This window comes from Corvus moneduloides, chromosome W, assembly GCF_009650955.1.
Source record: "Corvus moneduloides isolate bCorMon1 chromosome W, bCorMon1.pri, whole genome shotgun sequence".
NCBI lineage: Eukaryota > Metazoa > Chordata > Aves > Passeriformes > Corvidae > Corvus > Corvus moneduloides.
In genome coordinates this window covers 19923326-19995414 of record NC_045510.1, presented here as the reverse complement: position 1 = coordinate 19995414, position 72089 = coordinate 19923326, and the positions used below count along the sequence as shown (strand labels likewise).

The 72089-nt window shown below is 45.2% G+C and overlaps 1 protein-coding gene across 1 annotated transcript; it reads left to right on the top strand.

The window, feature by feature from the left end:
- The first annotated feature begins 29895 nt into the window (after positions 1-29895).
- On the top strand, positions 29896-59926 carry LOC116437408 (Krueppel-like factor 9). Its single transcript, XM_032095068.1, has 2 exons — positions 29896-30349; positions 59703-59926. The coding sequence occupies exons 1-2, from the start codon at positions 29896-29898 to the stop codon at positions 59924-59926; spliced, it is 678 nt and encodes a 225-aa protein (XP_031950959.1).
- Positions 59927-72089: the final 12163 nt, after the last annotated feature.

Genomic DNA, 72089 nt, shown 5'->3' with positions numbered 1-72089 from the left:
CCGCGCAGCCCCGAACGCGACCCCGGGAAGAGCGCGCAGGCACCAGCAGCTCCGACAATTCCAACACGGGAGCGACCGAAAGAGAGAGCAAAGACGCAGCGAGACAGAAAACAGCAGCCACTCGGAAAAAGGAAAAGATCATAGTAACTAAGACCTTAGGGATAGTAAAATGGTATAATGTTAAGCAAAATTATGGTTTTATAACAAGGTGTGACAACCAGCAAGACATATTCGTGCATAGAACTGCTATTAAAAAGAATAACCCTGAAAAATGCATCCCAAGCTTGGGAGATGGAGAAGTCGTGGAATTCAAAATTATACGAGGTAGAAAAGGGTTACAAGCATCGCAGGTCACTGGGCCTGATGGTGTTTCTGTGAAAGGCAGTATATATGCAAAAAATCGTAGTCATGTTAGACAATATCTCCCTTGTAAACCCCCCCTACAGGCTCCCTTTCCTAATCCCACCTTTCCCTTTTACCCTATGTCCTATTACCCCCAGTGTATTCCCAATCCGTTTTTTCATCCATGGTTTCCCTCACAAAACCATGCTTTTGCCAATTGTTTCCCCAAAAATCCCTTTCCAATGCCGAGTGGGGGATGAAAAGGGGGAGGGAAGAAGTTAAACCCTCTCCTGCCTCAGTTTCCCCACAAAGCATGCTCAGAGAGTTCTGTCTCCCTTCTGTCAGCCCTAAGATGTTCCAGAGAATCTGTTTGGACATTTAAAGACTCAGGAGGGTGGCTTGTTTTGTTTTGAAACTGTTCTTGTTATGTTTATCCAGTTGTTTTCATTCTCCTTTTATTAAAATAAAACGGGTGAGGTGTTGGGGTCCCTCCCCCGCCGTGTAGCCCTGGGAGAGGGGCCCTGAGGGCACAGACACGGGGTTTCCCTGCCCCTGCTCAGCCTCGTTCCCATTGGTTGGTTTGTGTTCCCTGCGCGGGCAGAAGGACCCTTGGTCCCGTGACTGGAACAGTTCCTGGGCAGAGCTCCGGCCATGCGGCTGGAGAAATAAACACCTCTGAAACATCTAGCAAGAATCTGTCTGTCCATATATATTTCCTTTCCACGGGACTCCTGGTTTGATATATGCGTGTTGCAGTATCCCCACTGCAACAAATATGCATCAAAAAACTCATTGGGGTACTCAAGCTTTGTGTGATCATTTTCTGAGAAATTATGGGTGTATTGGAATCTTTGGGGTAGCAAAACAAATAACTGGGAACTGTATAACTTGCCAAAGAGTGAATAGGAAAATAATGAGAAAAACAACATTAGGAGGCCGTGAGTTAGCTCTGCGACCATTCCAAAGTATCCAAGTAGATTTCACTGAACTTCCTCAAGTACAGAAATGGAAGTTCCTATTAGTAATAGTAGACCATCTAACTCATTGGGTAGAAGCAGTTCCTGCTACCAGAGCTACAGCTAACGTAGTATGCAAAACCCTTCTGGAACAAATTATTCCCAGATATGGAATGGTTAATAAAATAGACTCAGATAGAGGAACACATTTTTCATCCAAAGTCTTACAACAAATAACTCAAGCCTTGGGAATAAAATGGGAATTACATACCCCCTGGCACCCACAAAGTTCAGGCCGAGTAGAAAGAATGAAGCAGACTTTGAAAAAAATTTTAACAAAATTAATGATTGAAACTCAAATGTCATGGGTAAAATGCTTACCTTTGGCTCTGTTGAGAATCCGAACACAGCCCAGGTCAGACCTGGGAGTATCTCCTTATGAGATGATGTTCGGATTACCCTTCCTTACCACTCAACATGAAACAGCCACTTATGAAGTAGAAGTAAGTGTCAAAAAATATGTCACCACAATTGCCAGAACACTTGAAAATTTGAGGCTGAAAGGAATGATCCCTCAAACCACAACTTTGGAGTTCAGAATTCATAATATCCACCCAGGGGAATGGGTACTAATAAAAACATGGAAAGAACAATCTTTGACTCCACAATGGGAGGGTCCTTTTCAGGTACTGCTGACGACTGAGGCCGCAATCCGGACCTGTTGAGAGTCTTTCTGAAGAATGGCTAAAAAGCAAAGGTCATGATGACACAGCAGGCTTAGTAAAGATGCAGACTTGGCAAGGACACTGAATCCTTGAGCAAGAAGTTGTATAAATAACAGGATGTGAGTCCAGATAAGTAAGCAGAAAGAAACCATATGGAAGAGGAAAATAAGACCCTTGTGTTTGCAGATCTCACGGAATAGCTCCCACCAATAAGGAGCTCAGCTTTTGCAATATGTATGAGCTAATTAGTAGTACTATAAGTATGTGTAGCTTATTACAATAAACGAGACTTGCTGATCACAATGCCTTGAGTGCTTGTCTCCCGCGACTCCACCCAACATCTGGCGCCCGAACAGGAGAAGTTGCCCTTGCCTTGTGCGACGGGGGAGTTGCGTTGGGGTCGGGTCCCGCAACTAGACGGACGGCGAAAGAGGTCGCGTACGGCTGAACGCAGCGCCCATCCGCGTCGTGCCTATCACCTCCGCGCCCGAGTGACCGCACAGGCGGGCTCGCCGATACGTGCTGCCGAAGCCTGGAGGGGCTAGCAACGGTACCGTAAGTATGGAAAGGCAAGCAGCACAGGAACTTTTTAAAGCTTTTTTGCTTAAGCGTAACTTTAAAGGAATTGATCTTGATAAAGACCTCCCCGTTCTTTTAACGCATGCGCGTTCTTATAGTTTTTTCGCTGACCCCCACTCCATTCATGAATTAAGTCAGTGGCGCGCGTATAGTGACAAACTTTGGGATCTTGTCTTAGATGACGATAAGCCAGCTAAAAAGATTTCTAAACTATGGAGAGTTGTCCACAATGAACTTTTAATGGTACAGGCAGAGAAAAAAGCGGCAGAAAAAATTAAGGTTGCTCAGGATCGGAACCGTCATTACGGCGATCACAGTGCCTGTTTTCTCTGGCCCACCTAATCCCCCCACCTTTGCTACGGTTCATGTACCGCCTGAGGCTCTTGCCTCTGAGTCGCCTTCCGCGCCTCCCCTCCCCCCACCTCCTACTCCTCCTACGCCTTCCTTGCCGCAGCCTGCTCCGCCGCGGCCCCCCCCGCTGCCCGAGCCGGCCCGGGAGCCGCCGCAGCCTGCTCCGCCGCAGCCCCCCCCCTGCCGCTTGAGCCGGCTCGGGAGCCGCCGCAGCCTGCTCCTCCACCGCCCTTGCCTCACCCGTCTCTGCCGGACTGTTCTCGTTCGCGAAACCCCTTTGTTAGCCCTGAGCCTGTCCCTGGGGCAGAGTCTGACCTCGCGGAGGCCATGGCTAGGGGCCATCGAGAACTCTGGGCTGCGGTTGCTCGTGATGGCTTACAAAAGGGTGATTCTGACATGCTAGAGGCTGCCCAAGACAGCATGGCGTTCCCTGTTTTATTTGTCCCGAATCCGCAAGGGGGCGGCAATGTTGCGCAGGTGACTAATCTTGATTGGAAGCTGCTAGCGCAGCTGCGAGCAACGGTGGGGAATTACGGTGTAACCAGTGAACCAGTTAAACAGATGCTTGATTATATTTTTAACGCTTTTACCCTTCTTCCTGCTGACATTAAAGGCATTACTAAGCTCATGTATACCCCGCATCAGCGACTGCTTTTTGAGGCTCGCTGGAGGGAGGAAGCCGCTGTTACTGCTGCTGTCCCCAGGCCAGCGGCAGATCCCTTGACAGGTGTTACAGTAGCTGAGCTTATGGGAGAAGGAGACCATCAGAGAGTAGAAGCCCAAGCGGCGCTAGGACCTGCCAAGCTATGGGAAGCTATGGCAGTTGCTAAGAAAGCTATGGATAAGGTCCGAGCCCCAGGTGGAATCCCGATGTATATGAGCATTAAACAAGGCAGAGAGGAGTCTCTAGGCTCTTTTGTTGACAAAGTTATGGAAGCCATTTCAAAAGCTGGGGTTCAAGAGCATATGCATGACCCGTTGCTTAAACAATGCCTTTTACAAAATGGCAATCAGGCCACCCGTGCCCTTATTACTTCCACCCCAGGGGATTGGACTGTCCAGCAACTTTTAGAAAAAGCTGTGACCATGCCCACCGGCTCGCAACTATTCTTAGCACAAGCCTTAGAAAAATTAGGTGAAGGGATTAAAGAACAGGCTATCAGCTCTCAAAATCAGGTTATGGCAGCCCTTGCTCCTCTCCAAGCGGCAGCAGCACGTCCCCGCCCAGCTCCAGGTGGCCGTATGAAGTGTTATCGCTGCGGGACACCCGGTCACATTCGTCGAATTCGTCGGAATTTATGGGGGCGCTACAACCTGGTCTCCCCAACCCGGCTATGTTGCCCCAAAACTGGCCTCTTTTAATTATAGATCTCAAGGACTGCTTTTTTACTATTCCATTGCATCCAGATGACACCAAGCGCTTCGCCTTTACCTTACCTGCCCTGAATAAAGGAGAACCAGCCAGGCGATTTGAATGGACTGTATTGCCACAAGGGATGAAAAACTCACCTACTTTGTGCCAACTGTATGTTGATGCTGCCTTACAACCCTTACGGAGACAGATGCCTGATGCCATTATTTATCACTACATGGACGACATCCTCTTTGCTCAAAGGGATCCTTTCACCCCTGCCCAGATGCAAATTATTGTTGCCTCCTTGGCTGCTTGGTCCCTTGTTGTGGCACCCAACAAAATACAAGTTTCTGCCCCATGGAAATATCTAGGATGGACTATTACCGCTCAGAGAATAAAACCTCAGAAGTTACATATTCAAGCATCTATTTCAAACCTAAATGAGGCCCAGAAACTTCTAGGAGACCTGCAATGGCTTAAACCTGTTACAGGAATTCCCAACATGCTATTGGAACAGCTACGTCCTTTGCTAAAGGGCACAGACCCATGTACTCCTGTGACGCTTACGCCGCAACAGTCTAAAGTCTTGCAGCAAATTACATCCTGCATCTCCAGAGGCTTTGTCGACCGTCTAGACCCCGACACCCCCTTATCCTTAACTGTCTGGAACAGTGGAGAACATCTCTTAGGAGCCATTACACAGCAAAAGAAAACGGGGGACATTTCCGTTCTAGAATGGATCTCGCCCCCCTTGCAGCAAAGAAAAACAGTCACTCCAAAGATTGAAAATTTGGCAACTCTTTTAAAGAAAGGACGCCTACGCACCTGGGAAATTAGTGGCCTTGAGCCTGCAATTATCAACCTCCCCATGGAAAAACCTACTTTGGACTGGTACCTACTCAACTCCTCACGACTCACTGAAGCCTTGCTCTCTTCTGGAGCAGAAGTTCGCACCGGCCCATTAGCTCCAAAATCACTTAACTGGTTGGGAAGCTGGACCTGGATATCCAAACCGCTGCAACACCAAGGGCCTATCCCTGATGCTTTGACAGTTTTTACTGATGCCGGACTCAGAACCAGGACAGCTGCCGTTGTTTGGCACTATAATCAACAATGGTGCCACCATAAGATCGCAGCTACCCCTACCGATACATTACAAACCTTAGAACTTGTAGCAGTACTGTGGGCCGCCCTTCATTTTTCGGACCCCCTCAATGTCGTTTCAGACTCTCTTTATGTTGTGGGAATTGTTTCTAGAATCGAGGACGCTGTCATCAAGGAAGTAAAAAACCAGCGACTTTTTGATCTGTTATTACAGCTAAAACATGCGCTGCGGAACAGATCTCACCCTTATGCAATTCTCCATATACGCAGCCATAAGTGGCAAGAAGGCTTAGGAGAGGGCAATGAGAGAGCAGATCAGATCGTATCACTCAGTCAGAATGTTCCCAAAAATACTAGGGCTCGAGAAAGTCACAGTATGTTTCATCAAAATGCAAAAGGATTAGTAAGAGATTTCCATATCCCCTTACGTGACGCACGCGCCATAATAAAAGCATGTCCGTTATGTAGTTTTCACAATACTGGGGTCGGTTTAGGCATAGGAGTCAATCCTCGAGGACTTAAAGCCAATGAAATATGGCAAATGGACGTCACACGTGTCCCCAGTTTTGGGCGCTTGAAGTATGTTCATGTGTCAATTGACACATACAGTCATTTCATATGGGCTACGGCTCAGACAGGAGAACAAGCGAGACATGTCGAACGTCATTTGAATAGCTGTATAGCAGTTATGGGAGTCCCTTTAATAATCAAAACTGATAATGGCCCCGCTTATAGCAGTGCACGCTTTGACAGATATATGCAAAATTGGAATATTACTCACAAAACAGGCATTCCCCACTCGCCCACAGGTCAGGCTATTGTAGAGAGGGCACATGGCACCCTCAAAACATACTTGCAGAAATATCCTGATTTGTCCAACCCGCATGACAAATTACAAAAATGCCTTTTTGTCCTAAATCACCTTTGTGTGTTCGGTGACAAAGAAGTGCCTCCTGCCATTGTTCATTTTACCTATCCTCAACCCCCGACGCCCATGCCTTGGGTGCGCTACAAAGACCCCAAGACAGGACTTTGGCAGGATCCTGTAAAAACCTTGTACTGGGGAAGAGGTTATTTATGTGTGTCCACTCCGACAGGTCCCCTATGGGTTCCGGCTAAATGGACTAAGCCTGTTGTCACTGATGAGCAACCCACAACAGAGGAAGGCGAGAAGAGTACAGAGGAAGATCTCACAAATCCTGCAGGAAGTTGAGCAACGGTTTCGCGTTACCTTCCTTGTGGACTCCGAACAGGAGATAGAGGATTATCTCCTCCCACATTTGCAGAGACATTTTTTACGCTTTTGCCAATCTGCTTGCTTTGCATGTAATTGTAGTGATCATAAGGCGTGGGTGAGATTGCTTTGCGGAGGTTGTAATTTACAGTGGTGGGTCCACCAGCGACATCTATCAGAAGGGTTTTGGTGTCAGTCTTGCAGTTTTCACTGGCACCGTGAGACGGCTCAAGGAGCATTGGTACAACTCACAGGCAAAAATATCATTGACAGTTTGCACCTAGTTGAAAATCTTGAAGATCTGCGGCTAAGAGAATTAGCGTGGTCAGTACAGCATTTAGCAAAAAAGATCTTGGCCGATAGCTACTCTGCAGTCTTGCAATCCTCCTGCCAACTAAACATCGGGGTCCCCATTCAGTGGCAAGTTGAACCAAGAAAGTGGGATCATGTTTGCCGGCGGTTTAAGCATCGTGCTGCTAATCGTAGGCTCAGTAATGGGTCACAACCTTCCCTACCCTCCTAAGGTGTTTGACCCTAGAGATAATATCTGGGTCTCCTTGGCACGCGAATTAAACACCACAACATTCTGTGCCTCCTTAGCCACACCCAGTACTCCATTTTTAACATGCTTAGTTGGAGTACCATTAACAGATAATACATGGCGCAACTTTGTAATCGAGACCCAGAAGCAGTTCAAACCTATTTGGCCGTTGAATTCCACAAAAAATATTACTCATGGCCTACTAGACTATGATATCTGGGATGATAAACTCCCGGTGGGCCCTGAGCCACAAGAAATAGAACTAGTTGATTCCCTTAACGCTACAGCCTGTATCTATATTAATAGTTCACGCAATTTATGCCAAGAGGGCAGCCTTGGTGGCTGTCGAATGAATACATCCAACCCCACCTTGATTAATCCTGTTGGCAATGCTTCACAGTGGGACTTAGAATGGTGCAACGTTACCGTGAGAAATCGATCTCTTGCAGCCCCTGGAACGTTTTTCCCTCGAAAGTTACCCAGAGGGTTTTTCCTAATTTGTGGGAATCGTGCCTGGTCAGGTATCCCATCCAAGCCTGTAGGCGGGCCCTGTACCTTTGGCCAACTGAGTCTTGCACTTCCACAGCACCATCCTAATGCTACACACCGAATACGATGGAAGAGGTCTTTAGCAGAAACTATAACATCTGAATGTGAGGATGACCTCACGTTATGGAGCAAATTAGAAGTGCTTTTTACCTCCCTTTTTGTTCCTGGTGCAGCTGCGGCACGAGCCCATCGTCACTTAGAAAAACTGACATGTTGGGTAGTTAAACAAGCAAACGGTACCAGCCGAGTGTTGTCTGAACTTGCAGAAGACCTGAGTTCAGTCCAGCACGCCCTGCTTCAGAATAGAGCAGCTATAGATTTTTTACTCTTAGCCCACGGCCATGGCTGTAAAGACTTTGAAGGAATGTGCTGCATGGATCTTGAAGATCATTCTAAGTCCATCCACGTCGAAATTAAGAATTTGATTGAACACTCCCAAAAAATAAAGAAAGACTCCGGATTTTTCGGATTAGAAGGACTTACAGAGTGGATGGGCTTAGAAGGATGGATGAAAAGTGTGATCAAATCTTTAATGCTATTGCTAATAATTGTTTTGCTTGGTTTACTTATGCTTAGCTGTATAATGTCATGTGTAAAAAATTTAATTTTGAAGTCAGTCAATATGACTATGATCATGCAAAAAGAAAACGGGGGAAGTGTTGAGAGTCTTTCTGAAGAATGGCTAAAAAGCAAAGGTCATGATGACACAGCAGGCTTAGTAAAGATGCAGACTTGGCAAGGACACTGAATCCTTGAGCAAGAAGTTGTATAAATAACAGGATGTGAGTCCAGATAAGTAAGCAGAAAGAAACCATATGGAAGAGGAAAATAAGACCCTTGTGTTTGCAGATCTCACGGAATAGCTCCCACCAATAAGGAGCTCAGCTTTTGCAATATGTATGAGCTAATTAGTAGCACTATAAGTATGTGTAGCTTATTACAATAAACGAGACTTGCTGATCACAATGCCTTGAGTGCTTGTCTCCCGCGACTCCACCCGACACGGACCAAGGAACGAGGGTGGATCCATGCCAGCAGAATCAAAGGACCTGTAAAAGAACCTGAAGAGTGGACTGTAATATCCAAACCAGGTGATACCAAATTGATTCTTAAACGGAGGCCAGGTGGCAACGAACTAGAACAATCTAAATAATCCAAGGGATATGCAAAGAATCACACCTAACTGAGAAGTAAAAGCCAAATTTATATCAGTGGCCCCTGGACAAATTCTGGGACATCTTGGAGAAGAATATTCTCACTTCAAACAGGAAGGGTTGGGACTGTATCAAACAGGGAACTCTCATGTTCTGATTCTAGCCTGTGATTTGTATTAAGAAGGGGGAGAATCACAACTTCCATCAGTGCCACATCATATACCCTGTTTGAATCATTCTAACACGGGGTATGCCAGCCAGGTCAAATATAAGTAATTAATCTGGAGGGAAATTGGCATTTCACACCATCGACACTCTAGTTGTAAAGGGTGTCAAGCACAAAATCGACCCCCTATCCAGACAAAATCATAAGCAACAAAAGCAATAACTTTGCTCTGCAGATAGGAATTACTAGTGCCTGTCGAATGGGAAATACCTAAGATACAATAAGATACTACAGTTAAAAAAGGTGCCAAAGGAAATTTGCCTAAAAGCTACAAAGGAAGTGACAAGGAAATAGAGGGCAAGACCGGGTTGGCCACTGTACTCGCCACCAAGAAGATCCAATACACCTGCTATGGGTTGCAACCTCATAGGCAAGGGAGGTGGGAGTATAAGCCATGCCGGACCTCTGTTATTCCTCCTTTTGTCACTTATCCTGGTCCCTTTCGGGACACCGGCAAGACCATGTTACAAATGCTATCAAAGCTCTACATGGAAAGACACCGGGGCTTCTTTCTTATTACTCATACCCATATCAACAGTCACTGTTATGACTCCTCCAAATTAGGTATTTGCATGCATAAAGGGGAAAAATATTGGATTACAGAAAATTTAGGAACAAGTGGAAACAGACTAGGAAGTAATTGTCCAAAAGGAGAAAAATGGATTTGTTTCACAGCTGCCACCAGGGGAACAGTCCAAGATTTGGTAAAAGAACAAGTGGTAAGTAAAAATACAAAGCCAGCACAGCAACCTCTCCCTATATTCACCTCACGCCAGGACCTGTATGCAAAGCTTAAGCAACAGTTAAAAGAGGAAAAAACCCCAAGGTTAGGAAAAACCTGTTTGTGGAATTGGGGGAGAGGATAGGTAAAGAACTTAACATAACCAACTGTTGGGTCTGTGGAGGAGCTTTGATGACAGAAGAATGGCCATGGAAAGGTAGCAGCATAGGCCCAGTAGAACTCCTTAAATGGAACCGGACAAATATAAGAGGGGGGAACCAACCTGAGGGGTGGATTTTAAGTTCAACAGTAATAGGAGAAGAATGCCTCTGGCAAACTGGGAAAAACTTTCTTAATGAAGTAGGAAACACTCCCTGTAAAAGGTATAAAGTGAGCAACAAAACTTCAACGTGGTGGGTCCCAGAAAAACCAACTTGGTATTGGGCTCAGAAAAAAGGAAAAGACTGTGTATATGATAATGAAATTGGACTCTTTCAGTGTAATGACACAAGGAAAAATCCTTATTTTGGAATCCCAGAAATATCCAAATTTTGGGAGAATATAAATCAACAAGGAGGTGATTATTGGAAAACACCAGATGGCTTATTTTGGATATGTGGGAAAAGGGCATACCCAAGACTCCCTTCACATTGGAAAGGGAGTTGTACACTAGGAATCATTCAACCAGGGTTTTTCCTTTTACCAGAACCAGAGGGAGATCAATTAAGAATACCTGTCTATGAAGACTTCAAAAGAAATAAAAGGGATTTAATTGGAGGATTCCAAAAATGGAAAGATGAGGAATGGCCCCCTGAACGAATATTAGAAACATATGGGCCAGCTACCTGGGCACAAGATGGAAGTTGGGGATATCGAACCCCAATTTACATGCTGAATTGTATCATCAGACTCCAAGCCCTTGTAGAAATCATAACTAATGAAACAGCTGAGGCTATGAAATTAATAGTCAGCCAGCAACGCCAAACCAGAGCTGCAATATATCAAAATAGGCTGGCTTTAGACTATTTACTGGCTGAAGAAGGGGGTGTGTGCGGGAAGTTCAATACATCAGAATGTTGTTTAAAAATTGATGACAATAAGGATGCCGTTCTAGATATCGCCAACAATATCAGAAAAATAGCCCATGTACCAGTCCAAAAATGGGAATCAATGATGACTGCTAACTGGTGGGATGGCATATCGGGGAAAGAATGGTGGAAGAAGCTAGGCTTCTTCCTCTTATGTGCTACAGCTTGTCTAATATTTCTCCCTTGCTTGATCCCCTGCTTTATTCGGCTAATCACCAGCGTAGTTCAAGGCATGCAAGTTGTGGCAATGCCTACATACCCAAAGTTGGCTATGTCTGGAACAGCACAAAAAATTATGGTATTAAAAAGACAAAGTGATATAAAAGACTCTCTCGAAGAAGCCAAATTGATCTGTGAAAAGAACGAACGGACATTAGATGCCAAGAAAAAAGAATTATTGCTCAAGCCAAATGATTTATAAAATAGAAAAAGGGGGGATTGTTATAAACATATAGTATTGGCTTCTCGCAAAGTATTAAGGTAGATATTATATAATGTTAGAAATGCTTTTTTGCTGTGTGGATGTAGTTTTCTCTCTTTTTAGCAAGAATGTTAGCAAGTGTGAGCAAGTAAGATAACCTCCAAGGGAGCAGAGGATGAGGCCCGAGAAGCTGCTAATCAACACTTTGTCCAGGGAACAAAAGGGCCCAAAGGCTACTCCGCCCGGAGAACAGGCGGCCAGGAGAGTCCGAGAGCCGCTATCACCGCTCTGCCCGGGGGGCAAAGAGGCCCAAAGCTGCAATCAGCCCTGACTGTCTGGAGAATTAAGAGATCCACCCTACCATCGACTCTTACCTAGCGGGCCCAACCCCAAGAATCAAAAGAAATAAAACCACAAGGCAGAAGACTACGCACGCTCTAAAAAGGCGGAACCAAGGAGTGGCCATGCAGAACAGCTCCGGGAAAAGTTTTAATATTAATAGCGAACAGACAGTAAAAATGGTATAAAAAGGACTCACCTCGAGCATCAGGTGTGCTCTTGGCAGAACGCCAAGGCACCCGGCCGTTATCCCTTTGCTTTATTTTATGTGTCTCTTATTGTCTTTATATTAAACTCTTTAAATTCTCACAGGAGAGTGAACCTCGTTTTTCACAATAGCAACGGAGCTTGTGTCGTCATCCAGGGGTGTATCAGCTGAAACCTCTGGAGACTGGCACAGCAACTCTGGGCCAGTAGACGGGGTAACAACAAGGGCTGGATTCGCGGCTGGGACAGCAGCGGAAGCCGAAGCAGCGTCAAGCGGCGCGGCGGGGGGAGGAGTAATGGCCGCCGCACCTGACAATGGGGCCTGCAACGTTGCAGGCCGAATCAGAGGCCGTTGCCGCCCAGGCGCAGGCGGGGTGGCGGCCAGCGCCATGGACGCCGCGGACTCCCGCCCCGGCTCAGGCGCCAGGACCGCCAGCTCCGCACCCTGCTCTAGGGGCACGGCCGGTTCCAGCGGTACGGCCGGCGCTCGCAGAGGCATAGGCAGCGCGTGCGCGGCCGGCTCCGGCGGTGCGCTCTGAATGTCTGGTGCCGTGCCTGGTTCCGGCACAAGGACTATCTGCCCCGGCTCCCGCCCCGGCTCCCGCCCCAGCGCAGCCATAACCGCCTCTGCTATAATCCCCGGCAGCGCTGCGAGCTCCAATTTTATGTCTTGCAGCGCTGCCAAGATTCGTTCCCCCATAGAGAAAGGAATCGGGGAACTCGGCTGCTGCCGCTGCTGCGCCTGCGCCGCGGAGTCCCCGGCTGTTGTAGCAGCCGTAGGATATCCGAGCCGCACAGGAGCCGGACGGGGGCCCTGAGACCCCGAACGCGCGGGCGCGGGGGACCAAGACGCCCCGCCCGCGGTCGGGAATACGGACTGCCCCTGTAACAAGGGTGCAGCGAGCTGCGCTGCAGCAGACAACAGTGCTGCCCCCGCGGAAGCTGCGCTCGCAACGGCAGACGATGCCGAACCCAGCGAAAGAGCGGTAGCCGCCGGCGCCGCGGCAGGCGGAGACGCCGCGGACGCCACTGGTGAACAGCCCCTCGAGAGAACATATCTCCGAGGGCAGGGATAACCCTTAGTCTTCCTCCGAGGCGATACCGGGAGTGATTCTGATGAGCGGGAAAGACTCTGCTACTAGAATAAGTAGTAAAGTAGGTATGTTTATTCCAGCGCTGGGACGCATGGGGGATAGTTCCTCCAAAGTCATGCGTGCCGACAGCTGCATTCAGCTTGGTATTTATTGGGTTACAAGTTCCATATTCATTGAGTTTCCCAATACGCTTATACATATTCATCGCCTAGCCCCGACTAGCCTCGCTTCGTATTACAATGAGCCCAAAAGTCATTTATATCCACGTTGCGCTTGCGCAGTGTTGTCTGGTGGTCGTGGGCAGGGGTCTCCGAGATGAAATAAGAGTCTTCCTCAGATGAAGTAAAGGGTCTTCTTCATCCTGAACTTTTCATCTTTCTTCCCTGCGCATGCTCTTTATGTCCCTGGGCTAAGTCCAAACTTCAAGACAGGTTTGAGTTAGTTTTAGGTTAAAAACAGGATCTTTGGTCAAGATTCCTTCCCTTTATCAATAGTCTCATATCTTCTCATCTTGCTTTGGTAGGTACAATAAGTGTTGGGCAAGCGGTATGCATTGCTTCTAACAAACAGCTTCTTAGTAAATCATTTAATCTCTGCTTCCCCATCCCCCTGATTCAATTCTACCACGCTACCCGCGCTACTTGGGGCGCCCGCGCTACTGGGGGCGCCCGCGGTGCTCGGAACACCCGTCCCCCCATCTGAGAGGTCCTCCTCGCCCGAGCTGGGAAAGCACATAACTTCAGACTCATCAGAGCCTGAGTTAGCTGCACTATCCCGTCTCTCTGTCCATAACTGCAGTATATCGTGTAAAATCGCCCAGGTGCGTAATAAATCAAGCACCTCGGCATTACCAGCTGTGAATTCCCGGAGTAACGCGTCTCCCAGCCGTCTCCAAGCTTCCGAGGTCAAATCACTATCGCTCTCCACGTAATATCCATGCAGAAGCGACCAGTCCAGTAACGCAGCGAGCTCGCCATCTCCTACGTTAGCTCCTGCGGTCAGTATCACAGACTTGAAGGTGGAAAATACTGCACAGTTCCAGGAGGATTTGTGCTCCATGGCTCAGTCTGTGTTCCGTGCGGCCCCAGAGGGAGGCCAGCTGCGGCTCGGGAGAAACTCCCGTCCCGCGCCCCCAGAGGGGGGGGGGCACGCACCTTTCTAAAGTCCGGTTTGCGGTCTTCGGTACACGTCGGTTGGTCACCAGATGTCGCTGTTATCCCCAGAGAGACGGCGAAAATCACGACATAAGTCCAGGTCAGATGCGTATGGCCGAAGCGACCTCGTTTAATCACCCATACCTTTTATACCATGGTTCGCAAAAGAGAAATTATATGATTGGCCTATTGACCCATCACCTCTCAAGGTGATAGGTTGAGCAGTAAAACACCCATTTCCAAATATTATTCTTAAAGAAGGAAAATAATTTTCACAGTTCTCATAACAACCTGCAGGTGTAGAAATGGTTTACATTCTCTCAAACTGTTGTCCATCCAGTTCACATGAGAACGAAAGCTTTCACAGAGAAGCTGGATTTCTCTAACTGCCCTCTCATGAGAAAGAAAAGTTTCACAGGAAAATTCCTCTGCCAGCCCTTGCTAGCATCCACAATCCCCAGCCACAGTCACTTTGAGGCGCACCTGTTCCAGCATGGCCTTCTCCGTGGGCCACAATCCCTTCAGAAGTAAACCTTCTCCAACATGGACTTACCCCTGTGTCTTAGGGTGACTTTATGATGTGTATCCCCTATCCCTTCTCTATGCCCAGAAATTAATTTTGTGCCTTTCTATGCCTTTAAACTGAGCCTGAGAGAGGGGAGAGGAAAAAAAAAAGCCAAGAGAACTTTCAAAGCAGTGTTTCAAGGACACAGAGATGGCTCTCTGCGTTCAGCTGAGAGAGAGAGCGAGAGCGGAGAGAAGCACTCTGCTTGGTCTTCAGCCAGCTTTTGTCCCTTTTTCTCCAGAGAGATAGACGGAGAGCTGAACTTTTGTTTTCCTGGGACTTTGGTTTTTTCCCTTCTTCTTTTTCTGGACTGTTTCAACATCAGAACACATCGGGAAGATTTTTTTCATCAAGGACTCGGAGCAGGGCCCACCCCATCCCAGCTCCGAGGAGGAGGGAAGAGGCTACCTATGGAAGGACTCTGAAATTTTCCCAGGTTTTCTCTCCACAGCGAGAGGTTTTATTATTTAGCATTATTTTCCTTTTCCTGTGTGTTTGTTAAAGAAATAGTTTTTATCTCTTTCACTTTCCTCCAAGGAAAAATTTCATTTTTTTCCCGAACCTGGCGGGGGAGGGGTGATTGTAACCTGCCTTCTCTCAGAGGATATATTTCCAAATTTGTCCAAACTGGCACACCCTGTCTGCAGTCCCTCCAGGGGTGTACCTGCTCTGTCATGGGTGTTATCCATGGCCACATGCTTTGAGGTGCTCCAGCTTCACCTCATGCACAGTCACTGATGTTTCAAGGTGTACCTGCTGCAGCACAGACATAACCATGGCCACATGCTCTTCAAGATGTACCTGCTCTGGCATGGGCTTATCCACAGCCACAGATGCTTCGAGGTGTTCTGCTCTGGAGTGGACTCATGCACAGGTCACAGTCCCTTCAACTTGAGTTCACACTGGAGTTCCAGCCTGTCCAGTACAACAACATAGAAATAGCAGCAATGTCCTGGCCATTTGCCAGTCCAGGCACATGGCCATTGCTGTTATCAAAATGTTCCCAGGCACATCAGAGTAAGGTGATGAGCAGCACAGCACTACAGCAAGCAGTAAAAGTGAAAAGGGCCTAATGAGCACTAGACTTTAATATACAGTGAGGCAAGCAAGCCCCACAGCAAGCACAGGAACCTTCCAAATAATAGCCAAACAGCTATAATAGCTATAAACTAAACCTAGCACATTCCAATCAAATCTGTCATTATCTTGAACCCTTTAAGCCCAAAGATTGACACCAAAAAACTACTGTTGTGGTTTAACCCCAGTGTGCCGGTTTGGTCAAATTTAGAAATATATCCTCTGAGAGAAGGCAGGTTACAAACCACCCCTCCCCCACCAGGTTCGGGAAAAAATAAATTTTCCTCAAAGGAAAGTGAAAGAGATAAAAACTATTTATTTACCAAACACATGGGAAAAGGAAAATAATGCTAAATAATAAAATCTTTCACTGTGGAGAAAAAAACCTGGGAAAGTGTTAGAGTCCTGCCTTTGGTCTCTTTGGAGCTGGGACTTGGCCCAGGGCCAGGCCCTCTGTGCTTGGTGGAAAGTCCTCCTGATGTGTTCTGATATTGAAGCAGTCCAGCAGAAAAGGGAGAAAATCTGAAATTCCAGGGAAGGAAAAAAGTTCAACTCTCAGTCTCTCTCCAGAGAAAAAGAAGCTGAGAAACTGGCCAAAAGCTGACTGGAAAACAGCAAGCCGGGTGCTTCCTCGCTCTCCTGCCCCAGCTGAAAAAAAAGTCTCTATCTCTGTGTGACCTTGAACAAGCTGCAAACTGCTTTGAAGAAGTTTTGCTCAAGTTTCCCTTCCCCCTCTCAGGCTCAGTTTAGAGGCATAGAAAGGCACAAAAATTAATTTCCGGGCACGGGGCAGCGATATGGGATACACATCATAAAGTCACCCCAAGACACCCAGCCAGTAACTCACTCCAACACAGTGGGATGGGGGAGAGAATCAGAAGAGTAAACGTGAGAAAACTTGTGGGTTGAGATAAAGACAGTTTAATAGGTAAAGCAAAAGCCCTTTGCACAAGCAAAGGAAAACAAGGAATTTATTCACTACTTCCCATCAGCAGGCAGGTGTTCAGCCATCTCCAGGAAAGCAGGGCTCCATCATGCATAAAAGTTACTTGGGAAGACAAATGCCCTAACTCTAAACATCCCCCCCTTCCTTCTTCTGTACATACTTCCTGCCTTGGTATTCATGGTGATGCCTTGAGAGGCCTCCTAGAAACAGAGACTAGACAGGAGTAAAGGATTAAAAGAGGTATTTATTTGAAAGGCCTTCAAAGGTACACCCTGGGGACCCTGAAGACACTCTCAAAAATGGACCCCAAGATGGACCCCAGGTCACGAGTTCTTCACTCTTTTATAGGTTTGGTTCATTTGCATAGCAGGGTTAATTCTCCAATTAAAGCTTCAGTTTTCCCCACAGCTTACCCCCCCTTAGCGGCTCTTTGGTTTATACTTTTGGCCTAGGACAGTCTTGGTGTCCTTGGAAAGCAGGGCCGGAGAGGCTTTGTTATGTCTACCTAGCATGAGAGAGCAGAAATTAACAGGCTACAAGAAACTTCAGAGTCACACACACCAAGCAGTACAGAATTTGAAAAATATAAAGGTTAAAACCTAAGGCATCAATGGTACATAGATGATAGCAAGTTCCTTCACTTTTTTTCTAATAGTACTTGGTCCAGAAAATAATTTTTCCTTCTACTCTCATAGAATCAAAGTCAGTTGACCCTGACAGCACACTATAAGCTCTATATATTTGCAAGAGTGGATAAAGGTGAAGAATATGTTATTTGGATAAAGATGGTAGCTTTTCTGGATGATAGGAAAATACTTTCACCAACCTTACTTTGGTTTGCTAACTGTGGCTTATATTGGTAACAAAGTAGTAAACACATTTTATAAGATAATAAAAGTGCCCTGAGCAGTGAAACCAAGAAATCCTGGTCTCCTATGGTGCATGTTCATAGTGTGGGCTCTTTTCAAGATATCTGAATGTCTAACAAAGAGTAAGCTCATACTTCAACTACGTCCTCAGTGAAGGTATTAAAGGGGTTTCTCTCTTCTCTGCTTAACACCTATTTTCATTGAATTTCAAGAAAGTTCATATCTTCAGTATTATATTCACTTGAAACTGGCTAATGGTCTCAGAGGTATTATGAGCCAGATAAGCAGAAAGACAGGTGCACAGACAGCATGGAAACATACATTTTGTTTCCTCAGAAAGGATAAAAACTGAATGATGTTACTGAGTAACAGTATTGTATTGGGTGTATCTGGCAAGGGTGATGGGGGAAGGAGGGTGAGCAGACTACAAGGATGGCCTCTTTGAAAAGAGGTCAGGAGCTGCCCTATGCTGGACACAGCTGAGTCTACAATAGACCCACTGCTGGCCAATGATGAGCCAATCAGAGAAGTTGGTGGTGCATCTGTGAAAACCTATTTAAGAAGGGGCAAAAAACACCAGAGGTCAGAAGGGCAGGGAGAGAGGGAGAAACAACAGTATGAACACCAAGGTCAGAGAAGTAGTGGGAGGACGTGCTCCATGGCACTGGAGCAGGTATTCCCCCACAGCCTACGGAAGAGACCATGGTCGAGCACTTGCATATTTCCTGAAGGAATAGTGGTCTGTGGAGAATCCGTGCTAGAGCAGATTTTTCCTGGCTAAACTGCAGCCCATGGAGAGGACCCATACTGGAGAAGGGGAAAAGGGTGAGAAGGAAGGAGCAGCAGAGAGGAACTTTTATGTCTTGACTATAATACCCCCCCTTCCTCCCTGCAAAGCAGGGTGGTTAGAAGAATTGGGAATGAAGTTGAGCCTGGGAAAGGGAAAGTGGGGGGAAGGTGATGTTTTAATTTTTTTGTCTTTGTTTTTCACTATTCAATTCTATTTTGTTTGGCAATAAATTAAATTAATTTTCTCCAAGTCAAGTCTGTTTTGCCTGTGATGATGTCTGGTAAGCAATCTCTCAGTCTTTGTCTCAACCCACAAGTTTTTACATTTTTTTTTCTCCCCCCGTGCTGTTAAGGAGGATGAGGGAGACAGCAGCTGGGTGGGAGTTTGGCTGCTCACCACATAGTAGCAAATGCAGGTGATAACTTTAACAACAGTCTCACACAGACAGAAAAGACTAGTTTAATGTACGAGTCCTGAAAATCCAAGTAAACAACTCTTGATTTTTATCCTTTATAATCTGTCAACTTGTTCGGATCCCCTCAAGACACTCAAGTATTTTGACAACTATAAAAACCAAGATGAAGATGAATGCCTGACTAGACAGATTGAGACTGTACAGTGATGCTCTGGCTTTCAAAACAGGTATTACAAATAAGCATATACCCAAAGACATACTATTTTGCCACTGGCTTTCTTATACTTCTCTAAAATAAGTCGTTACTAAGCGTTTTAATTTCTTTGAGGCTTTGAAAGACAATTGGATTCCTGTTTCTTGCACTCTTTTTTTTTTTTTCTGTTTGTTTGCAGGGCCCAGGAAGTACCTGTTTTTCTGCACTGTTGCAAAAATTGACTTCTTGGGATTGGGAGTTTTGAAAGGAAGATATGTGAAATGGCATTGGTGGGAGGGAAGTTTCTTTTATTTCTGCAAAGCATAAGACTAGAAAAGGGATGCAAGATAGGGTGAAAAAGTGCATTAAAATATTCCTCAGATACCAAATTTGTAGTTTTTCCTGTATACTTTGGGTTGAACCAGTTACCAACAATTTGTTCAGGAAGAAATTTTCCCTACAACAGACTTGTGGAGACTAATGAGGTTGTAAGTTTTTTACTTCCTCTGTAACAGAAGAAATAGTCCACTCTGTCCAACCCCACTATATCAGCAATAGCATGAAGTCTTCCTCCTCTCTCCCAGTGATAATGTGTGACTTTTGATCCTTTACATAAGATTTAGGTATGTCAAAGGGTGTCAGGGAATGGCCCGTGCACTGTGGACCTGTTTTTACTTCATATCTACTGCACAGTGACCTGAGCAGTCTCTTTGTAAGAGGGAATATGTGCATGCAGCAGCAGGTTCATTCAGAAAACTTGTGCTGACCCTGTTTCCTCGGGGAGATACAGAGCTGCCTGTGGCATGAGTGCTTTTTTCCTGGCAGGGAGAAATGAGATTCAATAAGATTCCTCCAGATGGAAAGTCAGTAAGTCGACTAAAAACACACATATGAATGCATACAAAGGTTACTCGTTAAGTAATTTTACATTGCCCTAAACTTGTGCTTTCTTGTATTGGGTGGAGAGAAGGTCTGTTAGTGAATCACGCCACAACCGGGCCAGGAGACACTTCAGAGACAGAGTCAGAGAAGTGGGTATTTGCTTTATTCGGCGCGCCGGGTGTGTGGGGATCGCTCCTCCAAACGCACACACACCGGTGCTCTCTGCAACACAGTATTAAGGGTTAAATTATGAATATTCATCACATTCCTTGGGACAGGTGTGGTTATACAAATTATTTCTCAGAAGTCATTAGCATATGGGCCACGCATGCACTGTGTGTCCTGGTGGTCGTGCTGAGGAAGACCTCTCCTCTTCCTCGGGGGTCTTTCTGATGAAGACCAGTAGTCATCCTCCCAGTGAACTTTTCACCTTTCTCCCTGGGCATGCGTAGTCCTTTGAGGAATGATTCAGCAGTCTCTGAGATTATCCTTGTCCCCTCTATCTTGACAAGATTAGGGTGAATTCGGCTTCTTAGGCTTTGTAATTAACATCTGCTGTCTGAACTAACATTTGCTGTCTCCCAATAAACTTGTGCTTACATGAGTTAGTTATTCTTCAATCCCCCCTTTTCTTTGGTTATTTGTAATTCTTTGCAAATCTTGCATGTCTTTAAAGTAAGAACCCTTCTCTATCTTATTTCTAAGTTTATGCTTGTGCCATTGAGCATAAGCATCGTGATTCCAAGTACATAATATCATACAACAGTAGCTACTAATACAAACAGTAAGTAAGAATGCAATAACACAAATAGCTATTACAAGCAATTGTTTAAGCTAGGATAAGTTGGGTAACCATGATGTAAGTTTGTCTCATACCTCTTTAAGCCTTCAAGAAGTGTCATCTAAGGTGATTTGATGCAATGTTCGCTTTGGATAAATAATTTTAACAGTTCTCTGGGTATGACTATGAGACCTTTTATCTTAGCCCACCCATCTGTGCTCATTTGTTTCTTGTATCTAATTTAAATCATCAGTGTCGTATGGTGGGTTTTTTTTTTTTGGGGGGTTTGTTTTTTTTTTTTCATCCATAAGAATGCTAGAAGGAATTAGAGTTAGGGCTTGGATCTGAACTCTACTGGCCACTGCCTTTGCTGTTTTGTCTGCCATAGCATTTCTCAGTTCAGGGATAGTGTTACCCTGGGAGTGTCCCTTACAATGCATTATAGCCACTTTTGAAGGTTTTACCACTGCTTCCAGTAACTGCATGATTTCAGTAGCATGCTTGATTTCTTTCTTCTGTGAGGTTAATAAACCTCTTTCTTTCCAGATAGCCCCGTGAGCGTGTACCACCCCAAAAGCATACCTCGAATCAGTCCAAATATTGATAGGTTTTCCTTCGGTCAATGCCAAGGCTCGAGTTAGGGCTATTATCTCAGCCTTTTGAACTGATGTCCCCACAGGTAATGGTTTTGCCTCAATGACAGCGTCTGTGGTTGTAACTGCATACCCAGCGAGCCGCTTACCATTCTTGACATAACTGCTCCCATCGGTGAACCAGTTTTCCACGTTTTCTAGCGGAGAGTCCTTTAGGTCCGGGCAGCTGGAATAAACTGCCTCCATGGTTTCAATGCAGTCATGTTGTATGGGCTCCTCAGTAGCCTTGCCCTGGAGGTAAGCTGCCGGGTTTAAAACGTTAGTTACTTGGATACTCACATCCTCCGATTCTGCTAGGACAGCCGGGTATTTGAGAAAGCGAGATGGGGTTAACCAGTGATTTCCTTTCTGTGTGAGCACTGCTGACACTGTGTGAGAGACAAAAACAGTTATCTGCTGGCCCAGTGTGAACTTGCGAGCTTCTTCTATGTTCAGGACCACAGCTGCCACTGCATGCAGGCAGGCGGGCCATCCTTGGCTGACCACATCCAGCTGCTTGGAGAAATAAGCCACTGGCCTTTTGTATGGTCCCAGCTTCTGTGCCAAAAGTCCCAGTGCCAGTCCTTGTCTCTCATGTGAGAACAACAGAAAAGGTTTAGTGACATCTGGTATGCCCAGTGCTGGAGCTTGCATCAACTCACGTTTCAGAGTTACAAATGCATTATTAGTCTCTGGTGTCCAGCATAGGTGAGTTTCCCCAGTCTCTTTTAGGAGTTGGTATAATGTTGGGGTCCCTCCCCTGCCATGGAGCCCTGGGAGAGGGGCCCTGAGGGGACAGACACGGGGTTTCCCTGCCCCTGCTCAGTCTCGTTCCCATTGGTTGGTTTGTGTTCCCTGCGCGGGCAGATGGACCCTTGGTCCCGTGACTGGAACAGTTCCTCGGCAGAGCTCCGGCCATGCGGCTGGAGAAATAAACATCTCTGAAACAGCTAGCAAGAATCTGTCTGTCCATATATATTTCCTTTCCACGGGACTCCTGGTTTGGTATATGCATGTTGCAGGATCCCCACTGCAACATAATGGTGGTGAATTGTGAGCAGAACGATCCCCGATCCCTAAGCGACTGATTTGTGTGAGTAAACCCTGGAAACTTTGGATTCCTCTTCTTGGTTTTGCTTTGCTATTCCATATCTAAACTATGGAGGAACCGTGGGAAGACTCTTGGCTCTCAGAGCCGCATATGGACATTTATCTTAAACTTAAAATGATTCTTGAACAACGATTTGTAAATTTTAGCTTGATTCAAGCTCAAAAAGAACTGAAACACTTCCTGGCATGGTTGTTTAAGAACTTTTTCTATGTTTCTTGGGATTTAATTCTTACCAAGGGCTTTTGGAAAACCGTTTGGACACAGTTAATACTGGAGTCAAAATATATGCCGATGGAAGAATATTTTCGTGAATATTATTTAGTTACCGAGACTGTTGAGCAATGTCAGCTGTGTCTTGGCGAAGGGAAGCCTGGCGCAGGGACCGTGCGGCCCAGGCCACGTGCACCGAGCGCTCTGCGAGCAGCAGCGAGGCAGTTCCCGCGTGCGGGCGGAGCCACGCGAGCCGCAGTGTCGGTGGCGGAGCGAGGCGCGGCAGGAGCAGCGGGACCCGGCGGTGCCCGCATGGCCCCGCGCAGTGCGTGGTGGAGCGAGCCCCGTGAACGCCCGGCCGAGAGAGGCGGCGCGCGGGCGGCGGCTGGCGGCGATGGCGGTGGAACGGAGCCGCGCCCAGCCGAAACGTGCGCTGGAGCAGGGCGCGGGGGAGTCGTTGCTCGGGGGCCCGGCCGAGACGTGGGTGCAGCGCCTGGCAGCGGCAGTGAAGCTGCGACCAGAGGAGGCGACGCACGGAGAACTGAGCGGCGCGGCCCGGCCCGGCCCGCGCAGCCCCGAACGCGACCCCGGGAAGAGCGCGCAGGCACCAGCAGCTCCGACAATTCCAACACGGGAGCGACCGAAAGAGAGAGCAAAGACGCAGCGAGACAGAAAACAGCAGCCACTCGGAAAAAGGAAAAGATCATAGTAACTAAGATCTTAGGGATAGTAAAATGGTATAATGTTAAGCAAAATTATGGTTTTATAACAAGGTGTGACAACCAGCAAGACATATTCGTGCATAGAACTGCTATTAAAAAGAATAACCCTGAAAAATGCATCCCAAGCTTGGGAGATGGAGAAGTCGTGGAATTCAAAATTATACGAGGTAGAAAAGGGTTACAAGCATCGCAGGTCACTGGGCCTGATGGTGTTCCTGTAAAAGGCAGTACATATGCTAAAAATCATAGTCATGTTAGACAATATCTCCATTGTAAGTCCCCCCTACAGTCTCCCTTTCCTAATCCCACCTTTCCCTTTTACCCTATGTCCTATTACCCCCAGTGTATTCCCAATCCGTTTTTTCACCCATGGTTTCCCTCACAAAACCATGCTTTTGCCAACTGTTTCCCCAAAAATCCCTTTCCAATGCCGAGTGGGGGATGAAAAGGGGGAGGGAAGAAGTTAAACCCTCTCCTGCCTCAGTTTCCCCACAAAGCATGCTCAGAGAGTTCTGTCTCCTTTCTGTCAGCCCTAAGATGTTCCACAGAATCTGTTTGGACATTTATAGACTCAGGAGGGTGGCTTGTTTTGTTTTGAAACTGTTCTTGTTATGTTTATCCAGTTGTTTTCATTCTCCTTTTATTAAACGGGTGAGGTGTTGGGGTCCCTCCCCCGCCATGTAGCCCTGGGAGAGGGGCCCTGAGGGGACAGACACGGGGTTTCCCTGCCCCTGCTCAGCCTCGTTCCCATTGGTTGGTTTGTGTTCCCTGCGCGGGCAGAAGGTCCCGTGACTGGAACAGTTCCTCGGCAGAGCTCCGGCCATGCGGCTGGAGAAATAAACATCTCTGAAACATCTAGCAAGAATCTGTCTGTCCATATATATTTCCTTTCCACGGGACTCCTGGTTTGATATATGCGTGTTGCAGTATCCCCACTGCAACAGTATAAAGGTTTCACAATGAGTCCATAGTTGTACATCCATAATCTACACCATCCTGTCATTCCCAGAAAAGTTCTCAGTTCTTTGGTTGTAGTTGGCCAGGGCATTTGACAAATTTCCTCTTTCCTGTTGTCTCCCAAGGCTCTCTCCCCTCTTGCCAGTTCATACCCCAGATATGTAACTTTCTGGAGGACTAGCTGAGCCTTTTCAGGAGAGACTCTATATCCACTTAGTCCCAGAAAATTTAAAATACTTACAGTCTAGTTCTTGCAGTCTTTACGGGTCCTTGTTGCTATTAGTAGATCATCAACATACTGCAGGAGTGTACCTTCTCTAAGTGGCGGTGTCCAGGCTTCTAGTTCCTTGGCTAATTGATTTCCAAATATCATGGGTCTTGAATCCTTGTGGCAATACAGTCCATGTAAGTTGGCTTTTTCTCCCTGTTCTGGGGTTTTCCCATTCAAAGGCAAAAATTTCCTGACTGCTTTCAGCTAATGGCAGACAAAAGAGAGCATCTTTTAAATCTAAAACTGAAAACCACACACAGTCACTTGGTAATTTTGTGAATAAAGTGTCCTCAGGTTCTGAACTAATCAATAACTTTCATTTGGCTTTTGTACTGGTAGAATTGGGGTATTGCAGGAAGATCTACACTCTCTCAACAACCTCTGATTAATAAATTTAGTAATTATTGGTTCTATTCTTACTCATGTTTCATGCCTTAGTGTATATTGTTTAATTGACACTGGTTGTGCCCCTTCCAGTAGTTCAATAATTACTGGGGGAGCCCGTTTTGATCTCTCTGGAATTTCAACATTTCCTACTAATGGGATCACTTGATTTGTTATTTTACTATCTATGGGTATTTCTCTTCCCTTTATCTAACCTTAGTGGTTTAACTTACACTTTAAAGTCCTAGTCAAGTATCTTCAGGAGGCTTCTTTGGTTGTAGCTTCTTTCTACAGTTTTTGTTATAATAATATTCTTACTCTGCTGTATAATTCTATACATTATGAAGGATTAGTTTTTATGATACAAAACTAACACACAAAACATTTTCATACAAAATGTTCTCATGCAAACATATCTTTACATTAGGGCTATGCTCTGTTTTCTAGGAGACATTGTAGCACTCTTGTCATTTAATCTTGACACAAACTACAAACTGTGGCTTTATTTTTGGTGGGATTAAAAATGAAATGAATTCTCTTTCAAACTTAGTTTTTTTGGGTTTTTTGGGTTTTGTTTTTTTTTTTTTTTTTGCCTTCATCTCATTCTGCACCTACAACTGAGATTGCAGAATGTGCTATAAATAGGAGGGGTGAGGAAAAGTTAAAACATCCTCTTAAGACATGAGATTGAACAGCACTTTAGTTTGAGAGCTGGTAGAAGGCTTTTCTGTATCCCTCTTGGTTTAGGAAGGGGGATTCAATCATTTCTCATGTAGCATTTGCTTGTGTTTTGTCAATATTCTTTAATTCACTAATTAGAAAATCCAAAAAATTTAGCCAGATTATAATAATTTTGAAGCCTTCTGAGGCAGAACCGGGAAGGTTAGAACATATTTGTAGGATTTCAAATATGTATAAATTCTTATACCAACTCTCAGGATAATATTGGTTGAGACAAATGATACATCTATAAGACTTTAACCACACCATTTTTCAGTAAAAAGACCAAACAAGTTAGACAAAAATTAAACTCAAGAATATGTAGAATGCTTTAACTTCTATTTGATCTCTCACCAAGTCACTTGCAATGAAAACACAAACAAATTACAAACATTAACCAACTGACAATGCGAGCAATTATGGTGACACTTTAAATGTCATTGGTTTTCATACAGCTCCATCTCATGTGTTGGTAGATTCTTATAAAAGAAAAGTGAAAATTTGGCCCACTAGACCGATTATTAAAAAAGAAGTAAAACTTTTTGGGGCTAACACAAAGTGACAGTGAAGCAATGATTATCACATTTAGATGTGATTTTGCTGCTTGCAGTTTCCTTGCTCTCAAACTTCTTTCTTTATCTTTGATGTCGGGACACTTGACATTCCTAGAAAAGAGAAAAGGAACAAACTTTCCCCCTCCCCAAAAAAATGAAAAATATGTCTGAGTGAAACAAGAGTTTAATTGCATTAACTTATTCAAGTGGAGTTTTAGTTTTTATTCTATGAAGTGCTTGTGTCACCACTTTGATTGTCTCCCACAGGTTTTCAGTGGGGTTTCTTCCAATTGATTCTTCAGTGGAGGGAGTGAGACTGCTTTTAAGTTTTGCAAGAGTTGCAGTCTGTGAATCAGGCATTTGGATTGCCTTTTTTTTTTTTTTTTCTTTCTTCAGGGTTTTAGTAGGCTTCTGCTTTTCGCCCCGGAGCAGTTTGCCTTATCAGTTTGCTCTTTTTGTTCTAGTGATTTTCCTTTTGGACAAGATCAAGTTCGGCAGCAAGCAATGCTACTGCCTAAAACCCCCTTCTTTCTCCTTTTTTTTTTTTTTTTTTAAAAACCAATCACATTTTTAGCAATCAATTATCTTTTAGTAACCAATTGTTCTTTATCTCATTTTTTTTTTTTTTTTTACCAAGTCCACCCCAGGAGTAGAGAGGTGACTAACAAATTAACCAAGGAAGGACAGCAAAACCCCATAGGTTTCTCTACAGCCCCCGCAGATGAGGCTGCATGACAAATACCTGGGCCTGCACAGGGACAACACCATCCCCACAAGTCTGCAGCTGCAGAATTGGCTGCAGGATTAGAATCTGCCAATTCTAGTTCTCCACAATAAACAACAGACTGGTGGCGAGGCTCCCCACAAGATAGGAGCTCGCCTCAGAACTGAAACCTGCCAATTTTGGCTTTTCACAACAAAACACAAAAGGCACAGGGGCATGGGTCCCGTCCAAACAGGAGCCTTTCAGCTCTGCACAAGCACCACATAACAGGAGCTTTACAGCTCCGCACAAAACACCGAGCAGAAAAGGGAACTAAACACCCAAACCTATTAATCACAATGTCCACAATTCTTACAACTTCTGCCATCACCTTTGCCATTGCTTTCGCCTTTTCCTCATCTCTTACTTTTCTAACCAGTTCCTTTCAGATTTCTCACTATTCTCTGCCACTCTCTCCTTACTCTAACATTATCTGCACTTTCATTTTCTGCCAAGTTTTTTTATTCTTGCTCTTTCTAGTCTGATACCAAGCTCTCTCCTCTGGCAGCTTGGACACCACCCACTCCATCTAGTAGAAGTACAATACCACTTTCTCTCACAATTAATACATGCACACAAATACAAGCTTCACAACTGTTTTCATACACTAAACACGGGATTTCAAAAGGGAAATCAGATGGAGCTACATTAGAAAGGCGTTGGGGGTCTGGATGTTTTCAATTCAATAGCTAAAATCTTTTCTCCTCTAAAATCTGCCTCTCTTCGGACAGTAAGGTTGAATTCCAAACCCACGGTTTATATGATTTATCCTCATTCACTCTTTGCCAAACGCTTCGCTTTTCTCTGGCCGAGCCCGGCACCGGGGTACGGAACCGCAGATAGAGCTTCCCACTCACTTCGCACTTTGACAGCACGTCTCATCCACTCTCACTCACACAGCAGCAGAATAGCAACAGACAAAACACAAATAGCCGTACAATAGCACATGACAGCAGGGTCCAACCCCTTAAAGGTACCTTTCACAGTGGGGTCCAACCCCAGGGGGTCCAACCCCTTTAAAAGTCGGGGTCCAACCCCTTAAAAGTACTTTTCCTCTTGCCCAGGACTAATTTTGGGAGACCCAGTCTTCCTCAGGACTTTCAACCCACCCTCAGGGACTCAAACCCTGGACCTGCAGGTATTTCTGTGTTTAAAAGGAATAGCAAATACCTTAATTTGGTGCAGATGGTCCTTGTCTGCCCCCGCTGTGAGCCAAAGGACAGCTGAGCTCCCCCTGAAAATTCAGGGTCGCGACTGGGAGGTCTGCTTACCCCTGGATCTGGCAGCCGGGCAGAGGGTCCCATCTCGGGGTGCCAGATGAATCACGCCACAACCGGGCCAGGAGACACTTCAGAGACAGAGTCAGAGAAGTGGGTATTTGCTTTATTCGGCGCGCCGGGTGTGTGGGGATCGCTCCTCCAAACGCACACACACCGGTGCTCTCTGCAACACAGTATTAAGGGTTAAATTATGAATATTCATCACATTCCTTGGGACAGGTGTGGTTATACAAATTATTTCTCAGAAGTCATTAGCATATGGGCCACGCATGCACTGTGTGTCCTGGTGGTCGTGCTGAGGAAGACCTCTCCTCTTCCTCGGGGGTCTTTCTGATGAAGACCAGTAGTCATCCTCCCAGTGAACTTTTCACCTTTCTCCCTGGGCATGCGTAGTCCTTTGAGGAATGATTCAGCAGTCTCTGAGATTATCCTTGTCCCCTCTATCTTGACAAGATTAGGGTGAATTCGGCTTCTCAGGCTTTGTAATTAACATCTTCTGCCTGAACTAACATTTGCTGTCTCCCAATAGTTAACTTGTGCTTACATGAGTTAGTTATTGACTGCCCCTTCTTCATTAGTTTTACAGAGAGCTTGAGGACTTGGAGCATCTGATTGAGCCGATTAACCCACAGGGCCATGGCCAGCCCACAGGGTTTACAAGTGTTGCACAACCTTCGAAACTGCTCTCTGATTAGCCAAGCCCTTGCCAGTGACATCAGCCAGCTCACTTTTCATTAGCTGGCTGGTTCCTGGGACTGTAGGACTTCTAGTGAGATGCTTAACCCTCTCGATGCCGCACGGCCGGCCCGGGGATTCCCTGCAGCCTGATGACAGGACCACACACCCCTCACGTAGGAGGGCGAGGGGTCGGTGATGCGAATCGAAACTTGGAGAGGCTGTGACAAGGGAGCCACACGGGAGACATGAATCCCCTCGTCTCGCTCCCCTTGCATCATCGCCCTTTTAAACGGGCACGCCAAGGCACTCAGACTAGCACGCGGTCTGGGGAAAAAGCACAGGGATTGGCGAGTCTGCCGCCTGGTGGACACACCCTCCATGCAAAAAGGCTCATCTGAGTCAAAGAAGTAAGAAGGTAAACGGAGTTGACTTGTGCTGTCTGTTGGCCGATCAGGGAAGCTCCGAACCTAACGTGATGGGATTCGTCACGGCTGTTCCTGAGCAGGAGTGCGCGGGGCAGCCAGCAGTTTCCTCTCGACTAGCGGCCGTGCCTCGGCGCCATGCAGGCAGCAAAACGCTGTTCCTCAGCACTTCCCTCCATGTGCTGATTGCCTGATGGGGGGGAGGGGTGGGGGGGCGAGAGGTGAAAGACGAGCTGTAAGGGAAATCTGAATTTTTTTTTCCCCTCACGTTTTCTTTCATTAAATGTCCCCCAGTGAACTACTCGAGGTTGGTTCCGGCAGCTGTGTTTCTGAGTTTTGTCCCAGTGGCACGCTGCCCAATACTGGACTAACCCTCCAGCGGTTGGCAGACCATGGCTTGCAACACTTGGTGCGACAGTACGGCAGGCCCCAAGGGAGTGTATTGAGGTGCCACCTGTCCCCCGGGAACTTGGCAAAGCACAGCCAGCATCGGAAGTGGGACTGTGCAAGGCAGCGCGGGGCTGCTCCCGTACCATGTCGGTCGTTGCGTACATGGACTTCGTGGCTGCCCAGTGCCTGGTGTCCATTTCTAACCGCTCGGCCATGCCCGAGGCAGCACAGTTGAAAGGGCCAGGTGAGGAGCAGGTGGGGAAGGATCTGTGCGACCCCCGTGACGCTTGGAAGGACTACTGCACCTTGGTGACCATTGCCAAGAGCCTTCTGGAGCTGAACAAGTATCGGGCCCTGCCCGTCCCTTCTGTGTGCAGCGGCAACGTGGAGAGCCCAGACGAGGACATAGGCTCTGACAGTGACGTGACCACAGAGCCCGGGTTGAGCCCGGCACGCGACTCAGCACCAGGGCAGCGCAACACCGTGCCCCTCAAAGAGAAGTTAGTGTCTGAGAAGCGGCACAAGTGTCCCTACAGCGGCTGCAACAAGGTCTACGGGAAGTCCTCCCACTTGAAAGCACACTACCGAGTGCATACAGGCAAGCCGCGGGTGCACGAGGAAGGGGGGCGGGGCGCGCGGGAGCTGCTTGATGAACCCTCTGGGAATCATTTGCCACAATATCACTTATTTCCCCTCCAATGCTTTGCGTGGGGACCCTGTGAAGGGGGGTCCCGTGTGAGCCCTACATCGGTGGCACAGTAAATCTGGCCGAGATCTCTCAGGATTGTCTAAAATAGCGCGGCTTGGTCGGGTGCTGTGTTTGCCAGGCCAGCGGCCGTTAAACAAGCTGCCTACCACCACGGGGAGTGAGAGTGGGGCTGGCTGCTGTGAACGGGGCTGCAGCAGCGGGACGTGGCTCGTCCTTCCGCACCCATGTGGGCTTCCCGAATCCTCAAGGGAGAGTCCAGCTCAGCTCCTCCAATACTCCTGGTGTGAAAGGGCCAGCAGTTAATGGAAAAAAAACCCAAGGAAGAAAAAGGCAGGGAGCAGAAGAGCAGGTGTAGTGGTTTGGTCCAAAATACTCATTACTGTTTATCTTCTGTGAGATAAGAATTAGGAGAAATGCAAAGCAGGCACCAAACTTGAAAGAATATAAAGAAGTTTATTAACAGACCTAAAAGAAGGGAAAGAAAAAAAAAATTATACCATACCTTCAGAACTCTCCTCCTCCCCCCACCTTCCTCTCTTCTCCCACTGACAATGTAAAAAGACAACCCTTAAGATGTTCAGTCTGTTTACCACTTCCATAATAACCTTGTTCAGTCCAATTAGAAAGAGAAGTCTCTTCTTGCTCGTGCTATGAAAACATTATCACAACGAGACAGCCGCCCACTTCCAAATATTGTTCAGTCCATTTAGGAAGAGGAGTCTCTCTGCTCGCATGTGAGTCCCTTCCCCCGACTTGCAGCTTTTCCCGCAACTGCTTTCGAGGGTCCACTCTTGAAATTTTTGGGGTACAATTTTAAGGTTGAGCTGTTCAGAAACAAAAACAGAGGCCCTTCTCCTTCCCTGGGAGCAAAGGGTCTTCCTCATCTTCATCTTTAGGACTATCTCTGGGAGCATCTCTAGGAACTGAGGTTTCTCCTTTCCCATTTGGAGCAAAAGTCCTCATCTGGTCCATCTCTCCCTGTCCAAACTTCTCATGAAATTACAGCTGCGTCAGCATCTGCCTATCTCAGCGCAGGTGCTTTTGCTTGTGAGTTGAACACTCCGCCCCCCATATCTTCATGAAATTACAACGGGATACTCTGATATATCATAGCTTCACAACAGACTTTCAGCTTTAAGCATCTCCTCTTTCTCTTCCCTCAGGTTTTCAGCTCTTCACAGCACTAAAAGGGTTAATCTCACCTCGACCTTGCAGCTGGAATTTTGCTTATCGCAGTGGAGAGGGGGGAGAGCCAAGCCACTCCGGCTGCCCACAGCAAGGCAGTGGGAGGGGTTCCACGGGTGGAACAGGCCCATGGCTCCAAGATGGCCGTGGCCCGGCCCCCACACGGGCCCCACAGCCACCTGTCCCAGCACCGGAAACGAGAGAGAGAGCTTGGGGGAGGGAGTTTGTCTATTTGTAAGTGTGTATCACAGAGGCGGTCACAACTTTAAGTGGCTTAAAGACTTGTCCATATTCAAACTGGCCAGCTGATAGGTTCTGTCAGGTCATGGGGAAGCAGTAAGCAGAACATCACTTCCAAGACTCAGCTTGCTAACCTATGACAGCAGATCTTGTGGAAAATCTTGTTAAATCTTTTTTTTTTTTTTTAAAGGTAGTAACCTTTGGAAAGTGGAATACACTTTAGGTAAATGGATCTGTTTGAAGAGAAACTGACAGTGACATATTCCAAAATTACTGTGTATCTTTTATTTATGAGCTTCTTGAATTGGACTTTCTGATCCAGTGCCTCAGTACATAACTTTTGTAGTTATGTGACAATCATCTTCATTATAGATGATGTGGTAGATTAACCTTGGCTGGCTGCCAGATCCCTACCTAGCTGTTCTCACTTCCTCTTCTCAGCAGGAGAGAGGGAGAAAATAAGGTAGAAAAGCTCATGGATCAAGATAAGGAGAAGGAGATTGCTTCCCAATTACATTCATGGGCAGAACAGACTCTACTTGTGTTGTGGTTTGGTCCAAAATACTCATTACTGTTTACCTTCTGTGAGGTAAGAATTAGGAGAAAAGCAAAGCAGGCACCAAACTTGAAAGAATATAAAGAAGTTTATTAACAGACCTAAAAGAAGAAAGAGGGAAAAAAAAAACATACCACACGTTCATAACACTTCTCCTCCCCCCCACCTTTCTCCATTCTCCCACTGACAATGTAAAAAGACAACCCTTCAGATGTTCAGTCTGTTTACCACTTCCATAATAACCTTGTTCAGTCCATTTAGGAAGAGGAGTCTCTCTTGCCCATGCTATGAAAACATTATCACAACGAGACAGCCGCCCGGGTTGGTTCTCTGCTCGCATGCGAGTCCCTTCCCACGACTTGCAGCTTTTCCCACAACTGCTTTCGAGGGTCCACTCTTGAATTACTGGGGTACAATTTTAAGGTTGAGCCATTCAGAAACAAAAGTTCTCTTCACCCATCTCTGGGAGCATTTCATCTCTAAGAACAGAGGCCCTCCTCCTTCCCTGGGAGAAAAGGGTCTTCCTCATCTTCATCTCTAGGACTATCTCTGGGAGCATCTCTAGGAACTGAGGTCTTTCCCTTTCCATGTGGAGTAAGAGTCCTCATTGCTTCCATCACTCCCTGTTCAAACTTCTCATCAAATTACAGCTGCTTCAGCATCTGCCTATCTCAGCGCAGGTGCTTTTGCTCTCAAGTACAAGTTGAACACTCCACCCCCCCATGCCTTCATGAAATTACAATGGGTACTCTGATACATCATAGGTTTACAACAGAATTTCAGCTTTAAGCATCTCCTCTTTCTCCTCCCTCAGGTTTTCAGCTCTTCACAGCACTAAAAGGGTTAATCTCACCCAGGCCTTGTGTTGGGGTCCCTCCCCCTGCCATGTAGTCCTGGGAGAGGGGCCCTGGGGGGAGGCACAGGGTTTCCCTAGCCCCTGGTCGGCCTCGTTTCCCATTGGTTGTTTTGTGTTCCCCTGTGCGGGTCCCGTGATTGAACAGTTCCTCGGCAGTCCCTGGCCATGCAGCTGGGAAAATAAACATCTCTCTGAAACATCTATCAAGAATCGGTCCATATATATTTCTTTTTTACGGCCCTCCTTTTTTGATACGCGTATTACAGTATCCGCACTGTAACAGCCTTGCAGCTGAAGTGTTGCTTATTGCTGTTGGTCACATGACCTTTGCCGGGCAGCGGTGGGCAGCTTTCGGCTGAATCTTGGCTGCACTGGAGAGGAGGAGCCGGGCTGCTCTGTCTGCACAGAGCAGGGCTGTGGGGGGGTCGCAGGTGGAACAGGGCCCATTGGCTCCAGGATGGCTGTGGCCTGGCCCGGCCTGGCCTGAGCAGGGCCTGGGCAGGGCCCGCCAGCCCCCACACGGGGCCCGCAGCCTCCTGTCCCAGCGCCGGAAACGAGAGAGCTCTGCCCGGGGTTTGTCTATTCTTAAATGTGGACCACAGAGGTGGTCACAATTTTAAGTGGCTTAAAAAATTGTCCATATTCAAACTGACCATCTGATAGGTTCTGTCAGGTCATAGAGGAGCTGTAAGAACCCCTTTGCAAGAACATCACTTCCGGGACTATGCTTTGCTAACCCGTGACATGAACCCATGAAGATTAATTTAATTAATTGCCAATTAAAAATAAGAGTAGGACTTTGAGGAAAAAAACCCAAAATTTTAAAAATAAATAACAACCTCAAACACTAACACCTAATTCTTCCCAGGTTTACCTTCACTCCTTCGTTCCTGGCTTCTCTACCTACTCCCCATCCCTAGTGGCACAGGGGGGGATGTAGAAGAGGGGTTGCAGTCAGTTTGTAACTGTCATCTCTGCTGCTCCTTTCTCCTTACACTTCCCCTTCTCTAGCGTGGGCTCCCTCCCACAGGATAATGTCCTTTGAGAACTGTTCTAGCATGGGTCCTTTCTGTGGGGTAGAGTCCATCAGGAACAGACTGTTCCAGCATGGACTCCTCACCTCAGGTCATAGTTCCATCAAGGAATCTCTGCTCAGGTGCCTGGAGCACCTCCTTCCCTTCCTTCTTCACTGACCCTTGTGTCTGCAGGGTTGTTTACAACATATTTTCTCACTCCTCTCTCACAGCTGCTGCACAGCATTTTTTTACCCTTTCTTAAATATGTTATCACAGAGGTGCTACCAACATTGCTGATTAGCTCATATTTGGCCAGTGGTGGGTACATTTTGGAGCTGGCTGAAACCATCTCTGTTTGGCACAGGGGAAGACCCTGATACAGGCGACCCGTGCAGCCCCCTCCTCCCCCACTACCAGAACCTTGCCATATAAACCCAGTGCAGATGTTTACTGCAGATATTGGCTGTGGCAGAGCAGCTTTATAAAAAGATGCTGAGCATGTTTTGACTGTAAGGAAATCCTTGCTATTTTTCAGAATATTAAGCTCTGAAAGAACACAGAGGCAAATTTTCTGCTCATATAAATTAGCAAGTTTCAGAGACACTAATGGCATTTTGCTCACTTGCAATTGTAAAGATATTTGGCCCATTTTCTAAAAATAAATCAGTCACCCTGGGTTAAAAAATAAAATCTATCCTGCTGTTCTTTGAAAGGATGTGTATTTGATAATGCTCAACTACTGTTTTTACCTTTTTGAAGCCAGTTTTAATTCATCAGTTTTGCAGTCTGTGTTTTGATAGCCCTTAGTATCTTTGTTTCATGCCAGGGAAACTGGATATTTCAAGATCCTAGTAATGGCTTGAGCACTGAAGTTGTGTTGTATGTTGGCACCATACTTTGTCTCAGTTCTGGGCTATGTGAAGTGAACTGTTAAATCTTAGCTCCTTGCTAAGGAAGGTCATGTCTCCCATGCACAGTGAAAAATTATACCTTTTGGCTTTTGTTGGCAGAGCCTCTCAAGCAGGTGAAGGACCAAATGAACTTAAGGGGAAAAGTTCAAAAGTATGTGACTTAAAAACCTGTGTCAGCCCCACAGACTCTTCATGGAAGACACTTTCTTCAGGGACATAGGTTACTTTGGAAAATTATACCATTAGTTTGACTTGTACTCCCTAGAGGATTTAGCCCCTGTCTGTCGCGGCGGAGTTGGATGCTAAAGTGCCGCGACCTTCCCAAAAGCGTCTCCAGGAGGAAGCCGTTCAGTGCAGCCACCACACTTGCACACACATGTACACATACACACACCAGATAGCTGGCAAAGAAGTCCGATGATTTAGGAGCAGGAAGGGTCTTCGCATGGGGTGCTACGGGAGGGGTTTATTGCAGCCACACTCGTGCAAGGCTCCAGAGAAGTAGAGCCAGAACAATGAGGGGTCCAGGGTTATATAGGGGAGCGGAGAGAGCATCAGGGACCAATGATCTGAGGGCAAGGGGCAGTATTAAGGCGGGGTCAGTGTAAGGGAACCAATAGGGAAACTCTGAGGGCGTGGTGATGTGGCGTATAAGATAACAAGGAGTGGAGCAGCCAACGGAGCCAACCAGGGAAGCAGAACTGGGGTACATTAACATAACAGAACAGAGCATTCTGGGGGAAGCTTTTTCAGTCACCCTAACCTAGAAAGGAACCTAGGACTTGTCCTACCATAGGACTCCCTTCGTTCCTTGTCCAGCAGGCCCACCAGCCTCCACAACTGTCCATGTGGAATTGGCTTCTCTGCTCAGCTATTCCTGTTATCATAACTAATCTCAGCTGAGATGACTTTTTCACAAGGTCTTCATTCATAAGACTGTGTTCTTTAATACCAGCAAATCTTATTTCCTCTGGTTCTGCCTACCAATTAAGACCATAGTAATTGTAGACTTTTTAAAAATTTCTCTAGTGTCCTGGTTCTGGCAAGGATGGGGTTAATTTTTGCAGTAGCCAGGAGAGGCATGGCTAGGACCCAGATGTTATTCTATACCACCTCACATAATTTTCTGGGGATGGGGAAGGGATCTCTTCCTGGTCAGGGTAGCATGGCATGGGTTGGGTATTGTTGGGCTCTGGGTGGTGTAGTGGTGAGTATTTGCATATGAATCGATTGCTTCTCTTGTACACTTTTGTTATTAATATTGTTTGTTTTCTTATCTCATTGCTGTTTCCAGTAAATTGTTCTTAACTCATGATCTTTACTTTTTGTGCCTCCAATTCTCATCTCCAGGCCAAAACAGGGGAGGGGGGCATGGTTTGGAGTGCTCTCAGTGGGAACACTAAATTGGAGAATACCACTCCTAAACCAGGACATCTAGATTAAAGGGTTGTGTATGAGTAAGGAACAGCATGGATCAAAGGAAATACACTGCCACATGCTTTATATCTGTTTTGTAAATGACTTCTTTTCTGAATTTTGTATATTGGCAGTGATAGTAAGTGGTAAAGTAAAAAATTAATTTATCACAGAGGGAACATGTTACAAGTTATTGCTTTAGTGCTGTCTGAATAGGGCATGGTCAAATCTGAACATTGGCTAAACTTCTATTGCTCTGACTTCCCTGTTCATTTAGCTATATTTGTATTGCAAAGGAAGAGACCTGGAGCTGGTTATCTACCTATGCCCTACTAGGAGATTTGTTATATGCTTGACTGAAGAGGTCAGGAGGATTACTGGATGTTATTCAGTGGTGGACTCTGTTTAGGTGGAATTAAGACTGTCTTCATGAGCAAGAAAAGAAGATGGTCAGTTCTGACCTTTAAATAACCTCACTACGTGTTACAGTGGGGGTGCTGTAACACGCATATCAATCAGTGAGGCCCGTGGAAAAGAAATATATATGGACCGATTCTTGATAGATGTTTCAGAGAGATGTTTATTTCTCCAGCCGCATGGCTGAGGATCTGCCGAGGAACTGTTGCAATCACGGGACCCGAGGGTCCTTGCCTGCGCAGGGGAACACAAAACAACCAATGGGGAACGAGGCTGACCAGGGGTAGGGAAACCCCGTGCCTCCCCCCCAGGGCCCCTCTCCCAGGACTACATGGCAGGGGGAGAGCCCCCACAACTACGTACCCTAGGGATTATTGTGTTAACAACTCAAATATTTCAGCTCAAATCCTCTTTTGGAGGCTGAAGGTAACTGATGTCTTGCAAAACATTAGCTCACAAGTGACAAGGGAGATATATTAATATCACTTCCATTTAGTGCTCGGATACCCACCCTGATATGGGGACCAAAATAGACATCAACTAGGATAGCATTTTGGGTGTTAACATGAAAATTAATATACTGTACAACCCACACTGCTTGCTATATGCAATATAGTTCTAAGTATCTTCTGAAGGGGTATGAGGCTAGCAAAGGCCAATCACTTGTGTGTGACACATAACTCCAAGTATTAAATGCTTAACTTGGACACACTAACATACTTTCACTGTAGTTCTGTGTGATTAAAAACATTCCAAAAATGCAGCAATAAATAAACTCTGAGAGCTTTCTAATGTGAACAATTAATACTGTTCCAAACAAAATACTAAATGATGCTGCTAATGATAATTACTTTTTATAAATGGTAGAACAATTCTATAACAACAGTTGGATTTGATTGAGCCTCCAGAGTTATTCATAACTACATATTGCAGTGTGTTAATACTCCATCCTCATTTATATCAGATTTTTTAATCCCTTCCACCTTCCACTTCTTAGTCAGGCCATCAATTTGGTTTCTTGATGCTTTGTAGACTTTAGTTGAAGTAGGTACACAGCTATCAATTAAAAATTTCCTGGTCTATTTTTAAAAATATTTTATAATATTTTAATATTTAACCTCAGTCTCTCAATCTTGGACAATGGCTTTAGGACTTTGGTTCGCACCTGTCATAGGTTAGCAAGCATAGTCCCGGAAGGGATGTCCTTGCCAAGGGGTGCTTACAGCTTCCTCTGGGACCTGATAGAACCGATCAGCTGGTCAGTTTGAATATGGACAAGTCTTTAAGCCACTTAAAGTTGTGACCGCCTCTATGATACACACTTACGAATAGACAAACTCCCTCCCCCAACATCTCTCTTGTTTCCGGCGCTGGGACAGGTGGCTGCGGGCCCCAAGCAGGGGCCAGTGGGCCCGGCCCCTGCTCGGGCCAGGCCAGGCAGGGCCACGGCTCCAGGATGACCCCCCCCCAGCAGGGCTGTGGGCAGCTGGAGTGGCTCGGCTTCCCCCCCCCCCCCCCCCCACTGTGGCCAAGATTTCAGCAAACGCGGCACCGCTGTCCGACAGAGGTCAGGTGACCAACACCGATAAGCTACACAGCTGCAAGGCCGAGGTGAGATTAACCCTTTTAGTGCTGTGAAGAGCTGAAAACCTGAGGGAAGAGAAAGAAGAGATGCTTAAAGCTGAAAGTCTGTTGTGAAGCTATGATATATCAGAGTATCCCGTTGTAATTTCATGAAGATATGGGGGGTGGAGTGTTCAACTCGTAAGCAAAAGCACCTGTGCTGAGATAGGCAGATGCTGACGCAGCTGTAATTTCATGAGAAGTTTGGACAGGGAGAGATGGAAGCGATGAGGACTTTTGCTCCAAATGGGAAAGGAGAAAACCTCAGTTCCTAGAGATGCTCCCAGAGATAGTCCTAGAGATGAAGATGAGGAGGACCCTTTGCTCCCAGGGAAGGAGAAGGGCCTCTGTTCTTAGAGATGAAATGCTCCCAGAGATGGGTGAAGAGAACTTTTGTTTCTGAATGGCTCAATCTTAAAATTGTACCATATTTGATCAGCTAAAAGAAAATTAGACATGAAAGAGGAAATAAAGTTAAAAAACTTGATGTTTAGAGGTTAAAGGTCTTTATCTTACTAGTAATTCTCTAAACCTGTTGGTACAAAGGCACTATGTATTTCAGAGTCCAAAACTGTTTTCTTGAACCTTTGAGTCTAGCTAAATTTCCAGAATGCTGCAGTGGATCGATTCCAGCCATCAGCTAACCTGCCTCTCTCATTCCCCTCTCCTGAAGAATGGGTAGAAAATAGAAGGAAGGCAAGAAGACCTGTGGATTGAGATGTCAGTTGAATAAGGAAAACAAAAGCAAAATAAGGAATTAATTTTCTATTTCCCATCAGTAGGCAGGTGTTTAACCATTTCCTGGAAAGCAGGGCCTCAGCACCTGTAATGGTTACTTGGGAAGCCTCTTGCCCACTCCCAGCCTACTGGCCTTTGAGCCGGGTGGGGGATTTGGAGAGTCAGCCTTGATGTTGTTCAAGCATTGTTCAGTACTAGCCAAAACATTGGCATGTAATCAACATGGTTCTAGCCAAAGCACAGCACTATTTGGGCTGCTATGAAGAAAGTTAACTCCATCCCAGCTACACTCAGCACATCCATCTAAGGCTGTCTTCTGTGGTGATCTTAAAAAGAAAAGTCAGTGGATGGTACTGTACATCATACTTAAACAAGCAGCCCTTGGTTGTGCCACCATTCCCACTGAATTCAGTATAACTTAGAAGAGGATTTGCAGGAGGAAGCTAAGGAAGTCTGAATTATCTTCTTTTCCAGAGGGTAGGCTTTTAATTTCTTGCCAGACTCTGTGTTTCTGTGATATAATCAGGTACTTCTTCTCTCTATCTTGGATGTATATCTAAAATCAAAATTTATTACCTTGCAAAAGCCTGTAATACAAAGACAAGCCTATCATTGAAACTAAACTTCCTTCCTATCTTATCACTAAGTAACATGGAATTTATTATTTAAATTCTGATGTCTTGGACAGGAACACTATTAATATTGTATGAGCTATTTCCCATAGCATCTCTGAGATATGTGGCACTTCGAGTAGAAGATAAAACATGGTGTTATCCCAAAGCTCACAAGCCAAAAGCTGTTTGTCAGGAGGGCAGGTGGGGGACATGAAATATGAAGTAATCTTACCGTAGTCTCAATAATACTGAGGTAGTATTATGAGAATAGGACAGATAAACTCTGATCAAGTTTGGTAATAGCAGTATAGATTACAAGAATGGTCTTTCTGCACGACAGTCTTGAGTACTGAGGTGGCATGTGCAAGTCTTGCAGACTTCCCCTGAGGACTTTCTGAGCATAGAAAAAGGCCCAGACATAGGCAACGTGTACAAAACCAGAGCCCTGGAAGTAAGAGCAGATATGCAGAGGATTATCTTGAAAATGCAAAGGCTTCTTTAAATAGTGATGTCTATATAACTTAGGTCAAAGTAACAAAGTGCTTATATAGCTTGGGTTATAAGATATCTATGTAACCTAATATCAATATAACCTAAATCATGACTTTTTATCAATCTAACCTGAAACATAGCCTTCTATACTTATGTAGCCTGAATCATAACTTCTATACCTCTAACCTGATGCTTATATAACCTGAATCATAACTTTTGATACCCATATGATTTGATATGAATAACTTTTTATACAATATAATGGCTAATATATAGTTAACTAGTTGCTTATATGCAGAATAGAAAAAAAGAGAAAAACAAACCAAAACCAAGAAACTTACCAGGTGTATAGTTTTAGAGATAGATAAGTGTAGTACTAATGAGAAATTGGCAAGTGCAAAGCCAATAAGCCACAAAACAAAGAATTTAGGCCTGTTAAGACCAGATGGACCGAAGAGCATCGTAACTGCGCGTGCCCCAAAGCCAGTTGAAAAGTTCAAGTGCGAAGAAGACTTCAGAAGCCTTCATCAAAGACCCCCAAAGACCCCCAAATTGGGGAAATGCATGCGCAGTGCAAGGAATTATCTAATAACCATGAGATCCTGTTATGTAAATTAGTTCCGGCGCGTATGTGATGATGCTGTAATGACATAGCAACATTAAGCAAAATTTACTGTATAAATATACCACAGCACTTGACAAAGGCGGGTGAGTTAGGAGGAAAAATCCTCCCTCACCACCAGCACTGCAATAAACAAATACCTGCTCTATAGACATCGGTCTATGGGGATTTATTTCCAGCCTATCTTTCGGGCATCAATAGGTAGTTTAAAAGGTTTGATATGGCCAATAATATGTAGGTTTACTGTTGACCTCCAAAATGAGGAGAGAGAGAGGGGGAAATTTACAGAGGAAGATGTGCAGACCAGAGGATCTCCAGGGAAAATAAATACAGACAGACATGAGAGCAAATAAGCAATCTCAGCCAGGAGGCCTGGGCAGGGAGCATTGAGCAAAGGACAGAATACCAAAAGAAAGGAAAAGAATGGCAGGATAAAATAAAGAACGTACACTTACTATGATGGTGTGAATGCAAGCCAATTAAAGGGCTTATGGCATCTCATAGCAGGTCCTCCTGGTTAGAAACAGGGATAGAGAAGGTACCATGGTGTTAGTTTGTGAGATGCCTCTTACATGACCTTTAGAATTTAACTCATCTAGGGGAGAGATGGCAGCAGTGTGTATAAATTCCAGACACTTCCCAAAATTTAGTGTTACAATTTGGTGGGAAGTTCACATCTATATCAGGTGCTTTTAATTAAGGTTAGATGCACAAAAAATCCTGTAGTATGAAGTTTTCCCTCTAACTAGGTTTTATAGTCAACTGCCATCTTGTAAATCAGGTCAAAAAAATACAGAGTTTGTAACATTTGTAGGTTACGGACGGTCGGAGACGAGAGATCTCTGAAGTCTGATCTTGGGACACAGGCGGTTTATTGCAAAGGGCGTGGGTATTGGGGCACTGCTCAGAGCTGCCAGACTCAGCTCTGAGCAGGCCCAAGAGAGCAAGAGAGTAAGCGGGTGAGAGAGAGAGAGAGAGTGTAAGAGCAAGAGTGGAAGAAGTAGTAAGAGTAAGAGCAAGAGAGGAAGTGTCTGAAGTCCTGGTTACAATACAATAAATCATCTTCTGTACTGAATATTCTAATTGTCACTAACCAATCTAATACAAGATACAAATCCTATAGCATTTACATACAGCCTATAAGAGTTCTTATACTACCATAGAGCGTTACATCTTAACTTCTAAAAACTACTCTTTGGACCCCTTCTGCTGAGCTAGTAGGGTCTGCTCTGACCCTTGGACCTGCCTGCAATCAAAGGGTATTGTTCAATCAAGAGGGGATTACCTTCAGTCGGCCATACCATTGTTTTCCAGTTGTTCAGTAACTAAGACTTGGTATTTCAAAAGTGGCTTTCATTTCGATGTTGCCTGTAGTTTTCATATTCCCAAAATCTTTTGTCAGGCAATCATATTTATAAGGCTTTCCTGTTTCATCTTCCCCAACAAACATTAAGCAATTGATACACCCTTAAACTCTTCTGACATTTTTCTCTAACTGATACTCAGTAGTAGGTTGTGGGCAGAAGCATGGATCCACAGATGGCCATTTTACAAGGTAAATCTGAGGAGCATTTCTGGTAGAAGAGAAAGACAAATAGCAACTGATTAGTGGTGCTATATAGATATCATACCACTGATCCAGGTGCCATATCAGTTTAGTTTGGTTGTTTAGTCTGGAGAAAAGAAGGCTCAGGGGAGACCTTGCTCTACAACTGTGCGAAAGGAGATTGTAGCTAGGTGAGTGTCAGTCTCTTTCCCCAAGTAACAAGTGATAGTAAACAGCCTTAAGGTGCACTAGGGGAAGTTTAGATTGAATATTATGAAAAATTTCTTCACCAAAAGGGTTATCAAACATTGGAACAGGCTGTAGATATGTCAATTAGGGATACAGTTTACTGGTGAACTTGGCAGTGTTAGGTTAATGGTTGGACTTGATCTTAAGGGTCTTTTCCAACCTAAATGATTCTATGACTGTACTTTGTAGGAACCCAGAGTGCCGAGAATATTTCTCTGCCTGTTTTTAAGGGTTCTTACCCCCCTGAACAACACTGTTTTAACCTCCAACCTTGGAAAAAATTACCAACAATTAGACAAGAACTAGAAAATACAGTGGTGTGAATTAGGTGATAGACTACTATGTAAGATTGTCACAGGGTGAAAAATTTAGAGGTTTTGGGCTTCTCTTTGTAGTAAATAGATAAGAGTAAAAATTATCAAAATGGAGGATTGTTGTTGTTCTCTAAACCTTCTTCTTCTTCTACTACTCCATGTTCTGCAGTAAAATTAGTTTGGAATGATTGGATAGAGAATTCCACAGTTCCTGGCCATGTTACTGAATAATTGGTAGGAAAGTGAAAATAATATACGTTTTTAGTAACTATTGGTTAAATTATCTTTAAAAGGCCATGTAAATCTTGATAATGAGACTTCACTCCTGCTTTTCTGTCTTCTATGCTGTACCTGGGTCACGCTGGTGGCTCTGTTCCTCTGATAAGACTTAATAAACAACTATCCGGCAGCATTGAAACTCAAGGAAAAGTCTCGGTTTATCTTTGAAACTCCTTGCAAGGACTTTTAGAAAATTCTCTCCCATCAGGAGGGATTTGATTTATGGCACAGTTCAGTGTCATACTTCTTTGCTATTTATATTCTATATTATCACTAGATTGACAGACTGTACACATACATATATGTTGGCATTCTTCTGCTTGAGCTTTTTTGAGTATTTTATATGAACATAAAATGAAATTTATATAATGCAGTGACACATTGACAATTCCTTTGCAATAAGACTGAAGAGCAGAAAGTGGAGTCAGCAGGACATATTTGCTAAACCCAGACCTTTGCCTGCAAACCCTGTTCTCAAGGATTTATAAAAACATGCAAATTCTTAGGGTTCTAATAGGCATATTTCCAGGTATTGGAGAAATATGACAATATTGACTAGAAGCCTTGCTAACTGAACAAGGTAGGCAAAAAACATAAAGTCCAGTGTTGCCTGACTCAGTTGTGAGGGCTTTTTTCTGTTTCAAAATATAAAGTTAAGTGAGTATATGTTTCACAGTGGGGAAAACACCCCACAAAGCTTGCATGGGTTATATTAATTCAATCCATGTAAGGAAGTACACATGTAGGAGAGAAACAGTAAGCAGGCATTGTCTATAAGGATGCAACTCCTGTTGCCAGATGAATGTATTGAAAATGCAGCTCTATTGAGTTCCTGCATGCTGTTGTGTTATGATATTGAAGACCATGTGGTAGGCATCACCTGTGGTTTTTTGTGTCTCTTGCACTCCTAGCCATGTGGGAATTATCATTTCCCTTCATTAATTGCAGTGCTGTTCTGCACCACACTGTCATTCATTGCCTCACAGAGCTCCCAAACCTGCAGCCAGAGGAGCAGGCAGAAGCCAAGTTGAGATTAAAAGGCCAAACTCTGGGGCAGTGATGACAAAGCACACTTAAAATGTTTATTTGTGGTAATGTAGTTTATCATCTGGATGTAAGCTATGATGACTGTGAATAGCCTAAGAACACTATAAATATATTGAAGAGTCCACTGAAATATCGACTAATGAATTAATATTAAATAATCAAAATTATATTCTCGTTCTGAATACACATAAAATTGAGACCAGTAATGTACCTCAGTTTCATCACATGTGTTTCTGGCCACAAGTGTTAAGCTTGTCTCTACATTAGCATTTTGATAAGATAACCACCACTTAACCTTCTTTACCCACATCTTCAGAGAACAAAAGAGTACACTGCATTGAGGACAATGCTTGCTCTAAGCAAGCTGAGCTTAACCGTTGTCCACCTGGTTGTGGTAGGTCCTACAGGCATGTTGACTGTGGTTACTTTCAGCTATTCCCACAGATGCTTGCAACATTGATCTTTGCAGAGCCAGGTCATCCAGTGGAATCTAAAGACAAGTCTTCCTTTGCAACACAAATGCAGGAGAGCCAAGCACTTGAAAGAGTGAGCCCCAGCTGTGCATAAGGCTGTCTGTGTTAGCATGTTGGTAGTTCAGTGTCTGACTCTAGGCTGGAGAAAAAGATGGTCCTATCTTTGCTCAGGATGCCTAGCCATGAACCTTCTTCTGAAGCAAAGTGCCTATACCAAGTTATTCCTCTTTGTGCTAGAGAGGAGGAAGGGGACAAGTTCCATAATGCTATTATACCCAGTAGCTCAGAAAATGCCATCAGTAGCTGAAAGACCAGTTTTCAAGTTCCTGCTTTGTGGAGTTTAGAAAGAGACCCCTCTGATCAGAGAAAGTTTCTGCTCCTTACCTTGTTGAAGCTGTTCCTCTTTAACAAGCAGTTAATTATTTAGATGGAACAGGAACCTAAACCTTCTTGATAACAGGTAAGTGCCCTAAGCACCATGCTGAGTTGGTCTCTCTCCATTGTTCAGTTAATATTTAAATAATAATGCAAAATGGAGGAAGTTCAAATGGAGAAAAGATGGAAAAGGAAAAAAAATAGAGACTTGTCCCAGAGTACCTGAGAGTCATTGCTGAGGATATTCCTCTCAGCTATGAAAAGTGTGAATTTAAGTCTCAGATGAGTTCTTTCCTCTCCTAGGTAGGTTCCCTAACTAATAGACATAAGGGAGCACAATCCCCCAAATAAAACCTTTTCTAAGGCATATGGGGAGGGATGTAATACAGTAGAGAATCTCCAAGGATGTTCCTTACATCTGACACTGTATCAGATGGGGGTAGCAGCAAGACTGAGCCTTGTGGATTCAAGATGTGAGCTAGGATTCTCAACAGTTCAGGAGAGCTGGATTATAGTGGGTATTTTTGTATCTGAGTTTGGTTTGTTTGTTTGTTTGGGGGTTTTTTTGAGAGAAACTCAAAACCACCACTCAACAGCTGCTTACATGAACAGGTATTTGAGGATGTCAGAGCAGTCTGATTGCTGAATGTGGCATTTTTAACAACTTATTCAACCTGTGGTGTTAAGTCCTGAATGCAGGTAGAATAAACTTATTGATGCAAATTATTCATCTGCTGCCTATTCTGTAATCACCTGACATTGATTAGGGGTCTGTTAAATCTGTTGCAAGACTAGCTGTTTGAGGTTTAAGTGTTCTAGAAGTCCTTGTTTTATACATATATATCATCCTCACTGCTGATCTTGCTCTGTGCTGTTTGTCGCCAGCATCTGTAGCTTTGGTTACCATGTTTAATGATCCAATTTTGGGCTCTCTCAGAAGAGGAAAAAGGTTGCTTGAAATTTCACTGCTCAGAAGTGCGTGTACAGATGCCTGTGAGATTTGTCTTCATCAGAATATGTTAGATTTTGAATGTCCCACAGGAAATTGCTCATTCAGTGTGTGTGGGAAAAACAAGGACACTGGAAGACAAAAATAAGAGACCTGAGATAACAGCTATTCTGAGGCAAGGAAGAAAGCCTGTCCATCTTTTTTCCTGCAATAAGCTGGACCATGTTCTTTGCACTCATCCATCTACAGAACCTTTGATACTTTGTGAGACACTGAGAAACACAGAAGTGGTGGCTGAGTGGGTTCACAGCAAGAAGAAAAGAAAAAATGCTTATTGTGGTCATGTCTAAGTCAAGGATAAAGCAAGTCTAACCAACAGCTCATCTTGGTCAGACTTCCATCCACACCACCATCAATTTCTGAAAGTCAGTTTGTTCCAGTCCTAGTGCACTTTCTTTTATCAGCCTTTAATAGCCTAAGTATGTGCTTATCAATTTTGTCTTCAGCTTTTTCAAACACTGCTTTTTAATTTTCCCTCTGGAAAAATAAGAAAGTCCAGAACTTCTTTATCACTTGCTTGTCTAAATTAAGTCATCTTTGTTAAAGCCACTGAACTGAAGCTCCTAACCGTAGTCATCTACATCTAGAATAGCATCTTGTAGTGAGAAGACAAATAATGAATCAGGATATTTGGTATAATACCTATGCTATTAATGAATCTACTAATGCACATTTTATATTCTTTTTTTCTTGTGCCCCTACCCTCCTGAAACCCTGCCTCAGCTCATAAAAACCAGCTTAGATACAGAGTTTAAACTTGCAGAGGAATAAAAAACTCTCAGTTTGACAGAGCATGTAAGGAGTAGGGAGAAAAGATCAACTGGAGTGAGAGAACAGAAATCAAAAGTATCCACAATGGCGCTATATCCACATGGGATCTGATGCAGAAGTGTGAGTTCTTTAGACTTCAGAAAAGATCTATGGAGAACTGATGTTAGCTTGTACTGTTATGTCCACCACTATGTCCTAGATTGTTGCTGCCTGTTCTGAGCTTCCCCTCCCCCTCCCCAAGACACTTGCCTCTGCTATGTGCTCGGAGCGCCTTTGTTCTAAGGGCGGGCAAAACCAAATGTAACTCAAACTCTTTAGCAGTGTCTGATTGGCCAGTCACCCTGGGTCTGCCCCCAGTCCTCCCCTTTCCCCTTCTCCGAATAAAAGAGAAGATCAAGGGAGGCCCCGCCCTCTTTTGGCTCTGCTACCCTTTCTGCGAACATCTCTTGTCGTCTGTTTCTTTTGAAAGCTTCTAACTGCGGGAAATTGAGCGAACAGAGAGCTATATTTCTCCCTCTTCTGCTGATGGTATTTGCTTTGCAGCTGATACAGGTACCGATTTTAGAGCTACTAAAGGGCTAGATCGCCCGTGCTACCTCTCTAGGCTGCTCGAGGCTTTCTAAGGCATTAAACTACTAGCCTAGCTGGTAAAAAGCTGAAAAGATACCTTCCTCACTAGATGGCAAACAGGACAAAGAATGGGAATTCTGAAGATACTGTACTAGTTTGAAAACAAACCAGTGGGAGGCACCAAGTCAGAATAACAATTTAATGGGGAAGTTAAAGAAAAGGAAAGAAAAAAAAACTAAAAGAAAACACTGGTTCAAACTGACAGAGTCAAGATACAACCTGAGTCCCTGTTAGGCAGGGTGGTGGTAGCAGTCTGGTAGAATGGTGGCTGCAGTCCTCTGAAGCGGTGATCCTGTAGAAAAAAGGGTCTGCTCTTCCTCAGAAAGTCCAGTGGTGGCTGTGTAGCTCCTGTCCTCTGGAAATCCAGTGGAAAGGCCTTGTCTCTGGTGTTCAGCCTCAGCTTATATCCACGATGGGATGCTTGGTTCCTCCCTCTGGGTGGAGCATCTCACAATGGGGTAATGAGTCATGAGGCCAAGTGTTGATTAGTCTCATTAACAGAAGATAGTCCAGAGGGAGTTATCTCTGAGTCATGCAGCAGGACAATGATGGGCCATTAACAGCAAGATAGTCTGGGGGGAGGAGGCAAGGAAAACACTGCCCCACCTGATTTCAACGGCTGATGGGGATGGTAATAGAATACACTGCAACCCAGGACATTATCCACCCCTTATTCTATTACCATCTACATCATCCCAAATCAATACCTTCTTTAAACTCTACACACACACATACATATATATACAATGAAACCCTACACACCGTTCTCACCTAAGATTAGGTCTCCTTGTGGTACACAATGGGTTTCCCCATCTTTTTGCATTACCCACCAAGTGCAACCAGGTCCTTGAGCAAAGACAATCCCACGGATGGGTTTGCCTTTGCCTTAGGTGGGATTAATCCAAACAGTCTTTCCTAAAATACCCCTCAGGTGTACCGCAGGGACTCTATCTCCATCCACTGTGTGCAAGGGTTCAGACTCGGCAGGACCAGCTCGATTGATGGACCCTCGGGTATTGACCACCCAGGTGGCCTTTGCTAAGTTCACTTCCCAATTTTTGAAGGTCCCCCCACCAAGTGCCTTTAGGGTGGTTTTAAGTAGTCCATTGCAGCGTTCAACTTTTCCAGCAGCTGGTGCATGATAAGGAATATGATATATCCATTCGATACCGTGTTCTCTGGCCCAGGTGTTGATGAGGCTGTTCTTAAAATGAGTCCCGTTGTCCGACTTGATCCTGTCAGGGGTGCCATGTCTCCACAGGACTTGCTTTTCCAGGCCCAGGATGGTGTTCCGGGCTGTAGCATGAGGTACAGGGTAGGTCTCCAGCCATCCAGTTGTCGCTTCAACCATGGTCAACACGTAGCGCTTGCCTTGGCGGGTTTCGGGAAGGGTGATGTAGTCAACCTGCCAGGCTTCCCCATACCTGTACTTTGACCATCGTCCACCGTACCACAGAGGCTTCATTCGCTTGGCCTGTTTGATTGCAGCACAGGTCTCACAACTGTGGATGACCTGTGAGATGCTGTCCATGGAAAGGTCCACCCCTCGGTCACGGGCCCATCGGTATGTTGCATCTCTCCCCTGATGACCAGAGGCATCATGGGCCCAACGAGCTAGGAATAATTCTCCCTTGTGCTGCCAGTCCAGATCCACCTGTGTTACTTTCACCTTGGCAGCTCGGTCCACCTGCTCGTTGTTGCGATGTTCTTCATTAGCCCGACTCTTGAGTACGTGCGCATCCACGTGTCGAACCTTCACGGTCAGCTTCTCTACTCGGGCGGCGATGTCCTGCCAAATCTCAGCGGCCCAGATGGGCTTCCCTCTGCGCTGCCAGTTGGCCTTTCTCCAGCGATCCAGCCATCCCCACAGAGCATTAGCTACCATCCATGAGTCGGTGTAGAGATAGAGCCTCGGCCACTTCTCTCGTTCAGCAATATCCAAAGCCAGCTGGATGGCTTTAAGCTCTGCAACCTGACTCGATCCACCTTGTCCCTCGGTAGCTTGTGCAACTCGTCGTGTGGGGCTCCATACTGCAGCTTTCCACTTCCGGTTAGCGCCTACAATTCGGCAGGAACCATCAGTGAAGAGGCCATAGCGTCTTTCAGTCTCCGGTAGCTCAATATACGGTGGGGCTTCCTCAGCACGAGTCACTTGCTCTTCCTCTTCTTCAGAAGATAATCCAAAAGTCTCACCTTCAGGCCAGTTTGTTATAATTTCTAGAATCCCAGGGCGATTCGGGTTTCCAATACGGGCACGCTGTGTGATGAGGGCGATCCATTTGCTCCATGTGGTGTCGGTGGCATGATGTGTGGAAGGAACCTTTCCCTTGAACATCCAACCCAGCACCGGTAGTCGGGGTGCCAGAAGCAACTGTGCTTCAGTGCCAATTACCTCTGAGGCAGCTTGGACTCCTTCATAGGCTGCCAAGATTTCCTTCTCTGTGGGAGTGTAGTTGGCTTCAGACCCTCTGTAACTTCGGCTCCAGAATCCCAGTGGTCGGCCACGAGTCTCACCAGGCACCTTCTGCCAGAGGCTCCAGGACAGACCATTGTTCCCGGCTGCAGAGTAGAGCACGTTCTTCACCTCAGGTCCTGTTCTGACTGGGCCAAGGGCTACCGCATGAGTGATTTCCTGCTTGATCTGGGCGAAGGCTTGCTGCTGTTCGGGGCCCCAGTGGAAATCATTCTTCTTGCGGGTAACCAGGTAGAGAGGACTCACAATCTGGCTGTACTCGGGAATGTGCATCCTCCAGAAACCTATGGCGCCTAGGAAAGCTTGTGTTTCCTTCTTGCTGGTCGGTGGAGACATTGCAGTGATCTTATTGATGACCTTGGTGGGAATCTGACATCGTCCATCTTGCCACTTTACTCCCAGGAACTGGATCTCTTGGGTAGGTCCCTTGACTTTGCTCCTTTTGATGGCAAAGCCAGCTTCCAGGAGAATCTGGATGATTTTCTCTCCTTTCTCAAACACTTCCTTTGCTGTGTTTCCCCACACAATGATGTCATCGATGTATTGCAGATGTTCTGGAGCCTCACCCTTTTCCAATGCAGTCTGGATCAGTCCGTGGCAAATGGTGGGACTGTGCTTCCACCCCTGGGGCAGTCGGTTCCAGGTGTATTGCACACCCTTCCAGGTAAAAGCAAACTGGGGCCTGCATTCTGCTGCCAAAGGAATGGAGAAGAAGGCATTGGCAATGTCAATAGTGGCGTACCACTTCGCTGCTTTGGACTCCAGCTCGTACTGAAGTTCCAACATGTCCGGCACAGCGGCACTCAATGGTGGCGTGACCTCATTCAGGCCATGGTAATCCACCGTCAGCCTCCATTCTCCACTGGACTTACGCACTGGCCATATAGGGCTGTTGAAAGGTGAATGGGCCTTGCTGACCACCCCTTGGCTCTCCAGTTTACGAATCATCTCATGGATGGGAACCACAGAGTCTCTGTCGGTGCGGTATTGCCGACGGTGCACTGTTGCTGTGGCGATTGGCACCTGTTGTTCTTCAACTCTTAGCAGTCCCACGGCAGAGGGGTCATCTGAGAGGCCAGGCAATGTACTCAGTTGTCTGATATCTTCTGTCTCCACAGCAGCTATCCCAAAAGCCCAACGATGTCCTTTTGGGTCCTTGAAATATCCATTTCTGAGATAGTCTATGCCGAGAATGCACGGGGCCTCCGGGCCAGTCACAATGGGGTGTTTCTGCCACTCGTTCCCAGTTAAACTCACTTCAGCTTCCAGTACAGTCAGCTGCTGGGATCCTCCTGTCACCCCAGAAATAGAAATTGGTTCTGCTCCCACATACCTTGATGGCATCAAAGTACATTGAGCACCGGTGTCAACCAAAGCCGTGTATTTTTGTGGGTCAGATGTGCCAGGCCATCGGACCCACACAGTCCAAAAGACCCGATTCTCCCTTTCCTCTACCCGGCTAGAGGCAGGGCCCCTCTATTCCTGGTCATGTTGCATGTTGCTCCCTTCCGGTGAATACGTTCCTGCGGTCCCTTCAAGAGGATCGGTCATATTATCATTCCGGTACCGTCTGGAGTTCTGTGTGCGAGAGACCGGAGCAGCGTTGACTCTAGATGCGCTTCTTGTGGTAGTTGTCCCTCTTTTTAGTTCACGTACCCGAGCTGCTAAGGAGGAGGTGGGTTTTCCATCCCACTTACTCATGTCTTCTCCATGTTCCTGAAGGAAAAACCAGAGATTACCTCGTGGGGTGTATCCTCTCTCCCTGGTTGGGGGACGCCGGCTCCTAATGGCAGAGACTCTTGTTGGTTCTGGCGAGATCGGGTAAATCTCTTCCTTAAGTTCCTTTTTCAATTTCTGATGGCCTTCTTCAATCAAGCTCCGGACTTGCTCAGCCAAAAGACTTGTTTCCACGGATGAGACATGGGTGCCAAACGGGGCTGTGACGGTGTCCTCGTAAATCCTCAGTTTGTTCACCAAGATGCCCACCCTGTCCTCGCCTTCCCTCCATTGCAGTGTTGCCAGGTAACCGGAGTATATCTCTGGTCCAAGGCGTGCAAACCTCAACCACATCTGTGACGTGCACTGGACACCATCTGGGCTCTTAGGAAATCTCTCGTCTTCTGAGAAAATGATCTCCAGCACAGCCAATTCCCTCAGGCACCGGATACCTTGTTCCATTGTGCTCCATTTTCCTTGGTGCACCTGGAGGTCTTCTTTACAAAGGTACCTGTCCCTTACACTTGTAAGCAGTCGCCGCCAGAGGCTGAGAGTTTCTTGGGTTCTCCCGATCCCCTGGTCAATGACCACATCCCGGGACAGAGATCCCAGCTGCCTGGCCTCACTTCCGTCCAGAATGGTGTCATTGGCTGCAGCGTCCCAGATGCGGAGCAGCCAGGTCAGGATAGACTCGTTTGTCTGGCGGGTGAATTCCCTCCGCAGGTCACGCAGCTCACCCAGGGATAGCGACCGAGTGATGATCTCTGGCTCTGCCTCTTCTGCTGGGTGCGAAGGTCCTGCTGCATCCTCGTCAGTCACTATGCGGACTGATTTGCTTTTTGATTTCTTCTTCTGCACGGGGGCAACTGCAATCGGTTTAGGCTGTTCTGGTTCAGTGATGGTTTGCATGGGGACGCTGACAGTGCTTTTGGTTCCCTTCTCCTCTGTGTCAGTCTGCGTAGACATGGACGCTGTTGTCTTGCGTCTGGGTTCTTTCTCCTCTGTGTCAGTCTGCGTAGACATGGACGCTGTTGTTTTGCATTTGGTTTCTTTCTCCTCTGTGTCAGTCTGCGTGGACATGGACGCTGTTGTCTTGTGTCTGGGTTCTTTCTCCTCTGTGTCAGTCTGCATGGACATGGACGCTGTTGCTTTGCATTTGGTTCCTTTCTCCTCTGTGTCAGTCTGCGTAGGCATGGTGTTTGTTGCTCTGCTCTTTTTCCCTCCCTCATCCTGAGGATGCTGTGCCATAGCTCTAAGCATGGTGTACATGGTGCAGGCTGTACAGAGAAGACAAAGCAGAACTGACAGCAAGTTTATGCCGTCTTTGACATCCAGAGGGAATTCAATATTTTCAAAAACTGCTGTGCCTGGCCTGAAAGGCTGGAAGAAACCACTCTCTACTCCCACCAGGGGCTGGGTGCGATTGTTGAGGAGATCCCAGACATAGGAGCCCAGAATAGGACAGCCAAACAAAACTGAGTATATACTCCGAATGGTATTCATCGCCTCGCAGGTTATTATGCTGTAGACATAATAAACCATTAAAGCAATTCTCATACCATTCCCTGGTTTTAACAGGAGTAATACTACAGGCAGGTAGTTCCCCATGTGAGGAAAAATATAGAGAGCAAGATACAGTACCCACGTAGACAAGCTGAGCACCATGGTGAATAGGTTTCCGTTAACACAAAATTGTAATTCTGACTTTCTCTCAGAGCCGCCCCACATTGGGTGCCAAATTATGTACTAGTTTGAAAACAAACCAAGTCAGAATAACAATTTAATGGGGAAGTTAAAGAAAAGGAAAGAAAAAAAAACTAAAAGAAAACACTGGTTCAAACTGACAGAGTTGTCATAGGTTAGCAAGCATAGTCCCGGAAGGGACGTCCTTGCTAAGGGGTGCTTACAGTTTCCTCTGGGAACTGATAGAACCTATCAGCTGGCCAGTTTGGATATGGACAATTCTCTAAGCCACTTAAAGTTGTGATCACCTCTGTGATCCACATTTAAGAATAGGCAAACTCCCCCTCCAAGCTCTCTCTCGTTTCCGGCGCTGGGACAGGTGGCTGCAGGGCCCGTGTGGGGGCCAGCGGGCCCGGCCAGGCCCTGCTTGGGCCAGGCCGGGCCGGGCCACGGCCATCCTGAAGCCATGGACCTGTTCCAGCCGTGGAACCCCCCCCACTGCCTTGCCGTGGGCAGCCGGAGCGGCTCGGCTCTCCCCCCTCTCCACTGCAATAAGAAACATTCAACATTCCAGCTGCAAAGCTGCAAGGCCGAGGTGAGATTAACCCTTTTACTGCTGTGAAGAGCTGAAAACCTGAGGGAAGAGAGAGAGGAGATGCTTAAAGCTGAAAGTCTGTTGTGAAGCTATGATATATCAGAGTATCCTGTTGTAATTTCATGAAGATATGGGGGGTGGAGTGTTCAACTCGTAGGCAAAAGCACCTGCGCTGAGATAGGCAGATGCTGACGCAGCTGTAATTTCATGAGAAGTTTGGACAGGGAGAGATGAACCAGATGAGGACTTTTGCTCCAAACGGGAAAGGAGAAAACCTCAGTCCGTAGAGATGAACCAGATGAGGACTTTTGCTCCAAATGGGAAAGGAGAAAACCTCAGTTCCTAGAGATGCTCCCAGAGATAGTCCTAAAGATGAAGATGAGGAAGACCCTTTGCTCCCAGGGAAGGAGAAGGGCCTCTGTTTTTGTTTCTGAACGGCTCAACCTTAAAATTGTACCCCAAAAAACTTCAAGAGTGGACCCTCGAAAGCAGTTGCGGGAAAAGCTGCAAGTCGGGGGAAAGGACTCACACGCAGGCAGAGAGACTCCTCTTCCTAAATGGACTGAACAATATTTGGAAGTGGGCGGCTGTCTCGTTGTGATAATGTTTTCATAGCATGAGCAAGAAGAGACTTCTCTTTCTAAATGGACTGAACAAGGTTATTATGGAAGTGGTAAACAGACTGAACATCTTAAGGGTTGTCTTTTTACATTGTCAGTGGGAGAAGGGAGGAAGGTGGGGGGAGGAGGAGACTTCTGAAGGTGGTATAATTTTTTTTCTTCTTTTAGGTCTGTTAATAAACTTCTTTATATTCTTTCAAGTTTAGTGCCTGTTTTGCATTTCTCCTAATTCTTATCTCACAGCAGATAAACAGTAATGAGTATTTTGAACCAAACCACTACAAGAGTCAAGATACAACCTGAGTCCCTGTTAGGCAGGGTGGTGGTAGCAGTCTGGTAGAATGGTGGCTGCAGTCCTCTGAAGCAGTGATCCTGTAGAAAAAAGGGTCTGCTCTTCCTCAGAAGGTCCAGTGGTGGCTGTGTAGCTCCTGTCCTCTGGAAATCCAGTGGAAAGGCCTTGTCTCTGGTGTTCAGCCTCAGCTTATATCCACGATGGGATGCTTGGTTCCTCCCTCTGGGTGGAGCATCTCACAATGGGGTAATGAGTCATGAGGCCAAGTGTTGATTAGGCTCATTAACAGAAGATAGTCCAGAGGGAGTTATCTCTGAGTCATGCAGCAGGACAATGATGGGCCATTAACAGCAAGATAGTCTGGGGGGAGGAGGCAAGGAAACACTGCCCCACCTGATTTCAACGGCTGATGGGGATGGTAATAGAATACACTGCAACCCAGGACAGATACCTATTCCAATAACCTTTAAATGAATTTGTTTCATTTGTTGCTTCTGTAAGCTGCCCTGGATATGTCTTTTGAATAAAGTCTTCTCTCTTGTTCAGATTCTATTGCATATGGTTCTAAGGTATTGTTCATACTTCAGTGGCCATTCCTCCATCAATTAAAATATAGGTTGAACGAGCTACAGCTTATTTTAAAACAAGCATATAGGCAACAAAGGAAATAGTACATAATACCACTTTGTTGTGATAAGAAGTGATGCAGAGTCCTCAGGCAGGTGCAAAGGGGAGCTCGTTTATTCCAAAAACCTGGCCTTTTTAAGCAATTAGGCCTTTATCAGTAACATTCCATTAAAGCCAAACAAATATAATTCAAACCAACCACCATAAACCACGATGTGAACACGTGATGGTTATAAAACTTGTTTTCTACAGTTACGTAACGCGTTTTCCACCTCCATTCCAGCTGAGTCATTCCCAGAATCCTTTTCTACTTAGCTGAAATACAAGGAGTCGGCTATGATTTTACAAAGGCAACAAGGCCCTTGTTCTGTAAGGCTTTGCCTATCTGTAAAACCACTTCATATTAAGGGTTTATTCTGCTCATTTCAAGCCTTAGCAGTAGTAAGGGGAAAAACATGCAGGGGAGGGGAATGTCTGACTAGAGCACAGATGTCAGTAGCACCTTGTTATCCAACCTAGATACCTAATTTCTAATAGAATTTGTCATTTCTGCAGGCTGAAGAGCTTTCCTGAGGTAGAGTATAAGAAATGTTGTTTCTGGGTAAGGGGCAGAATGTCTGAACTTTTTCCACTACTCTGGAGCCTAGGTACCTGATATAGAGCCATTTACTAGATGCCTCCACACATGCAGGATTTATATCACTTCTCCTACATTCCCTGGGAGATCTAGAAAGCTTTTCTGCACCTCCTACTGATGCCTGCTTCAAGAAGCTGTGACAGAAACCATGAGATAGTAAAAGGGTAGTACAAGTGAAATGTTTGACTCAAATATCATGTACGGACATCAAACAAAGCCAGAAGAGAGCAGTTAGCATGGTGCCATCACACAAGCACTCTGTATGGTTGTGCACACTTCCCAGTAGTGCCCTGGGTTGTAGCTGTGATCATGGCCTTTGTGTATATGAGCAAACATAAAGCTTTAATTTTTTTTATACAGAAAGGCTTCCAATCATGTTTAAAAACATACAGCAGGAAGCCAAGAAATATGTAAAAAATGACCCACAGGCCAGAATTGCTTGCAGTAACGTTTCCACCCTGCCCTGGATTAATGTACCAGGCTAAACTGGCATTTTACTATTTCTGATTTCTTCTTCCTCGACCAAGAGCCAGTCTTGCTGTGAGATGAGGAAAGAAATTACACTGGGAGCAGGCTATGCTGTATTACTGTCTCAGTCCGGCTCTGTGGGCTCACACGCGTGCACGCACAAACACATGGCTAGCTTCAGTATAAAGTCGGCGGCAAAGAGGCAGGAAGGGTCCTTGCGTGGGTTCCCACAGGAGCATTTATTGCTTCCACACTGTAGAAGGGTCAGAGGTGTTGAAAGATGAAGGGTACAGATCAATAAAAGAGCTGTACAAGCAAAGGCCTGCATGAGCAAAGGCCTGCATGAGAAAATGCCTGCATGAGAAACAGGCCTGAGAACTAAAAGTGAGTTTTAAGGAGGTACAGTGCTGTGCTGATAAGATGTACTGACCCTGAGAAGGGAGGAGAACTTTGATTTCTCAAGTCAAAACATAAATAATAGAAGCTTGCCAAATGTAGTCTTTTATCTAACCCAATTATGTAGAAGTAAGAATGCGCTTTTGTAAGTTTAAACCAATTAAAGAACTGATAAGCATGTACTCTCACACTATATAAGTGCCTCTGTATTGCCAATAAATGAAGCTTGCTTTATCAATCACATTGATTGTCTGCATGTCTTCCCCCCGCCGAAGTCAGCAAGTCAGAGGCAAAAGACCGAGAACACAGGAAAACTCAGGGTTTTATCCAGGGGCGGGGAAAAGGCAGGACTAGGGAATGGGGACCAATGGGGAAGCTCTGGGGGAGTGGCGAGGGGCAAGGGCCAACAGCCAACCAGGAAAGCCGAACAGGGGTAGATTACCATAACAGAACAATGCATCCTGGGAGAAGCCTTTCTGGTCACCCTAACCTAAAGAGGTTCTTGTGGTACTAGGGACTTGTCTTACTGAGAATGAAACATGGATTTTTAAAAAAACATTAAGATTTTAGGTAAAGGTTAGCTGTGTTGAAATTAGTTAAAGTAGATGGCCCAGCTGGAATTAATTAAAAGTTAATAATTAGTTAAGAAGAGCTGGACCTGAAATAAGCTTTAAGATATAAGTAACTGATTGTTAAATAACTAATTGCTTGTCACTTTTATATTTGTTTAGCTGTGCTTAGAATGAAAAACAGAAACATTGATAAATAGATCTAAAGAAATGCAGACAATTACCAATTTCCCCCACCTGAGAACCTACTCAGAAGTCACGAAGAGAGGAACTGGAAGGTCACCAGAAGTAATTTGTATTGTCAAAACCCAGAAAGGTAGAAAGGTCAAACCAAGGGAAACTACTTTTACTTTATCTTCGAGACCACCGAAAGCATACTACACATGCTTAATGACTTTAAGCTAATTACCATACGAAGCGGAGAATGGGAGGTTTCAATGTTATAAATATGCATTTGTATTTTGAATATTTAAAAGTTTTGTAAATAAATAGACTTTGTATTAGCTTATAACTTTGCACTGCGTATTAGGGAGCTACCCCACGCAGCTGCCTGGCGCTGGAATAAACATACACTTTTTAACTCTAAACTGTTAGAGAGTCTTTGTCTGTCTCAGTTGGGTGTCGATATTAGATCAATGCCCATATTTTGGTAAATCAAGAACTCTCTGTCCCTTGTAACATAGGTTCACTGGCCACCACAATGCTGTGGCTGGCTTAAGAGGCCTTAGCATGCAAACTTTTGTTCATCTAGGTAAAACTACCTAATGCTGGTCATTTTGGGACAAAGTAGTCTGACTGTCAACCCATTAGCTTGTCCATCTTATTGTCTCACGCTGTCTTGTTGAGGAGGGAAAATGAGAGTGTGGCCAGGTGGAGATCTGGCAGCCAACCAAGGTCAACCCACCACAGTCATCTTTGCAGATCTGAAAGAATTTGGTCTGTAGCAATGCAAGGCTCATGCAACCTGCAGAGGTGAACTGAAGGGATTTGGGGTGTTAGGGAAATTATAGTGAATACTGCTCACTCCTTACATCATTGCTTTAAAACACAGGTGCAGTGTATTTTAGTTAAAGATGTTTGGTTTTGTTCTTTACCATCATAGCAAACATGTTTATTGATAGAGCTGTGAATAACGAGATAATTTTCTTGCCCTTAAATCAGCCATCTAAAAGACTGAGGGGAGTCCTTTATTTTGTGGACCAGCTTGGATTTCTGGGCAAAAAGGAAAGGAAAAGAGGAGGAGCATAGGCTTTCTCTCTACAGCCACAACATTTTTGCTGTACATATTTGTAGCCCTGAGGCTGCACAGGTCTCCCAATCCCCTCCCCGCTCAATTCTTCCCAGAGTGGAATTACTTGTCCTAGATGAGATTTTTTTCTTCTTTTCTAATGGTTACAGATTATTTTATGCAGCAGAATGGAAGTATTAGAGGAATAATAGTGGTGTTCCTTTCTCAAACCACTGAAGTGAGCACAACATAAAAAATGTACAAGAATAGGCAGAGCTCATCTGTTGTTATCATAGCATTCAGAGTCATGTAAGGTTCTGCAGTAGTGTGTGTTTCACACAGTTGAAAGGGGTTTTGGCTTCTGCTAGAGGTGAAACTACAACCTGATGGAGTAAGTGATCAACAGTTCTGCAGACACTGACACCATGGCAAGAAATAAAGGCAGCTTTTTCCTTCAGCAGCATATTCTCTAGCTTCTAAGCTGTCCTGTGGAAAAGCTTGTATGTGCTGGTGTTTATATCCCTTGCCTAAATTTCTTGTCATCCTTTCCTCCCTGTAGGTGAGCGACCATTCCCCTGTACGTGGCCCAGCTGCCTTAAAAAGTTCTGTCGCTCAGATGAGCTTACCCAGCACTACCGAACCCACACAGGTGAAAAACAGTTTCCATGCCCCCTCTGTAAGAAGCGGTTCATGCGGAGTGACCACCTGACAAAGCATGCCTGGCGCCACACCGAGTTTCACCCCAGCATGATCAAGAGATCCAAAAAGTCCAGCTCCTTGTGAAGGCAGAACTGGCCTGGGGAGGGGAGTGAGGAAGAGAGACACAACAAGGACATGGTGAATAATGCAAGAGCAGTCCACTGCCGTGGTGTTCACAGTTTCTATTCACAGTTTGAAATCACATGTAGCTGAAGTTTAAAAAAAAATAAGTACTCTGTGACCCCTTACTCACCCGTTGCTAGTAACAACGATCTTAAGCAAGTGTATTGTGGAATTAGTGAAGGGATGGTGATTAGTCTAGACAATGACTTTCTTTTGTAATTGAAAGCATTGACACGGTTGTATATATGTCTGACTGGATGGTTTGGCCTGTGACACCACAGTAGTGTGATTCCAAGGTCTTTCTGATTGCTGTCATGGACATGTTTTGTTGAACAATGTAATGCTGCTTGTATTTAAAATTTCTTGAGTAAACCCATGTTCTGAGTCACTTAAATAATTCTCAAGTAAAAACTCCATAGCACATTTTAAAAGTGGGGTTACTTCTATCTCAGAATGATCCTTCATTTAAAAAGGCAGTTAAGAGAAACATTGCATTCATTACTAATAGCATCTGATTGATACACAAAAACAAGGTGAATTTATACTCAAGACAACCCATTAAAGTAAACGTGTCTTTTCAATTTGTCTTTGTATTAACTATACTTTTGAATATAAGATGCACTTTTCCCAGTGTATAATTCAAGCAGACACTTAAAGCAAAGAAAGTCACAACAGCTCAGTCATTTACTGACAGCACGTGTATTTAGCTCTATTGTTTACTTACCTGGAAAAAATAGAAATCGGCCTGTGTAATGTGGCAGGGGTATGAGGGCAGAAAAAATACAACTCTCAGTTAACCCTATACTTTCATTTGACAATATCTACAGTACTCTACTATAGAAATGCCACTAACAGTGTTTTATTTTACTGTGTTTTGTTTGAATGGATGCATAACAGCAGCTGTTATCTTTATAAACTGCTCCTTTTAAAGTTTTTTTCTCTTTATATACTTGCCTTAAAGATTTATTCTCTTTATATGCTTATCTAACTCCTGCAAAATCCAATGGTAGTTGTGGGTGCATATGGAGAGAGTAAACATTTCTTTAAGAGTACTCTATTAATGAAAACAGCTAAAATTATTGCCAAGACCATTTTGAAAGGGCTCCCATATCTCCTTATTGCTGTAGAGTATGGGGTAAAACCATGAACTATTTGGAAATACAACACAGAAAGTGTCATAATATTTCTAGTGTCATAAGCTGCTCTAGGTACCTTGCATTGTACCTGTATAATGTATGACACATCAAATACTGAGAAAGGCAATATTTATTTTAAAACTATGTTTTGCTCCTTAAGAGAAGCAAAAATATCACTGAAAGAAAACTTTAAATCATTGTCATTATCTGAATATTCCATCTTTGCTGTGTTAAAAGAGGTTATGGGTGACTTTTTTTCCCCTCCCCAACTACTTATAGGAATAGAATTATGCTTACACATTTTTCTTTCCAGAAAAATTTTTCTGTTCTGTTTTTGCCCCTCGAGAAGAGGAAGGGGAGGAGAAGCCCTTAGAATGTTTGGGCCAAATTCATCTCAGGATAATCATACTGAAATTCAAAGTGTTTCCCCCACAAATAAATGTAGGTTATCTCGTAAATTTTTTATATAAAATTATTGTTAGTACACCTGCAAGTACAGTAAATGTCCTGGGTTGCAGTGTATTCTATTACCATCCTCAGGAGCTGTTGAAATCAGGTGGGGCAGTGTTTCCTTGCCTCCTCCCCCCAGACTATCTTGCTGTTAATGGCCCATCATTGTCCTGCTGCATGACTCAGAGATAACTCCCTCCGGACTATCTTCTGTTAATGAGCCTAATCAACACTTGGCCTCATGACTCATTACCCCATTGTGAGATGCTCCACCCAGAGGGAGGAACCAAGCATCCCATCGTGGATATAAGCTGAGGCTGAACACCAGAGACAAGGCCTTTCCACTGGATTTCCAGAGGACAGGAGCTACACAGCCACCACTGGACCTTCTGAGGAAGAGCAGACCCTTTTTTCTACAGGATCACTGCTTCAGAGGACTGCAGCCACCATTCTACCAGACTGCTACCACCACCCTGCCTAACAGGGACTCAGGTTGTATCTTGACTCTGTCAGTTTGAACCAGTGCTTTCTTTTAGTTTTTTTTTCTTTCCTTTTCTTTAACTTCCCCATTAAATTGTTATTCTGACTTGGTGCCTCCCACTGGTTTGTTTTCAAACTAGTACAAGTATCTTATTGTATTTCCTGATAAAAAGTTTTCTTCCTAGAAACATACATAAAAAAATCAGCTCCGACAGTATTTTCTTCTACTGTTGTATATAGCTTTCAGCATTAGAAATAATTGCATATAGTTCATAATAAATTTCATCTCTGTGAGAAGAACTTTTTAAGACATTAGGGATATCAAGCAGTCTATGCAATAAAAAGGGATGTGTTTTCTTCTGTGAAGAACATTTTCTTACTCCTTTCATCTTTTTGAAACATTTATTTTAGAAACCAAACTTTAATTTCTGTTGTCTAATTTGAGTTGTAGTAACACGTGATCTTCCTAATAAAAGAAGGTAACTGCAGTATTTCTATTGATCTAGAAATATAAAGATTGTTCTGCTTACCTGTTAATGCTACTTTGTTGAGTGGGATCAGGGCAATGTGCAACCCAGTGGCATTCAAAGGAGTATTCACATTCATTTTCATTCTTCTCTGTAAAGATCACACAAACTTTAGAGTTTGTCATACAGTTTGTATAGTTGCCATTTTGTAGGGCAAATAAAGTACTTGGAAATTTAAGGCCTGCGCCTTCAAAATATGAAACACCCTAATATCCTATCAACTACAGTGAGGAGCTATAGCTGATAAACACCTCTTAAATCAATATGTAAATGTTTTGGCTACCAGGAATAATCTACATATGGATGTAAATGTCCAAATTTAGGGATCCAAGCTTAAATAGTTGGGGTAGAATTCACATTTAAAGAACTGTCATTGCTTCTTCACATTCTAAAGGAATTGACAGATGGGGGTACTTTGGTCCATGAAACAATGGAACATACAGACTCATGTCATTATTACTTGAGACAAAGCCCTGTTTCTGAAAAACAAACAAATAAACACAAAACCAAAAAAAAAACCCCACCAAAACAAACTCCACTCCTAAACAGAATCTGATTTGCTCTAATGTATACTGTATTTCTGCATAGGACAGATGGGATTAATGTGATTCATTAGTCAGCAGTGTGCCCTTGTGGCCAAGAAGGCTGCATTAGGAAGAGCATTGCCAGCAAGTCAAGGGAGGTGATCCTGCTCTTCTACTCTAAAGAAGTAACATCTAGAGTGCTGTGTCCAGTTCTGGGCTCCTCAATGCAAGAAAGACATGGAACTCCTGGAGCAAGTCTAGCAGAGGACTACAAAGATGAATAGGGGACTGAAGCACCTCTCATGAGGAAAGGCTGAGGGAGCTGGGCCCATTTATCTCAGAGAAGAGTAGGAGAGGACCTTATCAATGTCTATAAGTATCTGAAGGGAGGATGTCAGAGGATGGAGCAGGCTCTTCTTGGTGGTGCCGAGCAATAGGGCATGAAGCAATGGGCAGAAACTGGAACACAGGAAGTTCTACCTGAACATAAGGAAGAACTTTACTGTGAGGATGACTGAGAACAGGTTGCCAAAAGGGGCTGTGGAGTCTCTTTCCGTAGAGATAATCAAAACTTGTCTGCACACAATCCTGAGAAATGTGCTCTAGGGCACCCTGCTTGAGCAGGGACATGATGATTTCCAGTGGTCCCTTCCAACCTTAACCAATCTGTGATTCTGTGATTAATCCCTAATAGAATATATTTGGAATGATCAGGTTTGGAGATTTATATTTTATTATTTTGTTTGTTTGGCTTTTTAAGGTTTTTTTCTTATGTTTTGTTTTGTTTTTTATTTAGTAAAAACAAACAACAAATCATCAAATTATAGAATAGTTTGGGTTGGAATGGACATTTAAAGGTTATCCAGTCCAACCTCCCTGCAATAAGCAGGGACATCTTGAACAAATCTAATGATACGAACTCCAGGTTAGTTCTTTGCATCTTGAAGTTAAGTTTTGAAAGAGTGTTGCAAATATTGGGAAATAAAGGAAAATCAGTTTCTCTAATACTGTATGTACTTGTACTATTTTGAAAATACTTTATAGTGCTGAAGTTAGGACATCTCCTTTCCTTGGCTGAGAAAGCCCGTTACTATACAGAAGCTGTGGTTTTAAAGGTATACAACACCTGTTTTGAACAAATTTTCATTGCAGATTTATTTTCAGTTTGCAGATGAACTTAGCACAGCATAGACCAGACTGGATACACGTTGGCACCCTGGGTTTAGAGAATTTAGGTTTCTGGGATATAATTATATATGTGCAACAATATGGAGAATTTTGGGTGTGGATTTATGTCTTCTTCTTTCTCCTTGTTCTTCACAAATCTGAGTGCTCTGTCATTGGGTAAAAAGTTCCGCACTGCAGGACATGAAAAGTTAGTAATTGGGTTGTAAGTCAAAACATATTACTTGGTTGTTGCTGCCTGCTCCGAGCTGCCCTTCCCCCTCCCTGGTCAAACAAGCCAGGATTTGTCCCTGCCATGTGCTCTGAACTCCTTTGTTCCAAGCGCGGGCAAAACCGAAAGTAATTCAGACACTGTAGTAGTGTCTGATTGGCCAGTCACGCCGGGTCCGCCCCTAGCTCTCTCCTTTCCATTCTCCTGAAAAAAAGAGGGGCCTCAGAGCAGGCCTGCCCTCTTTGGCTTGCATTCCTTCTGTGAACAACGTGTGTGTCTCTGTCTCTTATTGAAAGCAGGACTATAGCTTAAGCCAAGAGCTATATTTCTCCCTCTTTGCTTCTACTAGTGGTATTAACTTTGCAGCTACTATTTGCCGCTTTTAGAGCTACTGAAATGCTAGATTGCCCGTGCTACCTCTCTAGGCTGCTCGAGGCTTTCTAAGGCATTGAACTACGAGTGCTAGCTGGTAAAAAGCTGTGAGTATTCCATACTTGGTATTACATAATTGGTTAATTTAGACTTTAAAAAGCCTTGAAAGTTAAAACTCACGGCTATTTTCCACCCTGCCAACTAAGAGGCACACTTTGCAGCTGTATTACTGATAAGATATAATAAACATCAATTAGAAGAAAAGCCTGGCATCTCCTGCATGATAATCCAAACTGAGTAAAAGAACTCGAAATTCAAGAAACAGAGAAAAGTAATAGATACATACTTCAAAATTCTGGTTTACAGATTAGTGATATGTAAAACTATAAAAAAACAGTCCAACAATTTAATCAGTTATCACAGAAACACAGAATCAATTAGATTGGAAAAGACCTTTGAGATCATCAAGTCCAAACTATGACCAAACACCACCTTGTCAACTAGACCATGGCACTAAGTGCTACATCTAGTCTTTTCTTAAACATCTTCAGGGACTGCGACTCCACCACCTCCCTGGGAAGCCCATTCCAATATCTAATCACCCTTTTGATGAAGAAATTCTTCCTGATGTCCAACCTGAACATCCCCTGGTGCAGCTTGATGCTATGTCCTCTTGTCCTGTCACTGGCCTGGAAGAAAAGACCAACCCCCAGCTTGCTACAACCTCCTTTAAGGTAGTTGTAGAGAGTGATAAGGTCTCCCCTGAGCCTCCTTTTCTCAAGGCTAAACAACCCCAACTCCCTCAGCCGCTCCACATAAGACTTCTGCTCTAGACCTTTCACTCGCTTCATTGCCCTTCTCTGGCCATGCTCCAGGACCTCAATGTCCTTCCTGAATTGAGGGGCTGTCATGGGCAGAGTGGGAGTTTCAGACAAAGTTTATTAGAGAAGTCCTCCTGTTGAGTTACAAGGTGCAGAAAGGACCCCCTTGCTTTCTAAACTCCTTCCCAGAGAGGAGTCTGGGTGTGGCTGGATCCAATGAGCCCCAGACTTTGTCAACAGTTTATGTGTAAAGGATTATACAGGTGTAATTGAGCCTTTATACAACTTTGTCCCACACAATTAAGGATGGCAAACCAAATATATTTATATAAATATATATAATTTATTATGATCATGATTAGACAAAAATATCTTAATCAGAATTATTTACTACACAGTATAGGAGCTATAACAACTATTATAGTGTGTTGCTGCCTGCCCCCGAGGTGCAGCACCGCCCCGAGATTGGCCAGACAAGTCCAGACTTGTTTCAACCATGTGCTCTGAATCCCCTTTGTTCCAAGCGTGGGTAAAACTTGAAAGTAGCACAAACTCCCCTGAAACAGAGTCCGATTGGCTGGTTATCCCAGGTCCACCCCTAGCTCTCCCCTTTCCCTTCCCCCGAATAAAAGGCCGATCCCAGCTGGATCCGCTCCTCTTGCTCCTGCCTCCCTTCTATGAACAGCCTCTCCTGTCTCTCTCAGGACAGGAGGAATAAAGAAATGAGATTAAGGCACAGAGTTTGGGCTATGTTTCTACATCTTTGCTTCTGCTTTTGACATTAGCTCTACAGCTATCACTTGCTGCATTTCGGAGCCACCGCGTAGCGGGATTGCCCGTGCCGTCTCTCTAGGCAGCTCGGGGCTTTCTAAGGCACAGAACGGTGAGCTAGACGACTGAGAAAGCTGTTAGCATTTCGTCACAAATCCTTCTGAAAGCTGGTTCTTCTGTAAAACAAAGTAAGGTAAAGGGATGTGCACAGGGGATCCAGTTTTTAGGAAAAAAATGGCAAGATGGATGTCATCAGATACCAATGGATGTGATTAATAAGATAACAGCAGTCTCCACCAACTATCAAGAAATAAACACAAGCTTTTTTAGGCATTGTGGGTTTCTGGAGAATGCACATTCCAAATTACAGTCTGATTGTCAGCTGTCTCCATCAAGTGACACGGAAGAAGAATGATTTCAAATGGGGTCCTGAGCAGCGACAAGCCTTTGAAGAAAGTAAACAGGAAGCAATTCATGCAGCAGCCCTCGAGCCAGTCCGGACAGGGCAAGATGTAAAACATGCTTTCCACCACACTCGGGGAGAATGGCCCTACCTATAGCCTCTGGCAGAAAGCACCAGGGGAGACTCGAGGTCGACCCCTAGGCTTTTGGAGTCAGGGATACAGAGGATACGAAGCCCACTATGCTCCAACTGAAAAAGAGATACTGGCAGCTTATGAAGGGGCTCGAGCTGCTTCACAAGTGATTGGTACTGAAGCACAGCTCCTCCTGGCACCCTGGTTACCCATGTTGGTTGGATGTTCGAAGGGAGGCTCTCCTCTACACATCATGCAACATATGCTATGTGAATAAGTGGGCTGCACTGATCACACAACGAGCTCAAATAAGAAACCCCAGTCATCCAGGAGTCTTAGAAGTGATCACGGACTGGCAAGAAGGCAAAGAGTTTGGAATGTCACCAGAGGAGAAGGAGGTAATGTGCTGAAGAGGCCCTACTCTATAATAAATTTCCAGAAAGTGAGAAGCAATATGCCTTCTTTACTGATGGGTCCTGCCATCTTGTGGGAAAGCACTGGAGATGGAAAGCAACTGCATGGAGTCCCCTACAACAAGTTGCAGATACTGCTGAAGGAGAAGGTGAACCATCAGTTTGCAGATGTGAAAACCATCCAGCTGGCTTTAGACATTGCTGGATGAGAAAAATGGCCAATACTTTACCTCCATACTGATTCATGGATGGTGGTAAATGCCCTGTGGATAGTAGTTGCAGCAATGGAAGCAGAATAACTGGCAGTTGTGCTGGTTTGGCCAAATGTAGAAATATATCCTCTGAGAGAAGGCAGGTTACAAACCACCCCTCCCCCACCAGGTTCGGGAAAAAATAAATTTTCCTCAAAGGAAAGTGAAAGAGATAAAAACTATTTATTTAACAACCACATGGGAAAAGGAAAATAATGCTAAAGTAATAAAATCTTTCGCTGTGGAGAGAAAAACCTGGGAAAGTGTTAGAGTCCTCCCTTTGGTCTCCTCGGAGCTGGGGCTTGGCCCACGGCCAGGCCCTCTGTGCTCGGTGGAAAGTCCTCCCGATGTGGTCTGATATTGAAGCAGTCCAGCAGAAAAGAGAGAAAATCCGAAATTCCAGGGAAGGGAAAAAAAGTTCAACTCACAGTCTCCCTTCGGAGAAAAAGAAGCTGGGCCAAAAGCTGACTGGGCAGCAGCAAGCCGGGTGCTTCCTCGCTCCCCTGCCACAGCTGGGAAAAAAAAAAAATCGCTATCTCTGTGTGACCTTGAACAAGCTGCAAACTGCTTTGAAAAAGTTTTGCTCAGTTTTTCCTTCCCCCTCTCAGGCTCAGTTTAGAGGCATAGAAAGGCACAAAAATTAATTTCTGGGCATAGGGCAGTGATATGGGATACATATCATAAAGTCACCCCAAGACAGCAGTGTAGAAGTAAGCCCATCTGGGCTGCCACATTGTGGCAAGATATTGCTGCCCAGGTGGACAACCTGGTTGCGAACGTACGTGTGGGAAGATGACTGGGGGTAAAATTTGAGAGAACTGGGAAGTTAGATTCACATTCTAACAGAAGTTATAACGGTACAGAAATTATAGGGTGACATGCAGTTGCTAGTCCCTGGATGGAATGCAGTTGGCATGCCCAAAATCTATTCCACGATGACTCCACACACACCCACAATCTGCAACCTTAAGCACGTACTAAGGGGGATGAAACAGAGGGTGGAGCGGAGCAGAGACACTGCGCCCAGGCTCTGTAGAAATCCTTGCAGGGAGGGGAACTTGATGGTACCTTGTAGCTGATAAACCGCATAGCACCTTGTCTTGGTTTGAAAGACAGGTGTCTGCTAAGGAAGGCAGAAGCCTCCCTTGGAATGGCAGATGTAACCCCTTTCCCTCCAAGTTATTATAATTTTGAAATCAAGGGCTTTTAGGCAAAGATGTGGGAAAATAGGAGTAACAGTTCTTTACTATTATATATATAACCAGTCAAACAAAACAACTATGGCAGTAACAGCAAACAATCACAAACCCAGTCCCAGCCTTCTCGGCTGTCAGGCTATTTCCCCTCGGGTGCAGTTCCGCTCGCAGCCGGCAGGGGCGCTGGCGGCTCCCGGTGAGCAGGGCAGGTGCAATGGTTTCCCCGTGGCTGCAAGGGGCGCTCCGGAGCGAGCTCGGGGAGCATGCGGCACCAGTGGCCCTGGGATCCCGGGGAAGGATGGAACAAAGGCTTCACAAACCCCTGGGGAGCCAATCCTGGTGTTCGGCCGGACTCTCGGGAACAGCAGGCTGGAACGGCGGGCTGGAACGGCGGGCTGGAGCGGCAGGCTGGAGCGGCAGGGATGAGCACAGATCCCAGAGGACAGACGAGATGTATCCAAACGGGGAACCCCCCGGAGGTCGGGCAGGCAAGGCAAGCACGGCTACAGCATAGCGAAAGCTCGAAGCAGCAGCGGGGCAGGGCGGCCACAGCCCAGCCTCCAGCAGGGCAGGGAAAAACAGCTTTGGGATCCCGGCGTTGTTCCCAGCAGAAAGAAAAACAGCCGAAGAAAAAGAACCAGCAGCTCTTTTCTCTGCAGCTTCTCTCTCCGGACGCTGAGAGCGAACTGACCCCACACCCAGGTGAAAACAAAGGAGTAGCCAGGTCCTTTGTCTTCCTTAAGCACAGCCATTTGTCCCCTAGCAACATGCATATGGGAAAAAATTCCTTTAACAGGAAAAAAACTAGGACTAAACTAAAACCCCAACACACCTGTCAACCAGGGGAGATAGGAGATGTTAATATCTTAAAGACTCCATCGTAACTGCTGGGATCAGTCAGCAGGCTGGACCTGTCTTCTCCCCCATAGGGACGCCTATTGGGTAAGAACTGTACTCAATGCATGCTGAATGATTATCTCAAGCTAACTTTTATTGGTGATTAGAGCTTGTCTATATATTGCTTTGAATACGTTCACTGGCAATCCTTGAACCTTAACTCATCACAATTTTCTGTTATCAGTGTATATATTAATAAAGAGTGTTATTCTGGAAACTGAGAGTCCTTCAAGGGCGCTAGCAGGCGCCAGCAGTAGGTAACATACTTGAAAAAAAGTGTGGAGACTCAGAAGGGGGGGGGGGGGGAGGGGTGTCTCTCTTTTATGCTGTTGGCATGTGACCCTAAACAAGTTAGTCAAATCGCCCTCCAATCCAGCAGGCTGCTGTGGAGAGTCCCCCCTAATGGGACGCTGACAGACTGGTTCGGCATGAGAGTATTGGCTTTCCTGGGGTGCTAACAGACCGATCAAACACAAAGGGGTTTGAAGAAATCCCCCCTTTCATGTGACAGTATGTCATGTAGATGCTGATGTACCCAAGAGTCAGGCCACTGAAGAACATCAGAACAACCAGCATGTGGATCAGGCTGCTAAGTTGCTCAGGTGGATTTGGATTGGCAACATAAGGGTGAATTATTTCTGGCTCGGTGGGCCCATGACACCTCGGGCCATCAAGGAACAGATGCAACATACAGGTGGGCTCATGATCAAGGGGGGGACTTAACCATGGACCCTATTGCACGGGTTATCCATGAATGTGAAACATGCACTGCAATTAAGCAGGGCCAAGGGGGTAAAGCCTCTTTAGTATGGAGGACGATGGCTGAAATACAAGTATGGGGAGGCCTGGCAGATTGACTATATCCCACTCCCCCAAAGCTGTGACGGCAAGCGCCATGTGCTTACAATGCTGGACGCGACCACCAGATGGCTGGAAACATACCCTGTGCCCCATGACACCGCCCAGAACCCTATCCTGGGCCTTGAAAAGCAAGTCTTATGGCAACACCATACTCCAAAAAGAATTGAATCAGACAATGGAACTCATTTCCGAAACAACCTCATAAACACTTGGGCCAAAGAACATGGCATTGAGTGGGTGTATTGATGCCTTAAGAGGCCTCCTAGACACAGAGACTGGACAGGAGTAAAAGAATAAAATAGATATTTATTTGAAAGGCCTTCAAAGGTACACCCTGGGAGCCACAGGCTATTGCCAAAAATGGACCCCAAGATGGACGAAAGGTCATGAGTTCTTCACACCTTTATAGGTTTGGTTCATTTGCATATCAGGGTTAATTCTCCAATTAAAGCTTCAGTTCAATGATGTAATTTCCCCTCCGCTGGCCCCCCTTAGAAGCTCTTTGGATTATACTTTTTGGGCATAGGACGGTCTGGGTGACCTTGGAGAGCAGGCCCGGAGAGGCTTTGTTATGTCTACCTAGCACAAGTGAGCAGAAATTAGCAAGCTACAAGAAACCTCAGAGTTACACTCTAAGCAGTACAGAATCAGGAAAATATAAAAGTTAAAACCTAGGCATCATTATCGCATTCTCTATCATGCACCAACCTCTGGAAAGATCAAGCGATGTAATGAACTGTTAAAGACTACACTGAGAGCAATGGGTGGTGGGACTTTCAAACATTGGGATACACATTTAGCAAAAGCCACCTGGTTAGTCAACACCAGAGGATCTGACAATTGGGCTGGTCCTGCCCAATCAAAACTTTCATGTACTGTAGAAGGGGATAAAGTTCCTGTAGTACACATTAAAAACATGCTGGGGAACAGTCTGGATTATTCCTACCTCAGGCAAAGGCAAACCCATCCATGGGATTGCTTTTGCTCAAGGACCCGGGTGCACTTGGTGGGTAATGTGGGAGGATGGGGAAGTGCGGTGTGTGCCTCAAGGGGATTTCATTCTGGATGAGAAGAGCCAATGACTTGAATTGTATGATGTTAATAACCATTTAATACTGTGCATTATCACTTCTATGGTGGCTATGTGTGCATCACCACACTGGGCACCTTGTGGAATCCATAGACTAAGGGAATGAGGTCTGTGTGTATATCTATCAAAATAAATTAATAGGGAAGGTGGTGGAGTATTGGGAAGTGTGAGACCTGGCATGATGTAAATGGTATGGAATAAGGGGTGGATATTGTTGGGCACAAAGGGTTATAGCAAATGGGGTTACATCACACTGGCGTCCAGTCACTAGTGGGGTTCCACAAGGCTCCATCCCAGGCCCAGGTCTTTTCAACATCTTCATTAACAACTTGGACGCAGGTGATGCCCGAAAGATAGGCTGGAAATAAATCCCCATAGACCGATGTCTATAGAGCAGGTATTT

What these genes read in the sequence shown, in the direction of transcription:
- LOC116437408 (XM_032095068.1), top strand. Translation starts at nt 29,896, where the DNA reads ATGTCGGTCGTTGCGTACATGGACTTCGTGGCTGCCCAGTGCCTGGTG. An exon ending in ACACTACCGAGTGCATACAG is followed by an intron (nt 30,350 to 59,702) that starts GCAAGCCGCGGG and finishes TCCTCCCTGTAG; the next exon opens with GTGAGCGACCATTCCCCTGT.